Source organism: Heloderma suspectum, chromosome 6, assembly GCF_057233095.1.
Source record: "Heloderma suspectum isolate Gila_16-S chromosome 6, 16-S_ref, whole genome shotgun sequence".
NCBI classification, from domain to species: domain Eukaryota; kingdom Metazoa; phylum Chordata; class Lepidosauria; order Squamata; family Helodermatidae; genus Heloderma; species Heloderma suspectum.
In genome coordinates this window covers 62,650,741-62,721,642 of record NC_139463.1, presented here as the reverse complement: position 1 = coordinate 62,721,642, position 70,902 = coordinate 62,650,741, and the positions used below count along the sequence as shown (strand labels likewise).

The following is a 70,902-nucleotide window of genomic DNA, read 5'->3' as shown; positions in this document are numbered from 1 at the left end:
TAAGGTGTCACAGGACTCCTTGTTACGTCTCCCAATCTGAAAGCTTTTTGTACATTACGGACCCATTGCTGGCTGGGATTCGTCACTAAATCGCTACCTGAAATTTCTGGCTACCACCAAGGTAATCACGTGGCAGGTTAGCCAAAACCAGAAGGCCCCTGACTGGACAGGGAGGTGGCGCCACTGCAAGAGAGGCCGGGAGAGACGGACGGACGGACAGTCTGTCCTGGCAGAAGGAAGCTTTCCAGGTGGCCGAGAGAATCTTGCTTTGCTCGCTTTACGGAGCATCTAGAGAGGATTCCCAGAGTCTTTTGCAGTCCAAAATACATCTTGACATATTTCAAATGATAAAGAAGGAAGGGCCATTTTTAAAAGTTTGCTGTTATAGTGGGTAACAGAGTTAGTGCATAGAAATGGAGGAGAGTGTAAGGGTCCTGTTCCCTTGTGGGGTTCTCTTCTTGGAGAGGGGAACTAATATGCCATTGTTGAATTTAATGCCTCTTTCAGTACATTAGAAGGGTTGGATTGGGTTGGTTTTTTGCTTTTTTGCAAAAGCTTATTCCTTGCAATAAACATACTACTGACTGACCATTAATCATTTCAGTATTTTATTATTTCTGGGCCTTGATCCTGGAACTAAAAAACCACATGATATTTGAATACTATGGAATCTCACCTGCACCCTGAAAAACATCTGAAGCGTCCAGCCATGGGGAATTCCAATTGTCCCCTGCATTTGGCCATGGATGATAATAGTTGTTGTCCAAACAACGTCTGGGAATTCAAGGTTGGGAACCAGATCAGGGGTGGGCAGTTATCAAGGTTGTGGGATCTATTTGAGTGCCAGTGTGGTGTAGTGGCAAGAGTGTTGGACTAGGAGTTGGCTAGCTCCGGGGCACCAGCGCAGCGGCCGCCGTTGCCATAGCGCTGGCTGAGGGGGACTGTCTCCCGACGCAAATGGCGTCCGGCACACCATTTGCGGCCATAAAGGTCCTAGATCAAAGTAAATGCAGCCGTAAATGGCTGCATTTAGCTTAAACTAAGACCTTTACGGCCGCAAATGGCATAGCGGACGCCATTTGCGTGCACAGTCAATCCGCCCAGCCAGTGATATGGCAAGGGCGGCCGTATCGCTGGTGCTCCGGAGCCAGCTGGCGGGGAGGACCTGGCCGGCAAGGATTCCTCCAGGAAGTGCAGGTAAGTCTTCTGATCCTCCACGGACTCCAGGAGGCCGGATTCTTTTGAATCAGGCCTCACTGGGGTCGGTGGAGGAGTTCTCCCCTGTCCCTACATCTGAGGAGTTCCAGTATTATGGAACTTCCCCTATTATCTCCAGACAGATGTTCTGGTTGAGTGTTAGAATGGCAGCCTGAATCTGATCCTGTGTAAGGTTACCTGTGAAAACCGTTCAACCTGGGAGGACATCTTGCTTTAACCCTGTCTCAAATAACCTACCTCTACACTGCCGTGGATGCCTGGCATTTGATCTTCTTGGTGTTCCTTCAGGCTACAGACAGCATTGTCTATATCTGCCTTCCTTGACTTGGTGCCCTCCACATGGGTTGGACTGGAATTCCCATCATCCCTAACCAGTATGGCCATTGCGTACGGTAGCTGGGGATAGTTCCAGTCCAACACATACGGAGAGCATTAAATGGGGAAGGCAGGTCTATACCAGTTATACCAGGGATGCAAAACATCTCCAGGTTCAACTAAAGTTGGAACACCAGAAAGTACTGAGCCCTGTCGAGGAGAAGATGCAAGCTGTGTGATAACCAAGGGTTACTGAGCCCTTCCGAATCCAGTGGAGAAGGCCAACTGAGATGGTGCCAGTGTCTGGCAGATCAGCAATTGGGGGGAAGGGGGTGGGGCTGGGGATAGGGGGTGTGGCCAGCAGAGGCAGCACAGAATGCATCGTAAGGATCCCAGGAGGTCTAGATTTGGGCTCCGGGCCTGAATTCCCCACCCCGAGCCTATGCTGGTGTGTTCCCTGGCCTGGTGTTTGCCCTTTGGGAACCCCGCGAGCTGTGATGTGATTTGCTCCCTTGAAACTGTTCTGAGGATGCCTCTTCAGTGGAAAGCAGAGCAGGACCAGCGCTAGGTTGAGCTCTCTTGCCCAGTGGAGAAACCCTTTCTATAGTTCATTGGTAGAGCATGTGTTTTGCATGAAGAGGGTCCCGAGCTCAATCTGCAGCATCACCGTCAGGGCTGAGAAAGGCTGTTGTATGAGAACAAAAAGCCCTTCGTAGGCTGCACTCCTTGCCCCTCAGGAAGAGCATCATCATGGCAAGGGGGAAGACCAGCCTGGCCCCATCCATCGACCAGAGAGGAAGCAGCTGCAGGGGTCTCGTTTGGTCCTTCCCATGCAATAAGTACACCTATGAGAACTCTTCCTGCCTCGCCGCCATTTGTGTCCTTCCAGGCTGCCGAGATAGGCTACGTAAGTATTTACGTAGCCTATCACGGCAAGCTAAAAACCCCCCCCCCGTGTACGCAAATGGCGGCAGCCACGGCGGCTGCCATTTGCGTTCCCTATTTTTCGCCGTTTTATCCTACGTAAATATTTATGTAGGCAATTACGGCGAAAAAAAGAGAACCACAAATAGTGTAGTGGGAGATATTTGCGTTCCTTTTTTTTTTTTTTGCCGTCAAAGCCTACGTAAATATTTATGTAGGATAAAATGGCGAAAAAAAAGGAATGCAAATAGCGCCCACTACGCTATTTGTGGTTCCCTTTTGTTGTTGTTGCCGTAATTGCCTACGTAAATATTTACGTAGGCTAGAATGGCGAAAAATAGGGAACGCAAATGGCGGCCGCCGTAGCTGCCGCCTTTTGCGTATGCGGTTTTTTTTTTTTTTTTGCTTGGCTTGCCGTGATAGGCTACGTAAATACTTATGTAGCCTATCACTGCAAAGACCAGGATGGAAATGGTGGCCACGGCAGCTGGTCAAAGGACCAGCTGCCGCCACTGCTGGAGCCGCTGCTGGAGCCACCGCCATCCGGAACATCCACCCCAGGTAAGCTTCGTCCCAGGGGGAATCTGCGCAGGGGGGCGCGGGGGGGCAGGCCATTCCACCACGGATTCCGGGGGGCCGAATGCCAGTGCATTCGGCCTCACTGAAATCTGTGGCGGAATTCTCCGCCATCCCTACTGTACAGCGTCTTTTTATATTGCTGCGATCTTGAATGTTGCAGGAGATCCAGCTGTTTACATTACTGCCTAGTTGAATGTTGCAGGGCCAAAGGTAGATCCTTTTTTCAGGCGTGTAACATGTGATAAAATGTAAGAAGGGCCCACAGACTACTTTGTTGAAGAGCAGTATTTAGCTAATAACTGTGCTCTGGCATTCTCAGAAATGTATATTTTCATCTCCAAGTTGGAGCACACATGTCATCCGTGGCGCAGCAATGCAGGCAGCAGCTACGGGGTGGAACCTTGGCCAACTGGCCTCTGCATGAATCCCCTCCAGCAAAGGAGATCCCACCACCTCCTGAGGCAGCCTCTTCCACTGCTGAACATCCCTTCCCAGGAGGAAGTTTCTCCGAGGTTGAGTCCAGATCCACTTCCTTGAAATATCCACCCATTGGTTCTAGCCCTGTCCTTGGGAGCCACAGAGAACAAGTCTGCCCCAGCTTCTGCATGACAGCCTGTCAGATATGCAAAGCCCCTATCATGTCATGAAAGGCTGTCACAGGGAGGAAGGTCAGGATCTCTTCTCCATCATCCCAGAGTGCAGGACACGGAATCATGGGCTCAAGTGACAGGAAGCCAGATTCCGGCTGAACATCAGGAAAAATGTCCTGACTGTTAGAGCAACATGACAATGGAACCCATTGCCTAGGGAGGTGGTGGGCTCTCCCACACTGGAGGCAGTCAATACAAGGCTGGACAGCCATCTGTTCGGGATGCTCTGACTTAGATTCCTGCATTGAGCAGGGGGTTGGACTCGATGGCCTTGTAGGCCTCTTTCAACCCTACTATTCTATGAGTCTATGTCACCCCTTAATCCTCTCTTCCACAGGCTAAACATACCCAGGTCTTTCAACCTCTCCTCCTAGGACTTGGCCGCCAAGCTCCTCCCCATCCTGGTTCCAGTTTGCCATGGTGCTAAGCTCCTTCATTTCATTTGCATCTCCTTGGCCTCCCTCCACACATGAAATTAGGTGGACAGGAGACAGGTTCTACTTGGTTGTGGTGCCAGGATTGTGGCAGAGTTTCACCGAGTTCCCTCCCTTCCCACTTTTCCAGGGATGCGGAAGTCACCTTCGCTCAGGCTAGCTTTTCATTAGTAGCCTGCTCTTTTTATGACATTCTCAGTAAAGTTCTACTACTGCTTATTTATTATGTAATCATCTCTTTATTCTTTTTCTATACTGTCCAATAGCCAAAGCTGTCTGTACAAGACTTAAACCCATAAAATATGATAAAGCTTAATGTTTTAAAAATTAGAAAGCTTGAAATGGAATAAAATTAGAGTCAAAGGGCTCTTTCACACTGAGTTTTTATCCTGCTATTGTGATTGCTCACTCACAGAAGTTTGTGGGTCCTTGTCATGACATCGTAACCTCCAAGGTACATCCAGAGGTATTTCCTGGTTATTCCATCTCAAAAAGATCCAGAAATAATGAACTATTTATTTTAAGTCGGATGGTTACACTGTTAAAGCAGCCCCTAGATGGCGCTGTTTCATTGAGTTCTATGGAACCTTGAAAACTGAAAGCTTCCCCTGTCAGCAACCACGTGGTCACAGCCTGGGAGCCTGCAGTAAGCGTGGAAAGGCTCCACAGCAGGAGGACTGCAGGTTCTTACTTTAATGTAAAGGCAGCCAAAAGCAAAGGAGAAGCCAGCAGCAGTGCAAGGATCTTAAAAGACACCATCGCCATTTTTTAAAAGCACCAAACTGCTGCTCCATGAACCGCATTTCAGCATTGCCTTCTGCAGCTGCCTGATGGTGCTGGGTGCTGCCACCGGTGCTGAGCGTCGTCACACTGGAGATAAGTTGCTCGGGCCGAGAGGCCAGAGCTCTGACAGGGGGGCTTTATAGAGCCTGTTAGGCAGGGATTGGCCCTCGGGGGGTCAGCTGATGGAATGCTTGGCAGCCGTGTTTCCTGCTTGTCCTGTTGGTGTCAGCGGGGCTTTGTTGTTGTTCAGTCGTTCAGTCGTGTCCGACTCTTCGTGACCCCATGGACCACAGCAAGCCAGGCCTTCCTGTCCTGCGCTCTCTCCCGGAGCGTGCTCAAGTCCATATTCATTGCATCGGTGATGCTATCTAGCCATCTCATCCTCTGCCGTCCCCTTCTCCTTTTGCCTTCAATCTTTCCCAGCATCAGGGTCTTTTCCAGGGAGGTTTCCCTTCGCATTAGGTGGCCAAAATATTTGAGCTTCAGCTTCAGGATCTGTCCTTCCAATGAGCAGTCAGGGTTGATTTCCTTCAGGATGGACTGATTTGACCTCCTTGCTGTCTAGGGGACGCGTAAGAGTCTTCTCCCACACCACAGTTGGAAAGCATCGATTCTTCAGTGCTCAGCCTTCCTTACAGTCCGGCTCTTACTCACAAGCAAATGTGCTGAGGAAAGCGGCCTTCTGTTGTCTGGGCCAGAGCGAGAGCAGCTGAAGAAGCAGGTTGCGAGGGTGTGGAGGAGGAACAGCAACTGCAGGCGCAAACTCAACGGGGCGCCAGGCATGCAGCCCCTAGCACTACCGCTGAACATGCAGCAGGTGCCAGGGCCGACCGACGGAGCTGACATGCTGTCTGTGGCATCCATGTAATTCTTATTTTTAAAAACATCTGAAAGCCAGGAGGTGGACGGCTGGGCACGTACATGGAGGCAGATGCCCATTTTATTCTTATTTTCTTACTCTTCTGCAACAGCATGGGGCTCCTCCCCAAGCAAAGTGGATTTCCGGAGCCACAGTGGTTCTGTGGCTCTGGAACCACTGGAGCATTCTAAGGCCTCCTGTGAGGCCTTGGCAAGGCACTTTGCAGATAAAATTGATCAGATTAGGTGTGTTACTCTGCACGCTGTGGATACAGTTAGTGAGCAAGAGGCGGCCTGTGGCAAACCGGTTTTGTGGGATCGGTTCCACCTTCTTCCTCCTGATGAAGTGGACAAGGTGCTTTCATCGGTACGGCCGACCACCTGCTTAATTGATCCTTGCCCATCTTGGCTCATTATGAACTGCAGAGAGAGACTGGGTGAGGGGATCAAGGTGGTGGTGAACGCCTCCCTTGAGGAGGGAGTGATGCCATCAGCCCTCAAGGAGGCAGTGATAAGACCACTCTTAAAGAAGCCCTCCTTGGATCCTCAAGTTCTGAACAACTTTCGCCCAGTCTCAAATCTGCCATTTTGGGGCAAGGTGATTGAGCGGGTGGTGGCGGTGCAGTTGAAGGCACACTTGGAAGAAACTGATTATCTAGACCCATTTCAGTCGGGCTTCAGGCCTGGGCATGGGACAGAAACGGCCTTGGTCGCCTTGGTAGATGATATGAGGAGGGCTCTGGATAGGGGTGAATGCTCCTTCCTTGTTCTCCTCGACCCCTCAGCGGCTTTCGATACTGTTGACCACGGTATCCTCCTGGACTGCCTGGAGGGGTTGGGCATTGGGGATACCGTATTGCGGTGGTTCCGGTCCTTCCTCTCCGGCAGGTACCAGAGGGTAGCACTGGGAGAGGAGGTTTTGGACCCGTGGCCACTTACTTGTGGGGTGCCACAGGGTTCCATCCTCTCCCCGATGCTATTTAACATCTATGTGAAGCCGCTGGGGGCTATCATCAGGAGGTTTGGGGTGCGGTGTCATCAATATGCGGATGACACGCAGCTCTACCTCTCGTTTAAATCTTCACCAAGGTTGGCCATAGAATCCCTGTCCAAATGTCTGGAGACCGTGAGTGGCTGGATGGGGAGGAATAGGCTGAAGCTGAACCCTGACAAGACCGAGGTACTTTTGGTGGGAGACAAGAGGAGGCTGGGGGATGTTGACCTGGTGTTGAATGGGGTATGGCTACCCTTGAAAGACCAGGTCCGCAGCCTGGGGGTCATTTTGGACTCCCAGCTGTCCATGGAGGCTCAGGTGTCAGCTGTGAGCCGGACAGCGCTGTATCAACTCCATCTGATAGGGCGGCTGCGCCCCTTCCTTCCCGACCATCTGCTCCCATCGGTAGTACATGCCCTGGTCTCCTCTCGTTTAGACTACTGTAATGCGCTCTACGTGGGGTTACCCTTGAAGACGGTTCGGAAACTGCAGCTGGTACAGAATGCGGCGGCTCACCTGATTAAAGGCAGCCACCGGCGAGATCACATCACTCCAGTGCTGAAGGAGTTGCACTGGTTACCAGTTGTTTTCCGGGCCAAATTCAAGGTGTTGGTTTTGACCTTTAAAACCCTATATGGTAAAACCCTTTAAAACCCTATCCGGCCCAGCCTATCTTAAGGAGTGCCTCCAGCAGCACCAGACAGGCCGCTTAACAAGATCAGCCTCAGATGGCCTTCTCTCTGTCCCATCAGCCAGGACAGCTAGACTGGTGGGGACGAGGGAGAGGGCCTTTTCTGTGGGGGCCCCCACTCTGTGGAACTCCCTCCCTAGGGAACTCCGTCATGCCCCCTCTTTAATGAGCTTCCGTCGTGCATTAACAATGTTGTTGTTCAGGCAGGCATTTGGGGTGGGTTAGGGTATTTTAGAAAATGTTTTTATTGTAGAATTTTATTGTTTTAAACTGTTTTTATTGTATGTTGTACATCGCCCAGAGTGGCTGGGTGGCCAGCCAGATGGGCGATTAATAAATGTAACAATAAATAAATAAATAAATAAATAAATAAAGATTGAGCGCTGGGGAGGGAAAGCACACCCCAGTTTACTCCTCCCATCGCGTGGGTGCTATAATGTATATGTGTTCAAAAGGTGAAACTGCACATGCTCAGAGTATTTCCCTTCTTTCTGTTTAAGAGTTAGCAAATACTTTCCCCATTTCTTCAGCTCTAACACAGGGCTGGGGAACCTCGGGGTCAGGGGGGCCTAATCCTGCCCTCCAGGACGCTGCAGCAGGCAGGCCACGTCCTTCTCTGCTGCTCCCGCCCCCTTTCCCCTGACAACAACCATTTGGTGGTCTCCTGGCTTTTCTGCAGGTTTCCCCAGGAATATTTTCTCCACAGGACTTCCCCCCACACCGTTTGCCCCCGGCCACATGTGCCACTGGGGTGCGTCTCCCCTCTGCCTGGGAGCGCCTCCAAAACAGAATCGGTCCCTTGGCTGGAAGAGGCTCCCAGCCCTGTTCTAACCTGTCAGGAACATGGAAGGACGTGGAAATTATGGCATGGCAGCAGCGGGGGGGAAGGACAGGGGAGTTGTGCGACGTAGAGCAGAAGAAATGCGCACGGACGCTGAAGGGGCATGGCCAGTCAGTCCAGGGTCTATCTGCCAAGCAGCCCCATTTCCAGCCCCCTGGCCTCTGGGGAGAGTGAGCGCAAGCACAGAGAAGCAGGCTGACATAAAGGAGGACGGGGGAAAGCAGTGTTGCTTTGGTTGAAGAGGTTCAGATACACCAAGCGAACTAAGAAGTTCTGGTTTGTAAGTGACACACTTTAAATAAAAGGATGAACTTTCCCCGCACTTGTAAGAAGGAAATGTTGTGTGGGTAGCAGGGATGACTGCGAGCATCAGCAGGCCTCCAACACAGCTGTTCTTCATTCGGCACCCACAGGAGTGGGGCTTAGCAGAAAGGCCACCCAGCTTTGCTGCCCAGGAGCTGCCAAGGTTCAAAACCAGGAACTGACCCACGGTACACCCGAGAGTACATATCAGTGACCTTCTCCCAGGTCTGCTATAGATCAGGGCAGGGGTTGGACTGACTCCCTTGTCGGGTGGCCGTTGTTTAGCTGAGAACTGGACAGCCACGGGAGGAGGCGGGTTCTCCTTCGTTGGAGGTGTTTATGGGGAGGCTGTTCAGCCGCCTGTCAGGGATGCTGTAGCTGCATTCTGCATTGCAGGGCATGCACTGTGCAAGGGGCTGGAGTAGATGACCTCCAAGGCACCTCCCAAGTTCATGATTCTGTGACATTCAGAGAGCCGGGGGCACGTAAGGCTCTCTCACGTAAGGCTGCAGCTGGTTCCCTCCTACAAACATCCCAAGGCTGTTCATGGCATCCTCCTCCACACGTTTTCCTGGAGAATATTGAAAAGGGCTTAACATCACTCATCCAGCCCCCTCTACAGACCAATGTGATAGGGAATCCGGATGAATATTTAGAATTAGAGATGTGTAGGCCTCCAAAAAACTGGAAAATGGGAGGGGGACACTTTTTCCTCATTCTTTTCCATGGACTGTTTCTTCTTTGGGTGTTTTGTTTTGTTTTAAGAATTGGAAAAATTGAAGCGCTTTGGATTATGAAATATTTTATTTTAGAATTTAAGACAAGGTTTTACATATTGTTACCTGGCCTTTACTTCCCCCCAAAACAGTTTCTAAGAACTATGTAATAAGAACACTTCTATAAAAAGGCTAACATGTAAAATGTCTGGAAATAATGAAGCCATGGGTAAAATGTGTGTGTGTTCTAATTCTCCTTGTAAGATTCCCAGCATAGAGATTTCTTCCATTCCTTATTAAAATCATTGACCTAATAGATCTTTAACTTGCAAACATTTAGGCAGGATCCGAGTCATGGTCAATTTCCCAAAATGTGAGTAGAGTGACCATATCATAACGTGGTGGAAGACAATGTGCATTCTTGACAGTTTGATTTTTGTTCCACAGTCCGGTATTCCTGGGCTTTTTCTAGTTAGATGCTGCAGCAGTCAATGTAGCTGTAAGCTGAAGCCCACCACTGTAGGTTACCGAGTCGTTGTCTCCTGATGCAAGGGAGCAGCATGCGGGACATCCCATCCATGTGCCTTTTCTTCATTTAAAATTAACTTTGAGGCTTAGGTCCATAGAACTTACTGCCGCCATTTTTAATGAGTTCTCAGACCGCACCACTCGTGAATGCTGCCTCAGCGATAAAACCCGTTAACTGCTGCCACTAGAAGAAAGCCTCTCTACCGAAAAGAAACTCAGTTGCCTGGTGCCTGTGATGAAGGCACGGGATTGACACTACCACCACAGACCACCTTACAAAATGAACAAAAAAATAAGGTGTTCGTTAAGTGAAATTATTTACAGAAGATTTGAATAAAATGTCGCACTTCAGATAATAAGTTGAGATTGCTGGAAGTTTCTTAAAAGAAATATGGTTGCTTCCCATTCCTAAGCCGAGTCTTTCCCAGATAAATAAAATCTCAATAGCTTTTCCTTCAGATCAGATTTCCCTGAGCTTCACCGCACAAACAGGAACCGGCTTAGGAATTTCACTAAACTTTCTTACAAACAGGAACAGACGTCTTCCTCTGCCTCCAGTTCTTCCTGCTTCTTCCGGCTTCAAGGATGATTCAGAAGTTTCAGGGACTACTTGCTGATGTTTCCTACGGTCTGACATTAAATAGAAACCAAAACTATGTTATGTATCAGTGGCAAAACCTACAGTGATTTGTGCGTTATGGATGAACTGAACACACAAAAGCTGGGAAATCATTTTCCCAACCATTTTTCCAGTCACTTGCCTCACATGTGCTGGTCCCTTTTCCCAAGGTGCACTGTGGTTTGAAAGGGGGCTGGCGTTATGGTTGGAAAAATGACCTCCCAGCTCTTGTGTGTTCAGTTCAACCATAACTCACAGGCCACCACAGGTTTTGCCCTGATATCACAAGTTTTGTTAAGAAGGGTGTGGCGATTCTGGTGTTTATCAACACTGGAGTTGTCAAAGAAGATTTCCCCACATCTAGAGCATGGGGATACACCAACCCATCCCCACACACAATGGCTCAGAATACCGTAATCACAGTGTATTCCCCCTCTAAGGCATAGTTCATGGTGGGAGTGGGCGCCTGTGGGAGAGAGTTTGTGCCGGGGGTGGGGGCCTGGAGGAGGGGCTCCAGTTTGGGGAGGAGCTCATGTCTGTATCTGCTGGGTGGGAACTCATGCTAGAGATGGGTGTCTGGGGTCAGGGTTCATGCCAGGGGTAGAGGGTCTGGTTGGCCATGATGGGGGGAGCTGGCGGGAGCTTGGTTGAGAACTCCAGGCTGGGGAGGCAGTTGGAGGTGCAGTTGGGGGGTAATACCTAGGTCTCTGCAGTGAAGGCTCATGGCCAATCTAACTGGGGGCAGAAAGGGGGGGCACTGGAGGAAGAACCAAGGGGGTCACCAGAAGTGGACCCAAGGGCACCTATTCTGCTATACACATTTTCCCACACAGTTCAGCCCACCAACCCTGCCCCCTCCCAGACATTTCTCCAGGATAACAACACAGAGAAAGCAGTTTGTGGCAGAGCCCACTTATTGAAACTGCTGGGGGGAGGAAGAAACCCTGTTCACATACACATGCTTACATGGGAGTAAGTCCCACTGAATTCAGTGAGATGTACTTCTGAGTAGACCTCCATAGGACTCCTGTTTATATCCCATCATTTAAAAGGACTTGGCACACACAAGCAAATAATGCCAATGTGTATTCTATCATCATCATCATCATCATCATCGTCATCGAAGTAGTAACTGTCATCTTAGGTTGCAGCACCATAAATTGAAAAGTATTTAAGGAAGGAATCCACCCACACCAAGCACTATATACAAAAACACACACACGCAAGAATGTGTCAGTTTGCAAATCCCTCCCCCAACCCACACAAACCCATCAAGCCCAAGTGCATCGTTACACCATGTGGCAGCACGCATTTGAATGCATCCCCCTCACCCCTATTTATTCAGGCACAACCCCATGGAAACAAAACACGCGGATCAACCACCCTTCCGCAGGAGCAGGGCAGAGCCCCTGTAACGCCCTCTCCTGGCCGTGACTGACTGACCTGGACCAAGCTGCCCCGCCATAGGCTGCAGAGGGGCCCTTCACACCCCACCCCGCCACACGCCACTGCTCACGATGATCATTCCGAAGGCTCCAGCTGACTTCCCTCAATACAAACAAATGGGATTTGGGGGGAAGCTCGTATCTCCCCCAGTCCTTGACCAAACTTTCTGGATGTTGCCCATTCTCTTCCAGCCTGGCAAATTTGGCTGCTTTCCACCCATATTTTGCGAGACAGACAGTTGGCCATGCCTTTAAACCCTTTTTTTCTTGAATTTTCACATTCAACTTTTTTTCTCTCATAGCCTATGCACTAGAAAAACTCCCCACAAACCTATATCTCACAGGGCAATGCTAACTTCTGTCCATGAGGCCCTTCATGAGCGGTGAATCGTTTTCCCCAATAACATCCCTTGATAAGCTTTCTCATGCACCAAACCTTGCTGTCCCCTAGCAAATTACTGTAGCTGTCTACATGCAAAATTTGGGGCAGAGCGGACAAGGTGGAGCTTAGTGATATCCAAAAAACTGACTTCTTGCCCTTATGGAAAATTGCACAAAGTAGAGTTCCCAACCAGTTGGGCCACCCACAATAACTTGGTTTGCTCCTTAAATTATCATGTTTGGTACATTAAATTTAAAAGTATAGTTTACTCAAATTACACATTTACAAACTGAGTTTACCTTTTAAATTTTTAAGTGTAACGATAATTTTCTGAGCAAGCCAGGTTATACATACTACAACTTTAGGAATATGACGGCTGCTTTATATTGCTAAAGCAGCCCTCCCCAATTTGCTGCTCTCCAGTTGTTTTTGACTACAATGCTCAGCATCCTGACCATTGGCCATGCTTCCTGAGACCGATGGGTGCTAAAGTCCAAAATATCAGGAGGGCACAACATTAGGGAGGCTGTTCTAAACCAATACATTGGTTCAGGATTTGGAAAGAGTACTAAAATAAAAACTAAGTATTGCTCCCCCCCCCATTTTCCCCAAACCTTTTGTTTTTTTCTGGAAAATAAAAACAAAAAACAGTTTTTTCCCCCATGCTTCATAATTTTTCCAGAAATGTTGCATCTCTAGTTAGAATGCAAGTGAAATATTAGATTCCATAATGTTTTTTCCTGTTTAGATGATCTCTGCAATTGAGATTGGGCCGCAGAACAATAATGTAGCACTTGGGGAGAAAGATGCATCCAAGGAGACCAGCCCCAGAGGCCAAGATGGAGAAGACCTCCACGGCCACCGTGGACTTCCCCTTGGAGCTCAGGTAGGTGGGCACAAAAGAGACCCAAACACTGCAAAACTCCAGCATGCTGAAGGTGATAAACTTGGCTTCATTGAAGCTGTCGGGCAATTTCCTCGCTAGGAAAGCTGCCGTGAAGCTGACAAGAGCCAGGAAACCCATGTAACACAGGACAATGTAAAACATGGTGACCGAGCCTTCGTTGCATTCCACGATGATCTCTCTGGCCAGGGAATGGAAGTCCAAGTTTGGGAATGGGGGAGAGGTCAGTAGCCAGGCAGCACAGATCACAGCTTGGATGAGGGGACAGACCAGCACAATGCCATTTGTCAGTTGTCTCCCCAAGAGTTTTCTGGCCATGTTTCCTGGCTTGGTAGCCATGAAGGCCAGAACCACCATGACAGTTTTTGCCAAAATAGAAGAAACAGCAAAAGAGAAGGTGATGCCAAAAGCAATTTGACGGAGAAGACAGGTGACCTTCCTGGGTTGACCAACGAAGAGGAAGGAGCAGAGGAAGCAGAGCAGGAGGGAGAGGAGGAGCACATAGGTGAGGTCTCGGTTGTTGGCTTTGACGATTGGCGTCTCACGGTATTTAATGAAGGTTGCCAGGACAAGAGATGTGATCAGAGAGAGGAAAAGGGTGAGGGAAGTTAAAACGGACCCCAGAGTCTCTTGATAGGAAAGGAAGTGAATCTTCTTGGGGATACACTGGTCTTGGTTCCTGTTTGGGTGTTGATCTTCTGGGCATGGGGAACAGTGATCTGCATCTAGAATGAGCAACAATTATTGAAGCATCTCAAACATGACATAGATGTTCATTTTGTGTTGGCCAACACACAAATAAGGTGCTGCAAATATCTCTAGTGTATCATAAAACTCCTATTTTCTCTATAAACAGCAGCAATATTTCATAAGACCAGAATTTTAACAAGGAACAAAAGGCTTCTTTTTCATTTCTTTTTTCACATGATAGCCCCCTGTGCAGGACTCATGTTCAATGTTCTGCAAAGTAAAGAAGATCAAAATTAAGTAACTAAAAATGAAAAACGTGTAACTGCAGCAACCGAACCGACCTGTAATGTGTTGTGCCTTCTGAATGGCCAAATAAACACACAACTGCCACTGTCTTCAGCTCATGGCCAGCGGTGTAGTGGTGGCAGGTCGCACCAGGGCTTTGCTCCTGCACTATTATTGAAGCCGGCCCCCCGCTGGGTCGCAGTCTGCTAGGGGAGGGGGAGGTGGCAGAGGAAGGGAGTGCGGGCGGCTGGCGGCTGGCTCTTGTCTTGGCCAGACAAAGGGGGCGAGAGAGGGAGGTCTGCAGCCTCTTCTCAGCGCCCCCTATTCTCCTCCTCAGCTCTCAGCTTCTCCACCCATCCCTGCTCTGTGCCGATTCCCCCAGCGCTGCCCTTGTCGTCCTGCAGCACCAGCCACCCATTCAGGGCTGCTGCTGGCCACGGCAGCAGCAGGAGCATGGGGGGGCGCTGCTGCCATTGTTTGCAAGCATGGGGGGGGCGCTGCTGCCATTGTTTACGTGTGGGGCAGGGCAGGCAGCTGGAGGAGCACTAGAGCAGTCGCTGCTGCTATTGCTTGCAGCAGCTACTCTCCCCGAAGTGCCAGGCATGGGACAGGAAGAGCAGCCAGTTCCCCTCTCCCCCATCCAGAGGGTAGCCTCGCTTAGCAAAGTGTCAATTTACCCTCTCTTGCAGCCCGCCTTCTCTCGCGCCAAGAGGGGGAGACGGAGGAGCTGCCCACCGTGCCTGTGCCTGAGGCTGCACCATCGCCATCCAGCTTCGGGGAAGGGCGGGCACACATGGGCTGGGCTAAGCGGCTTGCTGGAGACGCTGATCCTGATCGTCGGTCCTGTGCCCCCAGCAAGCCCAGCCGCTTCTAGGGCGTCGGCAACCCAGCATGCATGGGCTGCTGCAGCGGAAGACCCAGTGCTCCACGCGCCCCATCTGACCGCAGATAGATCAGCTCAGTCAGTTTCTGGGGGGGGGGGTGGCCAGAAAAGGCAGCGGGGGGTGGGATCAGGGCATGGGGAAGCAGACAGAAGAAGGAGGAAGTCTATTTGAGTGAAAAATTAATTAAAATAAATTTAAAAAAATAAATTAAAATGATAAGAAATACCTGGGAATAAACCCCATTGAAATCTGTATGCTTACTTCCGAGAAGACATGTAGATGGATATCGGCTGCCTCACCTGCCTCCGCACAGCCTGCACAGCTCTGGGCAGGGGCTTTAGAACTTCTCCATTGCATCTCTCACCCAGCTTTTTGCAACCCTGTGCCCTCCAGATGCGTTGGACTGCAAATCTTATCATCCCCCCTCCCAGCCAGTATAGCCAATATGCTGCCTGGAGCCAATGGGAGTTGTCGTCCAGCAAATCTGGAGGACACCAGGTTGGGGAAGGCTGCAGCTTGCTGTGTTTCTTCTTGGCTGTTCCTGCAGAGGGTGAGGGTCTAAAGTGCACATTACCAGCAACCCTGATGGCCTTTAAATAAATTTGTTAAGTAAAGCTGCTTTTCTCTTGTTCTCCCTCTACACACACACACACACACACACACACACTTCCTCCATATATTTTCTTTTTGCTTACTTGAGAGTAAGCCCCCATACTTAAGAGTAAGCCTTATGGCTATGAGGCTTTATTCTATCCATGTGATAGGGTTACAATTTTATCTGAGGTAGAAAAAACACACATCATCGTTGTTGTCCACTTCTGATGTATTTATTTAATTAGGGACCAATCCTATGGAAGTTTAGACAGAAAAAGTCCTACATTCCCAACATTCCCCAGCCAGCTTAGCTTTATCTTTCCCTGTTGCTGATCACCAAAAGACAGATTGAATAAAACATGTCTTCAGCTGCTTCCAGAAGATGCACAGACTTTGGTTTTTACAATAGATGTGGTACTTTACACAGAATCATAATCAAACAAGTCAGGTCTCTGCCCCTAGGAGCTTACACTCTACATTTAAACTTAATTTGTCATCTAAAGTTACATAGCTGTTTGAAACCATTTAGATGGTTTCACCATTTAGATATAATGAGCCTTTAGGAAGTAAGGGTGTGGAGATGTGAATGGCCTAGACTCTTGTCCTCCTCTTGAAAATATGCTCCCACTGTTTTGTACCTTTTATTTAAAAACGCACATAAAGCTGATTTACATGCCCTTAACTCAGGTGTGCGTGTGGGGCTCATTACTGCATCATCCTTTAAACTCCCGATGCTTACTCTTGCTCTTGGCAGTTCTCCAAACTATAGCCCAGTACCAGCAGCCAGAGCCAGCTAGAGCACCATCCTATCCCACTCCCACAATCCCAGGGCAGGGAAGGAGCACAGGGCCACAGCAATACAACAGCTCCCTCAGTAAGTGTGTTTAGGGTTGGTGGCTTTTTGTGCTTTATTGGGCGGGGGGGGGGGGCTGGAGAAATGTTATGGAAAAGTTTCTTTCCCATCTTGATGAACACGAAAAAGATGGAGGCAGATGGGTGGTGCAAATGAGAGGCAAGATGATGTCTTGTTCAGCTCCTGAATTGTTAATATTCATTGTAAGGGTTGGTTTGTGCCAGTTTTTAGGATTTATCACACAGTCCTATGCATGTTTACTAGGGATGGATGAAAGGGACTTACCTTGTCTCGCAGCTTGCTTCGCGGTGGGGGGGAGGCGCTTCGCTTCTCCCCCCGAAGTTCAGGCGAGGGAGGGGAGGCGCCCCGCCTCGCCCGGCCGAAATTCAGGCCGGGGGGGAGGCGCCCCATCTCTCGCTGCCGAAATTCAGGCCGGGGAGGAGCGCCCCATTTACCCGGCCGTGAAAAAAAAAAGTAAAGTAAAAAAACCCAAAAAACACACCCGTGATAGGCTACGTAACGATTTACGTAGCCTATCACAGCTAGATTTCCAAAGTCAGCCATGATAGGCTATGTAAATCGTCACGTAGCCTATCACAGGTGACTTAAAAAAAAAAGCGCGTATGCAAATGGCGGCGCCCATGGGGCGCCGCCATTTGCGTTCCTTAGTTTGGCATGTCTAGTCTAGATTTACATAGACTACGGCGAAAATAAGGGAACGCTATTTGTGTTGCCCTTATTTTTGCTGTAGTCTACGTAAATCTTTACGTAGACTAGACGTGCCAAACTAAGGAACGCAAATGGCGGCGCCCCATGGGCGCCGCCATTTGTGTATGCGCTTTTTTTTCCCCCCAAGGTCACCCGTGATAGGCTACGTGATGATTTACGTAGCCTATCATGGCTGACTTTGGGAATCTAGCCGTGATAGGCTACGTAAATCGTTATGTAGCCTATCACGGGTGTTTTTTTTTTTTTTTACTTTACTTTTTTATTTTGTAATGGCGGCGGCGGCAGCCGGTCAGAAGACTGGCCGCCGCTGCCCCCCCCACCGAACCGCCGCCGGGACCCGCCGCCGAGAGGGACATTCGCACGAGGTAAGTCCTATCCCGGGGGGGGGCGGGCAGGGGGCCGGTGGAGAATTTCTCCACCAATTTCAAAATTCTCCACCATCCCTAATGTTTACTCAGAAGTCAGTCCCACTATGTTCAATGGCCAATTGGGCTTTCTCCCAGGGAAGTGTGCATAGGACCGGGGCCTTAGCTGCCTTCCCAAGATCTCTGTGAATTTAATTCGAAACAAAGACCCATCGGATTGCACTGTTAATTCTTGAACTTTAATGTCTACAGTAAGCAGAATTGCCAAATGCAGCCTGCTCTGTCAGCTACACTTTTTGGCACGAGGTTGGCATGTACCTGGGCAAACAAACCCCGGTGGAGGGAAGGGAAATGTGAAAACATCAGTTGCTGGGAGGGGAGAAAGGAGGTTGTATGTGTGCGTGCGTGGCTGTATGTGTGTTTCAATCCAGCTGGGCACGTGGACGTTGCTGTTGCGGGATGGGAGAGATATAATGAAGGAGCTTAGGGAAGGCTAATGGGCAATGTTGGGGCACCAAGGGAGTGTGCCAGGGGGCTGCTTAAATGAGAAGGGACCTGTCCAGGAGGGCTGAGTTGAGAGGGTGACGCTTCCGTAGAGTATCATGTTTTGAAAACCTAGAATGTTTGTGTTTGAGTGAGTGAGTGAGAGAGTGAGAAATATTTTAACACCCCTGCATTTTTCCTAAGACGTCCATTGGAAATGCCCCTGCCTTACTCTCAGCTGTGCTGTTTTTGGATCCCGGGTGATGGCTGTATGTCTTACAAGGTTGTACAGTCTTAGAAGGGGGCATGGCTGTGGCTGTCATGAAGGGACCCGGCACTTCCGGATTTGCCACTACACCACCACTCATGGACTGTCCTCTGAGAAGATGTGTTGGTACGGATGTTGAAGAATGTGTTACAAAACCCACAATGGATAGAAGGGCAATCTGTCGAGCATGCCGCATTGCAGCCAGGATGACCGACCACCTGCCCTGATCAGCATTCTGCCCAAAGAGCTTCAGGTCTAATGCAAACACAACAACATCACCGGCCAAGAATGGAGACATGGCCCTTAAAACATCCCACATGGAAAAGCTGAGCCAATGAGAATACGGATGGAACCCCAACCAATTCTGTACGTGCAGATTTCTTCAATACATTGTGAATACTTCGCAAAACAGTACACCACAGCGGCATGCAATCCATAATGGTATTTATAGAAAAAATATTCCTAGGGGAAATGGTGGACTCTTCTCCTTGTCTATGATGTTCCCTTTGTCCCTGCTCCACTCTGACCTAGGGATGGCAGAGAATTTCTCCCCGAAACTTCGGGGGGCCGAGCACCAATGTGTTCGGCCCCCCGAACAAGTTTCGGGGAGAAATTCTCTGCACCCCCCCGCCCCCTGCACCCCCCCGGGACGGGACTTACCTTTGCCGAATGTCCCTCCCGGCGGCGGGTCCGGCCGGCAGTTCGGCGGGTGTTCGTCCGGGGCGGGAGCGGCAGCCGGTCTTTCGACTGGCTGCCGCCCCCGCCATTCAAATAAAAGAAAAAAAAAACGCCCCTGCGATAGGCTACGTGACGATTAACGTAGCCTATCATGGCTAGATCTGCAAAGTCAGCCGTAATAGGCTACGTAAATCGTCACGTAGCCTATCACGGGTGACTTAAAAAAAAAAAAAAAGCGCGTATGGATAATGGCAGCCCCCATAGGGAGCCGCCATTCCCGTTCCTTATTTGGTCGCCGTAGTCTACGTAAAGATTTACGTAGACTACAGCGACCAAATAAGGAACGCGAATGGTGGCTCCCTATGGGGGCCGCCATTTGCGTACGCACTTTTTTTTTTTAAAGTCACCCGTGATGGGCTACGTGACGATTAACGTAGCCTATCATGGCTGACTTTGCAGATCTAGCCGTGATAGGCTACGTAAATCATCACGTAGCCCATCACGGGGGCGTTTTTTTTTTTTTTAAAACTTTTGAGTTCACGGCCGGGCGAGGTGAGGCGCCTCCTCCCCGGCCTGAATTTCGGCCGGGCGAGGCGGGAAGCCTCCTCCTCCCGGCCTGAACTTCGCTGGGGGAGCAGCGAAGCGCCTCCCCCCCACCGCGAACAAGCTTCGAGGACAGGTAAGTGACTTTCGTCCACCCCTACTCTGACCCCAGTACATTCTGCACTTTGCGATGGCTCTCAAAGTTTGAAGTACCTGTCCGGGTAGAAATTGTCCCTTCCGAACAACGATCACATCTGTAGCAGCAAACCTGCTTCCCTTCTGGAACTTTTCTCCAGTGCCCTGGAGAGCACCTCTCCACACACCTCGCAATGGGCATCTTCTAAAAGGAAAAGACAAACAGTTGAAGATATTTTATTTAGTTAGTTATTACATTTTTATACTGCCCAATAGCTGAGGCACTCTAGGCAGTTCACAGCAGTCATAGGTAACAGATTCACTCAGCAGACTTCCCCATGATATGATGGATAGGATCGGCAATTTTGGAGGGCCAAATATCTTCGGGATGTCTGCAGGTTACTTAGAACCACCACAAAAGGAGTTCATAAGGGAGACAGAAATTGGAATGCTGGAAGCGGCTTAATGCTGACGACATCAAGAGGATGAGCTCGCCCACCAGCCAAAAATCCCCTCCATGACATCACAGAGTCCTCCCCACCAACCGCCCCCACTCCATGCCGAATGAGGCATGGAGCTCCTGGTTGGGTGCCTCCTTCACAATTGGGGCAGAGGCTGATACAAAATACGTTCTTAGACAAAACCAGGAACTTTGGCGGCTGCCTTCAACAGAGTCTGATCCTTGGTCCACCTCACTCAGTATTGCCTGAACTGACTTGGCTGCTCCTCTCCAAGGTATCAGACAAGGGCCTTTTTTCCAGCCCTACCTGGAGACGCCTGGGACTGAATCTGGGAGTCCCAAGCATCTTGCGTGCCAAGATGGTTCTTTACCACCAGCCAACAATCCCTCCCTGGCCTTTGGTCTCTTCTAGAAAGACAGCTTCTGTTCTCAAGGACAGAACTGCAAGATTCTTTCCTTGTCCCATGACCCCAGAACTTTCACTTCAGTCCCACCTCTTTAGCCCACACAATTGCATCAGAACGAATAGTAAAGTCTTGGCCTGGGGGAGCCCCTGAATCCACTCCTCCAACGTTCACAGGATAAACAGATCCATTTGGGAAGAAGACCCAGTTCAGGATATCCCATCTCTTGCCATTTTCACTGAAAGAGACTTCATCTCCAGCGCTGTTGTTAAAGCGGATGCTCCTCAAAGAGGCGAGAATCTGAAACAGAAAAGAGACTTAGAAAACATGGTTAATGTGACTTGAGTTACCAGGTCTTCTAACATACTGTGGCAGCCAACAAGTTAGGAGACTGCTGCTGTTGTTGTTGTCGTCGTTGCTGTTGTTGTCCTTTATTAAATAGTTTAGTTCAAGGTGCATTTTCTATGGGCAGTATCAGCTCAAATATGTTTGCCCCGTGTTTTGGGCTCTTTGGCTGGTGTCTGCTTGCTACAACCCACCTCCATATCTTGGAGTGGGAGTTGGAGGGGGTTTGCTCATAGCAGCAAGGAGAACAACACCTGGGGGGCTTCAGCTGGCTGTCAAGAACCAACATGGGGCGGGGGGAGCTGCCTGCTGTTTGTTTCTGAGGATTGGATGGGGACCAATCCTGCTTTGTAGACTGGAACTATGTGTTCAGGGTGAAGACTTGCCTGATTCCCCACCTCAATATTCACAGTTGGAAATGCAAAATTATTACAAAAGCACGATAGGTCTCCTTTCCTCCTTACTCAGTTCTTAATACCCTTTAATGGGAATGATGGTCATGAAAGAATATCTATGGGGAATGCCTTCCTTTGGAGCTTTAGAATGGCCTAACAGCCCTTCTCCCAGGCTCACACTTTGCTTCCAGTATCTGAGAAATCAAAAAGGAACCTTTTGTAAGATTACCAAAGCTGAAGGAGGATGTTACCTGCCAGGGCTGAATATTCAGAAGCCCCGTGCCTTCCCCTGTCATTGCACATCTGGCTCCAGATGAGGACACGGCACGTAGCGCACGTGCCACGGAATGAACACCATTGTAGACGCTGTAGCTGCGACTGGACATGCTCATATCGAATAAAGAGTTTGGCATTTCTTCTAGTGTCTCCTCTCCAGTACAGCTAGTGTCTCCCCATGGAGAGATTTGGCCGGATTTCAGAAACTTACAGTCAAACGCTCTTTCCCACCAGTCATGGAGAAAGACGTCTCCTTGTGGTCGGAGTGGATCTAAAGCTAAGAGAAAATCCTTGAATTTTGGCACATCCCTTCTGTGAACTCGGAAGTGCAAAGCACCATGGATGGCTCTTAGATATCGCCAGCCCCAGAGGGATCGTGTCACATCAGTTTCCCAATGGGATGTCATGATCCAAACCTTCCTAAAAGGGGCCTTGGTCTTTTCTTCATGATTACGCAACCACGTTGCTAACTGTACTATAACAGTCATGTCCCCAAGGACAACCATCACTTGGGGCTCAAACCAAGAGCTAGGAATAGATCCAGTTTTCACTCGAAGCAGATGGACTGGGTCTGTTGACTTGAACATTTCTGTGATCACCACACAGACGTCCTTCTGCTTGAGCATCGGTGTCAGTGTCTGGATGAAATTCTCACCATGGTCATCACTGTGAACAACCAGCCCAATCCAGTTCCAGTGGAAATGGAGGAACAGCCTGACTAAGCCCACACACTGAGGAACTTCACTGGGATTGATCCGGTAGAAAAAAGGAAATGCCCTTTTCTCTCCCTGAACAAGGTTCAACAAGCTATAGCCAAGCTGAAGAAAGAGATGTTCTGTTAGACGGATGCAGCAGAATTTTGTGGCATTTTAAAGACTGAGACATTTTTATGGCATTCGCTTCCATGGACTACAGGAAAACATTTCTTGCATCAGACCACTTCTGATGCATGGAATGTTTTCTTGAAGGAAGATGGATATCTAAATATCAATCCTTAAGCATGTGGCTGAAAAGCAGGCTATTTAATATGAATTTAAGAACATAAGAAGAGCCATGCAGGATCAGACCAAAGGTCCCTCTAGTCCAGCATTCTGTTCACACAGTGGCCAACCAGCTGCCCCCATGTGAAACCCAGAAGGAGGACATGAGTGTACGAACACTCTTCCAGTCATGTTCCCCAACAGTTGGTGTCCATAGGCATACTGCCTCTTATACTGCTAGATGAAGCATCAGGTTTAGTAGCCATTGATCGCCCAACACATCAAAGACTGACAAACGTCTTATTATTGTTGTAGGTCGGTGGGTCCCCACTTCCCTGAAGCATAGCTAGATTAGTTGATTGTGGGGAGAACAACAAGGAATCTTATAGACTCCTTGTTACTTCTCCCAGTCAGAAACCTTTTCTCATATAACAGACCCATTGCTGGCTGGGATTAGTCATGCAATAGCTGTTGGGAATATTGCAGCCTCATCAGCAAGTTAGTTAGCTAGTTAATGCATGGGAGTGTTGAGCATAGCTAGCCTTCAGATTAAGGATGTGCGAACCCAACCCCATCCGGGTCCTCCAGGTGCCCACCCAGCCCCTGCCCCCACTCACTGGTCCCGGGACCGCACTCGATGCCCTCCCACACTTGGCAAGCAGCCCGCACTCACTCCGGTGGCCTCGTCAAGCTCTGCCGTCACCATTTTTTTTAAAAAAAGTAATAATATGGAGATAGCAAAATGCACATATTCATGCATGCACAAAAATGTGCCTTTTTCAAATGCGCATTTTTGCGAATGCACGAAAATGCGCATTTTTTAAAAATACACATTTCTGCACATATGCAAATATGTGCATTTTTGCCATCGCCATTTTATTTCTCAAAAATGGTGACCGCAAAGCTCGACAAGGCTGCTGCGGTGAATGCAGGTCATTCACCAAGCGTGGGCAGGGGGCAAGCAGGGGCATGGCCTTGGGAAGCAGGGCTTCGGTGCAGGCAGGGGCAATTCCGCCAGTTCCCAGACAGAATCTGGCACCAGAGCCATCCCTACTGAGGATCTCTATAGCCTACAGTGGGGTTTCTTGCTCCTCCTATTCCTATCTCCCTTCTCTCTGTGGCCTTCACCATTGCTGAGAGTGTGAGTTCTTGCTCTCTCCCACTCTTTCCACTGTGACAGAACACACAGAAATGGACTGAACAGGAGGTACCCAGTTGGAGCCATGGTGTCCTGCAGTGACTGTGGAGCTCCACAGATTGTTTATCTCAAGCAGTTGTGAAAAGGTTGAGAAGCCTTTTTATCTTCCCCTGGAATTAAAAGGGGAAGCTTACAGTGCCATCCGGATGAAATCTTGGAAGAACGGCTGCTTCTGCGGAGAAACAGAGGGGCTGGAATCTAAGATTAGACACTTAGATTGTCATCTACTGACAGTGTCATCTACTGAACACTGTTTGAAACTCCTAAGCAATTAGGAGACATAAGGACAAACGGCTCCAAAGAGTATTTCTGAATTTAAACTACCAGCAATATCTGAGGACTTCTAATTAAATCTGCGTAGGTGTTTGTCTTTTTTGTTTCTGCAATTATACTCACTTGTTGTGCTTTTGAAAGTGGAGGATGGCAGTACCAAAGGGGAAAAAAAGAAAGCCTTGAGAATGCCACCTACCCCCCCTGCATTGCTCCCTTGGCAAAGGTTTCTAGGGCTTTCTCTAGGCCCTTCTCTCTGTGACCTTCACCATTGCTGAGAGTGTATGTTCTTGCTCTCTCCCACTCCTTCCACTGTTACAGAACACACAGAAATGGGCTGAAAAACTGTTTGAAACTATACTTTACACCTGCATTTTAATGCAGGAATATTGTGAGTAAACCATTTTACCTTTCCTTCACTGAAGAAGGGTGTTGTCTCCTGTTTTTAGCATTGCATGCATGTGGGACTGGTAAATGCTCATTCTGTTCTGCCTTTTGTTTTTCTCTGCTAACTGCCTTTTTAACAGGAGGCAGCAATACCATCCTATCAATAGCCTCCTGAGATTCCTGGCTACCACCACAGTTATCACATGGCAGTTTAGCCAAGGTCAGAAGTAGGGATGTTAGAGAATTCCGCCACGGATCCCAGGGAGGCCGAATTCCAGTGAATTGCCCCCCCCCCCGGAATCCATGGCGGAACGGAGCAACCCGCCCCACCACCCTGCGAAAACCCCACAAAACGGAGCCTGGTGGCGGCTCCAGCGGGGGCGGCTCTGGCGGTGGCTCCAGTGGTGGTGCCGGCGGTGGCTCTGGCGGCGGCTGTGGTGGCTCTGGCGGCAGCAGCGGCAGCAGCTCCAGCGGCTCTAGCTGCTGCAGGGCTGTGGCCGCAAATGGTGGCTGCTACACTGGCTGCCATTTGCGTCCCTGGCAAGCTGTGACATGCTACATAAGTATCTATGTAGCCTATCATGGCTCAGGGCAGGGACGCAAATGGTGTAGCGGCCGCCATTTGCGCCCCTGTCTTTTGCCGTGATGGGCTACATAAATATATACGTAGCCTACCACAGCAATAGGAAGGAACACAAATGGCGGCCCCCGTAACTGTCGCCATTTGCGTCCGTGTCTTTAGCCATGATAGGCTACATATATATTTACATAGCCTATCACGGCTAAAGACACGGATGCAAATGGCAGCAGCTATGGCGGCCGCCATTTGCGTCCCTGTGCAGCCCAGCGACTGGATGTCCGGCTGTGGGCAGCTCTGGCCGGCGGCTCCACGGAGTCGCCGCGGAGCAGAGCTGACCACAGAGGATTCCCGGGGGAGGGACAGAGTGCCTCCCCCCCACCGCGGATTGCCCGGTGTGGAGCCAGGTAAGAGTTTCGTACATCCCTAGGCAGAAGGCTCCCTACTCCTGCTATCCAGAATCAAGGTGACACACTCACTGCAAGGGCAAATCTGCTTTCAGAGACTGGACTGTCCATCTGAGTGTTCCTGAACTCTGCAGGTCCCCCGCATCTGTCCCCAGATTAATGTCCTTGCCTGGGGGATTTTGTAGATGCTAATTAAGGATGCAATCTCCCTTGACGATTTGGAGTCAAGACCCCCAATAACAGAGACTAGTTTATCTTGCCGGTCACATTTATAATTGGGAAACATTTGCCCCCGAGTGGAAAGCATAGCGAGGCTGTTCACATGCATCACACTGACAATGTCCATGTGCTGAAAGATGCAGAAGCCGAGCGTCGTGTTGGGAAGGAGAGTCGGATCCTTGTTGAGCTCAGAGATGGCGAACGCCAAGGCCAGGAAGTGCTGGTAGTTCTTGATTATTGTCCTGCAATGGTTATAGTGACATTGAGAGGTGGGTGAGGATCTGAAGGGAACTGATAAGAAGTGGATAATTAAAATATCAACCTGGTTCAACTTCCTTTGAAGAAAGAATACCTTCTAGTCCAGACATCTCCACGAACGATTCTCAGAGAAATTCAGATAGTTCTATTGACACACAGACACAAAGTCTTGCTAGATCCATTTCATAAGAACATCTGAGGAGCCCTGCTGGATCGGAGATCTAGTCCGGCATAATTATAATTTATTTGTTTATTAACAACTTTGTTGATTTAAGTTCCATGTCTCAGGATTCAAATGCTTCCAGGGTTTGCTTACACATAAAACCAAAATGCAGTAATACAATCAAAATAAGACAGTTTGTTTAAAAAGCAAGTACGTGCTTGCCAAGATCATTTCCTCATAGCAGCTTCAACAGGTTTCATGATGACTAATCGCTCTAGACTGAACCAGCCAACTGCATGAAATTGTCAAAGGAGAAACTTCTATGAAGAACATCAAAAGAGCCCTGCTGGTTCCGACCAAGGTGGTTCCATCCAGCTCAGCATCCTGTTTCTGCCTGTGGTCAGCCAAGAAGCTTCCTGGGAGCCCCACAATAACGAGATGAAGGCCATCACCTTCCTCTCTTCTTCTCCCCTATATATCAACTCCCATTAAGTGGAGGACTCCCTCTCATAATGGAATCTCTTTTCGATATTTTGGTGAAGAGCTCTTAACAGACCTGTCCTAATCCTTCTTAAAGCAAAGTTCAGCCAGCAGCCATCACCACGTAGCAAACCTGTCTCGGTAGCAAAGCTAGATTTTGCATATATGATACCTAACTATCAAGGGGAAGGACTGTAGCTCAGTGGGGGGCTCCCACTTCACATGCAGACAGTCCCAGGTTCAATCCCCAGTATTTCCAGGGAGGGCGAGGAAAGAATCCTGCCTGAAACCCTCGAGAGCCACTGCCAGTCAGTGTCGACAACACTGGGCTAGGTGGACCAATGGTTTGACTCAGGATAAGGCAGCTTCCTATGTTCCAATCCCCAGCAACTCCAGGTAGGGCTGGGAAAGATGAAAGAAACCCTGGAGGACCATTGACAGTCAGTGCAGGCAATAGTGGCCAAATTGCACCAAAGTTCTGGCCGGTCCGCAGAAAATCCTCCTGAGCTGAAGGTAAGTGGTCCTAATCTGCCGCGGATTCCAGAGGCCAGATTCCACAGAATCCGGCCTCATTTGAGTCCGCAGCGGAATTCTCCGACATCCCTAATTTCAGTATATTTGAAGTTTTTGGTGCGAAAGTTTTGTCATTGCAATAAATATACTACTGAACAAGAGTTAATCATTTCAGTGTTTTATTATCAGAGCCCTTTTTTCTGCAGCTACAAAAACCACTCAGGTATTGCATACCGCAGAATCACATCCACACCCCACAAAATGCCCGAAGCATCAAGCTGTCAGGATGCCATTAGTGTTTTCTAATCTTGGGTTGCCAGTATAACTCCTATTCACTACAGCATTTGGCCATGGATAATGGGAGTTGTGCTTCAAACGACACCTGGTAATTTAAAGTTGAGAACCAGCTCAGAAGTAGGCACACTTCAAGCTTGCAGAAAGTACTTCATTTTTTACTAGTACACTGAGATCCCACAACCGGAGGCTGGGCGGGGCTGTGGGTCAATTCTTAGTCATTACCAGATGGTCAACCTGAACCCAAATTATCAGTTATCTCTTCTTCTGCGCCTTGCAAATAAACCTTCAGAATGAAGCCAAAGAAGGACCCTCAGGTCTCTCACTGCCATTATGGGTAGAAGCCAGTCACGACAAGCCTCTGCGACTCATGTTTCAATTCAGGACGTTTTGAATGTCAGCAGCATTATTAATGCATAGTCCTAGAAGGAGCCCTTAATCTGAAAGCAAAGAAGGCAAACTTCTATCCCAGGTCCCTCTTGTGAAAACTTACGCTGGAAGAACATAGACCGGTAATCGGGCTAAACTACGAAAGTCTTCTGCTTTTGTATAATAGCAACTTCCAAGTGGTAAATTCCCACCAACAATGAGGTCACCTGGGCTGTAATAATGTCTTTCTGTTTGATGAGGCCTGGTCACAGGGCATGTGGTCCTCAGCATCCTCTGAGTCGACTGAGGCAGGAGCCAAATCAGCAGCAACCAAATCATCAGTGTCACAGCGAGATCTTCCCTTCAAGGTCAGAGACAAAGAGAACCTGAAAGAGGAACAATTTTACAGGTCCCAGCGGGGGAATTAGCTCTTAGCCAGAAATGACCAGACCCCAAGTGATCGGACTCCACCCTAGCCCCACTTGGAAGGGGCCACTGCATACTTATTGAGCATGTTTTCTCCAGGTTTTCTTCATTATTGACTTGATCAGTGGAAATCCATGGGGGATCCCTCAAGAATTACTGTCAGTTTGATAATTCTAGAGTAGCGAAATTACCACAAGCCCAGAGCGCTGGGCTTCCTTTGCACTTTGGAAGGAGAAAAACAGGCTTGCATCACTCTTTGCTTCTCCATGGGCCAGTTGAAAACTTAAATTTTCAGTTTATCTGTGTAAATCTAACTCCCAATTGCAGGATGGACTTAGGGATGGATGGACTCACCTCTGTCCAGTCCCTTCCAGCAATCAATGAGGTGCTGTCATTGCCTGCCCATGCGAGCTACGATGTGGGAGCTACACGATGTATCAGCAACCTCCTGAGAAGTGCTGCAAGGCTGTCCATCACCTTACCAAACTGCAATTGTGCACAGAAGTTGTGTCTTGGTTACATCCGCATATCTAATACATTCAGGGGCCTTTTACTCCTGTAATGTTGAGTCATCGCACCTTTAAGGCATCTGTAGATGCAACATGCGAGTAACCGAGCTGTGATTTCTGCACACAATGGCAGCTCAGTAAGGCAACAGATGGCCTCACAGCACTTCCTGCTGGTCACCAAGTGGGCAAGCAAGCCCCCCGTGGCCCAGCAAGCAGGGTCCAGGTGGTGGTGGTGGTGGGGTCCACCAGACTCCACCCCCTCCTTGGACTCTGACAACAGCCCTAGATGGAGTCCAGGCTTGTTCCAAAATTCATTAGCCCAGATTGATGACTGGGGAAGGGAGAAGTTGGCACGTGGTTATAGCAGTACAGTAGTGGCAGATAAGGCATTGCTGGATGAAATGTCTGGTCTGTCTACAGTTACAACATCTTGCAGGGGGCCGAGGATGTATTAGGATGGTCCACCACCATCACCCAAAGATTCCTGAAAGCTTTTGTTTGGCATGGCTAGTGCCCCTGCCAAGGCTCCAGTCTCACTCCCATGCCTAAGCATCCTCTCTGGTGCTGTGGTGTTCACTGGATTTCAGGAGAACTTCAGGATATGAAGCAGGCCTCAGACCTAGGATAACATGTTGCCTCAATCCCATCACAGAAGTCCCACCTCTACATTGTCAGTGACACCTGCCAAAGTCTAGATATTGTTCTGTGCATTCAGTTGGCAAGAGAGGGTGTGAGGATAGCCCCCAGTGGACCTCCAGCACACCTAAATGGCCCACATGGCTTCCTGAATATACACCTCCAACATTCCTCCATTCTCCCTCCTGAGACATGGAACTTAAATCAACAAAGTTGTTAATAAACAAATAAATTATAATTATGCCGGACTAGATCTCCGATCCAGCAGGGCTCCTCAGATGTTCTTATGAAATGGATCTAGCAAGACTTTGTGTCTGTGTGTCAATAGAACAATCTGAATTTCTCTGAGAATCCTTCGTGGAGATGTCTGGACTAGAAGGTATTCTTTCTTCAAAGGAAGTTGAACCAGGTTGACATTTTAACTCTCCACTGCTTATTAGTTCCATTTGGATCCTCACCCACCTCCCAATGTCACTATCACCATTGCAGGACAATAATCAAGAACTACCAGCACTTCCTGGCCTTGGCGTTCGCCATCTCTGAGCTCAACAAGGATCCGACTCTCCTTCCCAACACGACGCTCGGCTTCTACATCTTTCAGCACATGGACATTGTCAGTGTGATGCATGTGAACAGCCTCGCTATGCTTTCCACTCGGGGGCAAATGTTTCCCAATTATAAATGTGACTGGCAAGATAAACTAGTCTCTGTTATTGGGGGTCTTGACTCCAAATCGTCAAGGGAGATTGCATCCTTAATTAGCATCTACAAGATCCCTCAGGCAAGGAAATTAATCTGGGGACAGATGTGGGGGACCTGCAGAGTTCAGGAACACTCAGATGGACAGTCCAGTCTCTGAGCAGATTTGCCCTTGCAGTGAGTGTGTCACCTTGATTCTGGATAGCAGGCGTAGGGAGCCTTCTGCCTAGGGATGTACGAAACTCTTCCCTGGCTCCGTGCCGGGCAATCCGTGATGGGGGGGAGGCACTCTGTCCCTCCCCCCGGAATCCTCCCCGGCCAGCACCGCTCCACGGCGACTCCGTGGAGCCGCCGGCCAGGGCCGCCCACAGCCGGACATCCAGTCGCTGGGCTGCACAGGGATGCAAATGGCGTAGCTGCTGCCATTTGCGTCCGTGTCTTTAGCCGTGATAGGCTATGTAAATATATACATAGCCTATCATGGCTAAAGACATGGACGCAAATGGCGGCAGCTACAGTGGCCGCCATTTGCATTCCTTCCTATTACTGTGATAGGCTATGTATATATTTATGTAGCCTATCATGGCAAAAGACAGGGCTACACCATTTGTGCTCCTGTCATTTGCCATGATAGGCTATGTAAATATATATGTAGCCTACCACGGCTAAAGACATGGATGCAAATGGCGGCAGCTACGCCATTTGCGTCCCTGCCCTGAGCTGTGATAGGCTATGTAGATACTTATATAGCATATCACGGCTTGCCAGGGACGGAAATGGCAGCTGGCGTAGCAGCCGCCAATTTCGGCTGCAGCACAGCAGCGGCTAAAGCTGCTGGAGCTGCTGCCGCCGCTGCCACTAGAGCCACCGCCGCCGCCAGAGCTGCCGCCACTGGAGCCGCCGTCAGGTAGGCTCTGTTTCGTGGGGCTTTTGTGGGGTGCTGGGGCGGGTTGCTCCGTTCCGCCACGGATTCTGGGGGGCCGAATTCACTGGAATTCGGCCTCCCTGGGATCCGTGGTGGAATTCTCTAACATCCCTACTTCTGACCTTGGCTAAACTGCCATGTGATAACTGTGGTGGTAGCCAGGAATCTCAGGAGGCTATTGATAGGATGGTATTGCTGCCTCCTGTTAAAAAGGCAGTTAGCAGAGAAAAACAAAAGGCAGAACAGAATGAGCATTTACCAGTCCCACATGCATGCAATGCTAAAAACAGGAGACAACACCCTTCTTCAGTGAAGGAAAGGTAAAATGGTTTACTCACAATATTCCTGCATTAAAATGCAGGTGTAAAGTATAGTTTCAAACAGAGTTTTTCAGCCCATTTCTGTGTGTTCTGTAACAGTGGAAGGAGTGGGAGAGAGCAAGAACATACACTCTCAGCAATGGTGAAGGTCACAGAGAGAAGGGCCTAGAGAAAGCCCTAGAAACCTTTGCCAAGGGAGCAATGCAGGGGGGGTAGGTGGCATTCTCAAGGCTTTCTTTTTTTCCCCTTTGGTACTGCCATCCTCCACTTTCAAAAGCACAACAAGTGAGTATAATTGCAGAAACAAAAAAGACAAACACCTACGCAGATTTAATTAGAAGTCCTCAGATATTGCTGGTAGTTTAAATTCAGAAATACTCTTTGGAGCCGTTTGTCCTTATGTCTCCTAATTGCTTAGGAGTTTCAAACAGTGTTCAGTAGATGACACTGTCAGTAGATGACAATCTAAGTGTCTAATCTTAGATTCCAGCCCCTCTGTTTCTCCGCAGAAGCAGCCGTTCTTCCAAGATTTCATCCGGATGGCACTGTAAGCTTCCCCTTTTAATTCCAGGGGAAGATAAAAAGGCTTCTCAACCTTTTCACAACTGCTTGAGATAAACAATCTGTGGAGCTCCACAGTCACTGCAGGACACCATGGCTCCAACTGGGTACCTCCTGTTCAGTCCATTTCTGTGTGTTCTGTCACAGTGGAAAGAGTGGGAGAGAGCAAGAACTCACACTCTCAGCAATGGTGAAGGCCACAGAGAGAAGGGAGATAGGAATGGGAGGAGCAAGAAACCCCACTGTAGGCTATAGAGATCCTCAGTAGGGATGGCTCAGGTGCCAGATTCTGTCTGGGAATCTGGCGGAATTGCCCCTGCCTGCACCCCAAGCCCTGCTTCCCAAGGCCATGCCCCTGCTTGCCCCCTGCCCACGCTTGGTGAATGGCTTGCACTCACCGCGGCAGCCTTGTTGAGCTTTGCGGTCACCATTTTTGAGAAATAAAATGGTGATGGCAAAAATGCACATATTTGCATATGTGCAGAAATGTGCATTTTTGAAAAATGCACATTTTCGTGCATTCGCAAAAATGTGCGTTTGAAAAAGGCACATTTTTGTGCATGCATGAATATGCACATTTTGCTATCTCCATATTATTATTATTATTTTTTTAAATGGTGACCACGGAGCTTGATGAGGCCACCGGAGTGAGTGCGGGCTGCTTGCCGAGTGTGGGAGGGCATCGAGTGCGGTCCCGGGACCAGTGAGTGGGGGCAGGGGCTGCGTGGGCACCTGGAGGACCCGGATGGGGTTGGGTTCGCACATCCTTAATCTGAAGGCTAGCTATGCTCAACACTCCCATGCATTAACTTGCTAACTAACTTGCAGATGAGGCTGCAATATTCCCAACAGCTATTGCATGACTAATCCCAGCCAGCAATAGATCTGTTATATGAGAAAAGGTTTCTGAATGGAAGAAATAACAAGGAGTCTATAAGATTCCTTGTTGTTCTCCCTACAATCAACTAATCTAGCTATGCTTCAAGGAAGTGGGGACCCACCGACCCACAACAATAATAAGACATTTGTCAGTCTTTGATGTGTTGCGCGATCAAAGGCTACTAAACCTAGGAGTGCTCGAAAGTCACTTACCTCGTCTCGCAGCTTGCTTCGCGGTGGGGGGGAGGCACTTCGCTTCTCCCCCCGAAATTCAGGCTGGGGGGGGGAGGCGCCTCGCCTTGCCTCGCCCGGCCGAAATTCAGGCCGGGGGGGAGGTGCCTTGCCTTGCCCGGCCACGAAATAAAAAGTTAAAAAAAAATGCCCCCGTGATAGGCTACGTGATGATTTACGTAGCCTATCACGGCTAGATCTGCAAAGTCAGCCATGATAGGCTATGTTAATCGTCACGTAGCCTATCACGGGTGACTTAAAAAAAAAAAAAAGCACGTACGCAAATGGCAGCCCCCATAGGGAGCCGCCATTCGCGTTCCTTATTTGGTCGCTGTAGTCTACGTAAAGATTTACGTAGACTATGGTGAAAATAACGGCAACGCAAACAGCGTTGCCCTTATTTTCGCCGTAGTCTACGTAATCTTTACGTAGACTACAGCGACCAAATAAGGAACGGGAATGGTGGCTCCCTATGGGGGCCACCATTAGCCGTACGCGCTTTTTTTTTTTTTAAGTCACCCTTGATAGGCTACGTGACGATTTACGTAGCCTATCACAGCTGACTTTGCAAATCTAGCTGTGATAGGCTACATTAATCGTCACGTAGCCTATCATGGGGGCGTTTATTTTTTTTAAACTTTTCTTGGAATGGCGGCGGCAGCCGGTCGAAAGACCGGCGGCCACCCCCGCCCCTGTCGAAGCCCTGCCGAACCACCGCTGCGACCCACCACCAGGAGCAACATTCGGGAAAGGTAAGTCCCATCCGGGGGGGGGGTGCGGGGGGCAGGGGGGTGCGGAGAATTTTTCCCCGAAACTACTTCGGGGGGCCAAATACATTGGCACTCGGCCCCCTGAAGTTTCAGCGAGAAATTCTCTGACACCCCTAACTAAACCTGATGCTTCATCTAGCAGTATAAGAGGCAGTATGCCTATGGACACCAACTGTTGGGGAACATGACTGGAAGAGTGTTCGTACACTCATGTCCTCCTTCTGGGTTTCACATGGGGGCAGCTGGTTGGCCACTGTGTGAACAGAATGCTGGACTAGAGGGACCTTTGGTCTGATCCTGCATGGCTCTTCTTATGTTCTTAAATTCATATTAAATAGCCTGCTTTTCAGCCACATGCTTAAGGATTGATATTTAGATATCCATCTTCCTTCAAGAAAACATTCCATGCATCAGAAGTGGTCTGATGCAAGAAATGTTTTCCTGTAGTCCATGGAAGCGAATGCCATAAAAATGTCTCAGTCTTTAAAATGCCACAAAATTCTGCTGCATCCGTCTAACAGAACATCTCTTTCTTCAGCTTGGCTATAGCTTGTTGAACCTTGTTCAGGGAGAGAAAAGGGCATTTCCTTTTTTCTACCGGATCAATCCCAGTGAAGTTCCTCAGTGTGTGGGCTTAGTCAGGCTGTTCCTCCATTTCCACTGGAACTGGATTGGGCTGGTTGTTCACAGTGATGACCATGGTGAGAATTTCATCCAGACACTGACACCGATGCTCAAGCAGAAGGACGTCTGTGTGGTGATCACAGAAATGTTCAAGTCAACAGACCCAGTCCATCTGCTTCGAGTGAAAACTGGATCTATTCCTAGCTCTTGGTTTGAGCCCCAAGTGATGGTTGTCCTTGGGGACATGACTGTTATAGTACAGTTAGCAACGTGGTTGCGTAATCATGAAGAAAAGACCAAGGCCCCTTTTAGGAAGGTTTGGATCATGACATCCCATTGGGAAACTGATGTGACACGATCCCTCTGGGGCTGGCGATATCTAAGAGCCATCCATGGTGCTTTGCACTTCCGAGTTCACAGAAGGGATGTGCCAAAATTCAAGGATTTTCTCTTAGCTTTAGATCCACTCCGACCACAAGGAGACGTCTTTCTCCATGACTGGTGGGAAAGAGCGTTTGACTGTAAGTTTCTGAATTCCGGCCAAATCTCTCCATGGGGAGACACTAGCTGCACTGGAGAGGAGACACTAGAAGAAATGCCAAACTCTTTATTCGATATGAGCATGTCCAGTCGCAGCTACAGCGTCTACAATGGTGTTCATTCCGTGGCACGTGCGCTACGTGCCGTGTCCTCATCTGGAGCCAGATGTGCAATGACAGGGGAAGGCACGGGGCTTCTGAATATTCAGCCCTGGCAGGTAACATCCTCCTTCAGCTTTGGTAATCTTACAAAAGGTTCCTTTTTGATTTCTCAGATACTGGAAGCAAAGTGTGAGCCTGGGAGAAGGGCTGTTAGGCCATTCTAAAGCTCCAAAGGAAGGCATTCCCCATAGATATTCTTTCATGACCATCATTCCCATTAAAGGGTATTAAGAACTGAGTAAGGAGGAAAGGAGACCTATCGTGCTTTTGTAATAATTTTGCATTTCCAACTGTGAATATTGAGGTGGGGAATCAGGCAAGTCTTCACCCTGAACACATAGTTCCAGTCTACAAAGCAGGATTGGTCCCCATCCAATCCTCAGAAACAAACAGCAGGCAGCTCCCCCCGCCCCATGTTGGTTCTTGACAGCCAGCTGAAGCCCCCCAGGTGTTGTTCTCCTTGCTGCTATGAGCAAACCCCCTCCAACTCCCACTCCAAGATATGGAGGTGGGTTGTAGCAAGCAGACAACTGCCAAAGAGCCCAAAACACTGGGCAAACATATTTGAGCTGATAGTGCCCATAGAAAATGCACCTCAAGCATTAAACTAAACTATTTAATAAAGGACAACAACAGCAGCAGCAGCAGCAGCAGCAACAACAACAGCAGCAGTCTCCTAACTTGTTGGCTGCCACAGTATGTTGGTAACTCAGTCACATTAACCATGTTTTCTAAGTCTCTTTTCTGTTTCAGATTCTCGCCTCTTTGAGGAGCATCCGCTTTAACAACAGCGCTGGAGATGAAGTCTCTTTCAGTGAAAATGGCAAGAGATATGATATCCTGAACTGGGTCTTCTTCCCAAATGGATCTGTTTATCCTGTGAACGTTGGAGGAGTGGATTCAGGGGCTCCCCCAGGCCAAGACTTTACTATTCGTTCTGATGCAATTGTGTGGGCTAAAGAGGTGGGACTGAAGTGAAAGTTCTGGGGTCATGGGACAAGGAAAGAATCTTGCAGTTCTGTCCTTGAGAACAGAAGCTGTCTTTCTAGAAGAGACCAAAGGCCAGGGAGGGATTGTTGGCTGGTGGTAAAGAACCATCTTGGCACGCAAGATGCTTGGGACTCCCAGATTCAGTCCCAGGCATCTCCAGGTAGGGTTGGAAAAAAGGCCCTTGTCTGATACCTTGGAGAGGAGCAGCCAAGTCAGTTCAGGCAATACTGAGTGAGGTGGACCAAGGATCAGACTCTGTTGAAGGCAGCTGCCAAGGTTCCTGGTTTTGTCTAAGAACGTATTTTGTATCAGCCTCTGCCCCAATTGTGAAGGAGGCACCCAACCAGGAGCTCCATGCCTCATTCGGCATGGAGTGGGGGCGGTTGGTGGGGAGGACTCTGTGATGTCATGGAGGGGATTTTTGGCTGGTGGGGGAGCTCATCCTCTTGATGTCGTCAGCATTAAGCCGCTTCCAGCATTCCAATTTCTGTCTCCCTTATGAACTCCTTTTGTGGTGGTTCTAAGTAACCTGCAGACATCCAGAAGATATTTGGCCCTCCAAAATTGCCGATCCTATCCATCATATCATGGGGAAGTCTGCTGAGTGAATCTGTTACCTATGACTGCTGTGAACTGCCTAGAGTGCCTCAGCTATTGGGCAGTATAAAAATGTAATAACTAACTAAATAAAATATCTTCAACTGTTTGTCTTTTCCTTTTAGAAGATGCCCATTGCGAGGTGTGTGGAGAGGTGCTCTCCAGGGCACTGGAGAAAAGTTCCAGAAGGTAAGCAGGTTTGCTGCTACAGATGTGATCGTTGTTCGGAAGGGACAATTTCTACCCGGACAGGTACTTCAAACTTTGAGAGCCAGTATGTTCTCAAAGTGCAGAACATACTGGGGTCAGAGTGGAGCAGGGACAAAGGGAACATCATAGACAAGGAGAAGAGTCCACCATTTCCCCTAGGAACATTTTCTCTATAAAAACCATAATGGATTGCATGCCTCTGTGGTGTACTGTTTTGCGAAGTATTCACAATGTATTGAAGAAATCTGCACGTACAGAATCGGTTGGGGTTTCATCCGTATCCTCATTGGCTCAGCTTTTCTATGTGGGATGTTTTAAGGACTATGTCTCCATTCTTGGACAGTGATGTTGTTGTGTTTGCATCAGACCTGAAGCTCTTTGGGCAGAATGCTGATCAGGGCAGGTGGTCGGTCATCCTGGTAGCAATGCGGCATGCTCGACAGATTGCCCTTCTATCCATTGTGGGTTTTGTAACACGTTCTTCAACATCCGTACCAACACATCTTCTCAGAGGACAGCCCATGAGTGGTGGTGTAGTGGCAAATCCGGAAGTGCCGGGTCCCTTCGTGACAGCCACAGCCACGCCCCCTTCTAAGATTGTACAACCTTGTAAGATATACAGCTGTCACCCGGGATCCAAAAACAGCGCAGCTGAGAGTAAGGCAGGGGCATTTCCATTGGATGTCTGTGTGATAAATCCTAAAAACTGGCACAAACCAACCCTTACAATGAATATTAACAATTCAGGAGCTGAACAAGACATCATCTTGCTTCTCATTTGCGCCACCCATCTGCCTCCATCTTTTTCGTGTTCATCAAGATGTGAAAGAAACTTTCTCATAACATTTCTCCAGCCCCCCCACCCAATAAAGCACAAAAAGCCACCAATCCTAAACACACTTACTGAGGGAGCTGTTGTATTGCTGTGGCCCTGTGCTCCTTCCCTGCCCTGGGATTGTGGGAGTGGGATAGGATGGTGCTCTAGCTGGCTCTGGCTGCTGGTACTGGGGTATAGTTTGGAGAACTGCCAAGAACAAGAGTAAGCATCGGGAGTTGTAAGGATGATGCATTAATAGCCCCCCCAAAACCTCAGTTTGTTGTTCAGTCATTAAGTCATGTCCGACTCTTCGTGACCCCATGGACCATAGCACGCCAGGCCTTCCTGTCCTCCACTCTCTCCCGGAGCATGCTCAAGTCCATATTCATTGCATCGGTGATGCTATCTAGCCATCTCATCCTCTGCCGTCCCCTTCTCCTTTTGCCTTCAGTCTTTCCCAGCATCAGGGTCTTTTCCAGGGAGTTTTCTCTTCGCATTAGGTGGCCAAAATATTGGAGCTTCAGCTTCATTATCTGTCCTTCCAATGAGCAGCCAGGGCTTATTTCCTTTAGGATGGACTGATTTGACCTCCTTGCAGTCCAGGGGACTCGTAAGAGTCTTCTCCAGCACCACAGTTCAAAAACATCAATTCTTCAGCACTCAGCCTTCCTTATAGTCCAGCTCTCACAGCCATATGTTACTACTGGGAAAACCATAGCTTTGATTAGACGGACCTTTGTTGGCAAGGTGATGTCTCTGCTTCTTACTATGCTGTCTAGGTTTGCCAAGGAGCAAGCATCTTTTATTTTCATGGTACAGTCACTGTCTGCGGTGATCTTGGAGCCCAAGAAAATAAAATCTGTCACTACTTCCATGTCTTCCCCTTCTATATGCCAGGAAGTGATGGGGCCAGATGTCATGATCTTAGTTTTTTTTAATGTTGAGTTTCAAACCAGCTTTTGGACTCTCCTCTTCCACCCTCAACAAGAGGCTCTTTCGATCCTCTTCGCTTTCTGCCATTAGGGTGGTATTGTCTGCATATCTGAGGTTGTTGATAATTCTCCCGGCAATCTTAATTCCGACCTGTGATTCATCCAACCTGGCATTTCTCATGATATACTCTGCATATAAGTTAAATAAACAGGGCGACAATACGCAGCCTTGTCATACTCCTTTCCCAATTTTGAACCACTCGGTTGTTCCATGTCTGGTTCTTACTGTTGCTTATTGACCCTCGTACTGCTTTCTCAGGAGACAGGTAAGGTGGTCTGGTACTCCCATCTCTTTAAGAATTTGCCACAGTTTGTTATGATCCACACGATCAAAGGCTTTAGCGTAGTCAATGAAGCAGAAATAGTCATTTTTCTGGAATTCTCTTGCTTTCTCCATTATCCAGCGAATGTTGGCGATTTGATCTCTAGTTCCTCTGCCTCTTCGAAACCCTGCTTCTACTTCCGGTAGTTCTCAGTTCACATACTGCTGAAGCCTAGCTTGTAGGATTTTGAGCATCACCTTGCTGGCATGTGAAATGAGCGCAACTGTGCGGTAGTTTGAACACTCTTTGGCGTTGCCCTTCTTTGGAATTGGAATGTAAACTGACCTTTTCCAGTCTTGTGGCCACTGTTGAGTGTTCCAGATTTGTTGGCATATTGAGTGCAGCACTTTAACAGCATCATCTTTGAGGATTTTCAATAGCTCAGCTGGAATACTGTCATCTCCACTAGCTTTGTTGTTACTAATGCTTCCTAAGGCCCACTTGACTTCACTCTCGAGGATGTCCGGCTCAAGTTCAGTGACCGCACTATCATGGCTATCAGGGACACTCAGATCTTTCCTGTATAGTTCTTCTGTGTATTCTTTCCACCTCTTCTTAATTTCATCTGCTTCTGTTAGGTCCCTGCCTTCTTTGTCCTTTATCATGCCCGTCTTTGCACAAAATGTTCCCTTGACATCTCTGATTTTCTTGAAAAGATCTCTAGTCTTCCCCATTCTGTTGTTTTCCTCGATTTCTTTGCATTGTTCATTTAAGAAGGCCTTCTTGTCTCTCCTTGCTATTCTCTGGAACTCTGCATTCAGTTGGGTATATCTTACCCTTTCTCCCTTGCTTTTCACTTCCCTTCTTTCCTCAGCTACTTGTAAAGCCTCATCAGACAGCCACTTTGCTTTCTTGAATTTATTTTTCTTTGGGATGGATTTCGTTGCTGCCTCCTGAACAATGTTACGGACCTCCATCCATAGCTCCTCAGGCACTCCGTCTATCAGGTCTAATCCCTGAAATCTATTCCTCACCTCCACTGTATATTCATCAGGGATATGATTGAGGTCATACCTGAATGGTTTAGTGGTTTTCCCTACGTTCTTCAATTTAAGCCGAAATTTTGCAAGAAGCAGCTCATGATCTGAGCCACAGTCAGCTCCAGGTCTTGTTTTTACTGACTGTATGGAGCTTCTCCATCTTTGGCTGCAAAGTACATAATCATTCTGATTTCGATATTGACCATCTGGTGATGTCCATGTGTAGAGTTGCCTCTTGTGCTGTTGGAAAAGAGTGTTTGCTATGATCAGCGTGTTGTCTTGGCAAAACTCTATTAGCCTTTGTCCTGCTTCATTTTGTACACCAAGGCCATGCTTGCCTGTTATCCCGGTGATTTCTTGACTTCCTACTTTAGCATTCCAATCCCCTATGATGAAGAGGACATCTTTTTTTGGTGTTAGTTCTAGAAGGTGTTGTAGGTCTTCATAGAACCGATCAACCTCAGCTTCTTCGGCCTCAGTGGTTGGGGCATAGACTTGAATTACTGTGATGTTGAATGGTTTGCCTTGGATTCGTACTGAGATCATTCTATCGTTTTTGAGATTGTACCCCAGTACTGCTTTTCCCACGCTTTTATTGACTATGAGTGCTACTCCATTTCTTCTAAGGGATTCTTGCCCACAGTAGTAGATATGATGGTCACCTGAATTAAATTCGCCCATGCCTGTCCATTTTAGTTCACTGATTCCCAAGATGTCGATGTTCAATCTTGCCATCTCATGTTTGACCACCTCCAGCTTACCTTGATTCATTGATCTTACATTCCAGGTTCCTAAACAATATTGTTCTTTACAGCATCGGACTTTCTTTTCACCACCAGACGCATCTACAGCTGAGTGTCCTTTCGGCTTTGGCCTAGCCACTTCACTCTTTCTGGCACTACTTGGAAATTCCCTCTGCTCTTTCCCAGTGGTATATTGGATACCTTCTGACCTGAGGGGCTCATCTTCCAGCGTCATATCTTGTAGTCTTGTGATACGTTCCATGGGGTTTTCTTGGCAAGAATACTGGAGTGGGTTGCCATTTCCTTCTCCAGTGGACCACATTTTGTCAGAACTCTCCACCATGGCCTGTCCGTCTTGGGTGGCCCTGCATGGCATAGCTTATAGCTTCACTGAGTTACGCAAGCCCCTTCGCCACAAGGCATGTAAATCAGCTTTATGTGTGTTTTTAAATAAAAGGTACAAAACAATGGGAGCATATTTTCAAGAGGAGGACAAGGGTCTAGGCCATTCACATCTCCACACCCTTACTTCCTAAAGGCTCATTATATCTAGGGATGGGTGGATCACTTACCCTGTTCGGGGGGGGGGGTCTGCAGAGGGGGGGTGATCTGGTCCTCCCCCCCAGAATCTGTCCAGGCCAGCTCCAGTCCGTCTTGATCCTGTGTAGCTGGCCGCCAGCTCCGCGCTGAAGGTGAATGTTGATACGGCCGGCAGGCATTTACGGCTGCATTTATGGCTGCATTTAGGCTAATTTATGGCTGCATTTAGGCTAATCTACCAGCTTTATGGCTGCAAATGGCACTCACCACACCATTTGCGTCCGGATCCTGACTTACAGCGATACAGCATGGCAATGGCTGCTGGCCGTATTGACATTCGCCAGGGACGCGGCTGGCTCCGCAGGATCAAGGCAGCAATGGATCCGACCCAGAAGGATTCCGCGCGGAGGTGGAGGTGAGTGCTCCATTCTGCCATGGGCCCCAATGGGGTCTCATTGGGGTCCGTGGCGGATTTCTCCCCCATCCCTAATTATATCTAAATGGTGTGAGGAAAAAGGAGAACATAATGATAATGATGATGATGATGATAATAATAACTTGTATAATCAAAAATTAATCAAAAACTTGTATAATCAAAAATTAATCAAAAACTTGTATAATCAAAAAATCAAACAGCGATGTAACTTTAGGTTACAAATTAAGTTTAAATGTAGAGTGTAAGCTCCTTGGGGCAGAAACCTGACTTTTTTGCTCATGATTCTGTGTAAAGAACCAGAAGAGCCAGCCGCCAGCCGCCCGCACTCCCTTCCTCTGCCACCTCCCCCTCCCCTAGCAGACTGTGACCCAGCGGGGGGGCGGCTTCAATAATAGTGCAGGAGCAAAGCCCTGGTGCGACCTGCCACCACTACACCGCTGGCCATGAGCTGAAGACAGTGGCAGTTGTGTGTTTATTTGGCCATTCAGAAGGCACAACATGTTACGGGTCGGTTCGGTTGCTGCAGTTACACGTTTTTCATCTTTAGTTACTTAATTTTGATCTTTTTTACTGTGCAGAACATTGAACATGAGTCCTGCACAGGGGGCTATCATGTGAAAAAAGAAATGAAAAAGAAGCCTTTTGTTCCTTGTTAAAATTCTGGTCTTATGAAATATTGCTGCTGTTTATAGAGAAAATAGGAGTTTTATGATACACTAGAGATATTTGCAGCACCTTATTTGTGTGTTGGCCAACACAAAATGAACATCTATGTCATGTTTGAGATGCTTCAATAGTTGTTGCTCATTCTAGATGCAGATCACTGTTCCCCATGCCCAGAAGATCAACACCCAAACAGGAACCAAGACCAGTGTATCCCCAAGAAGATTCACTTCCTTTCCTATCAAGAGACTCTGGGGTCCGTTTTAACTTCTCTCACCCTTTTCTTCTCTCTGATCACATCTCTTGTCCTGGCAACCTTCATTAAACACCGTGAGACGCCAATCGTCAAAGCCAACAACCGAGACCTCACCTATGTGCTCCTCCTCTCCCTCCTGCTCTGCTTCCTCTGCTCCTTCCTCTTCGTTGGTCAACCCAGGAAGGTCACCTGTCTTCTCCGTCAAATTGCTTTTGGCATCACCTTCTCTTTTGCTGTTTCTTCTATTTTGGCAAAAACTGTCATGGTGGTTCTGGCCTTCATGGCTACCAAGCCAGGAAACATGGCCAGAAAACTCTTGGGGAGACAACTGACAAATGGCATTGTGCTGGTCTGTCCCCTCATCCAAGCTGTGATCTGTGCTGCCTGGCTACTGACCTCTCCCCCATTCCCAAACTTGGACTTCCATTCCCTGGCCGGAGAGATCATCGTGGAATGTAATGAAGGCTCGGTCTCCATGTTTTACACTGTCCTGTGTTACATGGGTTTTCTGGCTCTTGTCAGCTTCACGGCGGCTTTCCTAGCGAGGAAATTGCCCGACAGCTTCAATGAAGCCAAGTTTATCACCTTCAGCATGCTGGTGTTTTGCAGTGTTTGGGTCTCTTTTGTGCCCACCTCCCTGAGCACCAAGGGGAAGTTCATGGTGGCCGTGGAGGTCTTCTCCATCTTGGCTTCTGGGGCTGGTCTGCTGGGTTGCATCTTCCTCCCCAAGTGCTACATTATTGTTCTGCGGCCCAATCTCAATTGCAGAGATCATCTAAACAGAAAAAAATATTAAGGAATCTAATATTTCACTTGCATTCTAACTAGAGATGCAACATTTCTGGAAAAATTATGAAGCATGGGGGAAAAAAACCTGTTTTTTGTTTTTATTTTCCAGAAAAAAACAAAAGGTTTGGGGAAAATAGGAAAATAAGCAATACTTAATTTTTATTTATATAAAATCATATTCCTCATATTCCGTCATATTCCTAAAGTTGTAGTATGTAGAACCTGGCTTGCTCAGAAAATTATCGTTACACTTAAAAATTTAAAAGGTAAATTCAGTTTGTAAATGTGTAATTTGAGTAAACTATGCTTTTAAATTTAATGTACCAAACATGATAATTTAAGGAGCAAACCAAGTTATTGTGGGTGGCCCAACTGGTCGGGAACACTACTTTGTGCATTTTTCCATAAGGGCAAGAAGTCAGTTTTTTGGATATCGCTAAGCTCCACCTTGTCCGCTCTGCCCCAAATTTTGCATGTAGACAGCTACAGTAATTTGCTAGGGGACAGCAAGGTTTGGTGCATGAGAAAGCTTATCAAGGGATGTTATTGGGGGAAACGATTCACCGCTCATGAAGGGCCTCATGGACAGAAGTTAGCATTGCCCTGTGAGATATAGGTTTGTGGGGAGTTTTTCTAGTGCATAGGCTATGAGAGAAAAAAAGTTGAATGTGAAAATTCAAGAAAAAAAGAGTTTAAAGGCATTGCCAACTGCCTGTCTCGCAAAATATGGGTGGAAAGCAGCCAAATTTGCCAGGCTGGAAGAGAATGGGCTAATTAGTAGTGAGGGCAACATCCAGAAAGTTTGGTCAAGGACTGGGGGAGATACGAGCTTCCCCCCAAATCCCATTTGTTTGTATTGAGGGAAGTCAGCTGGAGCCTTCGGAATGATCATCGTGAGCAGTGGCGTGTGGCGGGGTGGGGTGTGAAGGGCCCCTCTGCAGCCTATGGCGGGGCAGCTTGGTCCAGGTCAGTCAGTCACGGCCGGGAGAGGGCGTTACAGGGGCTCTGCCCTGCTCCTGAGGAAGGGTGGTTGATCCGCGTGTTTTGTTTCCCTGGGGTTGTGCCTGAATAAATAGGGGTGAGGGGGATGCATTCAAATGCGTGCTGCCACATGGTGTAACGATGCACTTGGGCTTGGTGGGTTTGTGTGGGTTGGGGGAGGGATTTGCAAACTGACACATTCTTGCGTGTGTGTGTTTTTGTATATAGTGCTTGGTGTGGGTGGATTCCTTCCTTAAATCCTTTTCAATTTATGGTGCTGCAACCTAAGACGACAGGTACTACTTCGATGATGATGATGATAGAATACACATTGGCACTATTTGCTTGTGTGTGCCAAGTCCTTTCAAAAGATGGGATATAAACAGGAGTCCTTTTAAATGATGGGATATAAACAGGAGTCCTTTCAAAAGATGGGATATAAACAGGAGTCCTTTTAAATGATGGGATATAAACAGGAGTCCTTTCAAAAGATGGGATATAAACAGGAGTCCTTTTGAATGATGGGATATAAACAGGAGTCCTTTCAAAAGATGGGATATAAACAGGAGTCCTTTTAAATGATGGGATATAAACAGGAGTCCTATGGAGGTCTACTCAGAAGTACATCTCACTGAATTCAGTGGGACTTACTCCCATGTAAGCATGTGTATGTGAACAGGGTTTCTTCCTCCCCCCAGCAGTTTCAATAAGTGGGCTCTGCCACAAACTGCTTTCTCTGTGTTGTTATCCTGGAGAAATGTCTGGGAGGGGGCAGGGTTGGTGGGCTGAACTGTGTGGGAAAATGTGTATAGCAGAATAGGTGCCCTTGGGTCCACTTCTGGTGACCCCCTTGGTTCTTCCTCCAGTGCCCCCCCTTTCTGCCCCCAGTTAGATTGGCCATGAGCCTTCACTGCAGAGACCTAGGTATTACCCCCCAACTGCACCTCCAACTGCCTCCCCAGCCTGGAGTTCCCAACCAAGCTCCCGCCAGCTCCCCCCATCATGGCCAACCAGACCCTCTACCCCTGGCATGAACCCTGACCCCAGACACCCATCTCTAGCATGAGTTCCCACCCAGCAGATACAGACATGAGCTCCTCCCCAAACTGGAGCCCCTCCTCCAGGCCCCCACCCCCGGCACAAACTCTCTCCCACAGGCGCCCACTCCCACCATGAACTATGCCTTAGAGGGGGAATACACTGTGATTACGGTATTCTGAGCCATTGTGTGTGGGGATGGGTTGGTGTATCCCCATGCTCTAGATGTGGGGAAATCTTCTTTGACAACTCCAGTGTTGATAAACACCAGAATCGCCACACCCTTCCTAACAAAACTTGTGATATCAGGGCAAAACCTGTGGTGGCCTGTGAGTTATGGTTGAACTGAACACACAAGAGCTGGGAGGTCATTTTTCCAACCATAACGCCAGCCCCCTTTCAAACCACAGTGCACCTTGGGAAAAGGGACCAGCACATGTGAGGCAAGTGACTGGAAAAATGGTTGGGAAAATGATTTCCCAGATTTGTGTGTTCAGTTCATCCATAACGCACAAATCACTGTAGGTTTTGCCACTGATACATAACATAGTTTTGGTTTCTATTTAATGTCAGACCGTAGGAAACATCAGCAAGTAGTCCCTGAAACTTCTGAATCATCCTAGAAGCTGGAAGAAGCAGGAAGAACTGGAGGCAGAGGAAGACGTCTGTTCCTGTTTGTAAGAAAGTTTAGTGAAATTCCTAAGCCGGTTCCTGTTTGTGCGGTGAAGCTCAGGGAAATCTGATCTGAAGGAAAAGCTATTGAGATTTTATTTATCTGGGAAAGACTCGGCTTAGGAATGGGAAGCAACCATATTTCTTTTAAGAAACTTCCAGCAATCTCAACTTATTATCTGAAGTGCGACATTTTATTCAAATCTTCTGTAAATAATTTCACTTAACGAACACCTTATTTTTTTGTTCATTTTGTAAGGTGGTCTGTGGTGGTAGTGTCAATCCCGTGCCTTCATCACAGGCACCAGGCAACTGAGTTTCTTTTCGGTAGAGAGGCTTTCTTCTAGTGGCAGCAGTTAACGGGTTTTATCGCTGAGGCAGCATTCACGAGTGGTGCGGTCTGAGAACTCATTAAAAATGGCGGCAGTAAGTTCTATGGACCTAAGCCTCAAAGTTAATTTTAAATGAAGAAAAGGCACATGGATGGGATGTCCCGCATGCTGCTCCCTTGCATCAGGAGACAACGACTCGGTAACCTACAGTGGTGGGCTTCAGCTTACAGCTACATTGACTGCTGCAGCATCTAACTAGAAAAAGCCCAGGAATACCGGACTGTGGAACAAAAATCAAACTGTCAAGAATGCACATTGTCTTCCACCACGTTATGATATGGTCACTCTACTCACATTTTGGGAAATTGACCATGACTCGGATCCTGCCTAAATGTTTGCAAGTTAAAGATCTATTAGGTCAATGATTTTAATAAGGAATGGAAGAAATCTCTATGCTGGGAATCTTACAAGGAGAATTAGAACACACACACATTTTACCCATGGCTTCATTATTTCCAGACATTTTACATGTTAGCCTTTTTATAGAAGTGTTCTTATTACATAGTTCTTAGAAACTGTTTTGGGGGGAAGTAAAGGCCAGGTAACAATATGTAAAACCTTGTCTTAAATTCTAAAATAAAATATTTCATAATCCAAAGCGCTTCAATTTTTCCAATTCTTAAAACAAAACAAAACACCCAAAGAAGAAACAGTCCATGGAAAAGAATGAGGAAAAAGTGTCCCCCTCCCATTTTCCAGTTTTTTGGAGGCCTACACATCTCTAATTCTAAATATTCATCCGGATTCCCTATCACATTGGTCTGTAGAGGGGGCTGGATGAGTGATGTTAAGCCCTTTTCAATATTCTCCAGGAAAACGTGTGGAGGAGGATGCCATGAACAGCCTTGGGATGTTTGTAGGAGGGAACCAGCTGCAGCCTTACGTGAGAGAGCCTTACGTGCCCCCGGCTCTCTGAATGTCACAGAATCATGAACTTGGGAGGTGCCTTGGAGGTCATCTACTCCAGCCCCTTGCACAGTGCATGCCCTGCAATGCAGAATGCAGCTACAGCATCCCTGACAGGCGGCTGAACAGCCTCCCCATAAACACCTCCAACGAAGGAGAACCCGCCTCCTCCCGTGGCTGTCCAGTTCTCAGCTAAACAACGGCCACCCGACAAGGGAGTCAGTCCAACCCCTGCCCTGATCTATAGCAGACCTGGGAGAAGGTCAGTGATATGTACTCTCGGGTGTACCGTGGGTCAGTTCCTGGTTTTGAACCTTGGCAGCTCCTGGGCAGCAAAGCTGGGTGGCGTTTGTGCTAAGCCCCACTCCTGTGGGTGCTGAATGAAGAACAGCTGTGTTGGAGGCCTGCTGATGCTCGCAGTCATCCCTGCTACCCACACAACATTTCCTTCTTACAAGTGCGGGGAAAGTTCATCCTTTTATTTAAAGTGTGTCACTTACAAACCTTAACTTCTTAGTTCGCTTGGTGTATCTGAACCTCTTCAACCAAAGCAACACTGCTTTCCCCCGTCCTCCTTTATGTCAGCCTGCTTCTCTGTGCTTGCGCTCACTCTCCCCACAGGCCAGGGGGCTGGAAATGGGGCTGCTTGGCAGATAGATCCTGGACTGACTGGCCATGCCCCTTCAGCGTCCGTGCGCATTTCTTCTGCTCTACGTCGCACAACTCCCCTGTCCTTCCCCCCCGCTGCTGCCATGCCATAATTTCCACGTCCTTCCATGTTCCTGACAGGTTAGAGCAGGGCTGGGAGCCTCTTCCAGCCAAGGGACCAATTCTGTTTTGGAGGCGCTCCCAGGCAGAGGGGAGACGCACCCCAGTGGCACATGTGGCCGGGGGCAAACGGTATGGGGGGAAGTCCTGTGGAGAAAATATTCCTGGGGAAACCTGCAGAAAAGCCAGGAGACCACCAAATGGTTGTTGTCAGGGGAAAGGGGGCGGGAGCAGCAGAGAAGGACGTGGCCTGCCTGCTGCAGCGTCCTGGAGGGCAGGATTAGGCCCCCTGACCCCGAGGTTCCCCAGCCCTGTGTTAGAGCCGAAGAAATGGGGAAAGTATTTGCTAACTCTGAAACAGAGAAAGAAGGGAAATACTCTGAGCATGTGCAGTTTCACCTTTTGAACACATATACAGTATAGCACCTGTTAGATAAAAAGTTCTTGCTTTCGGTTTAGAAGAAAAGGATGCCAGGCAGGCAGCAGTGGATCCAACACTATTTTATTGAACGTTTTGCAAAACGCGTGCAGAGCAGTCTGGACCCCGAGACACGTGTGCAAAAGCCTTTTACACCATATCACTTCTATTGTTCTTGCCAGTAACCAATGAAACAGTCAGTACATCAGCTTACCAAGTCAATAGCCAATAAACAGTCAGTATCAGCTTACCAAGCCATTAGTCATGAGCGCGTCAGTATGGTTCCCTTTTTGCTCCGCCTACATTTTTCCCGCCACTCGGGTTCTTACGTGACTGAGGCGCCAACCGGTTATGGAGTCTCTTTTTCTAACAATTCCCTCCTTTAAGTCTTTACTCACGTCTTAAAGCATTTTAAAGCGGAGTCTCTTTAATGGTACAATAAAGCAAGAGCATCTGTTTTGACAGAGTGCTGGGTGACCAGTGCTGGGTGACCAGTCAGATGGGCGATTAATAAATTTAATAAATAAAATAAATAAATAAACAGAGTGGTTTCAATTAATCACTGGGATCAGCCTCTGACGCAGGGGATAATGCAACAACTAAATAATACTGAAACTCTTACCATCACTACAAGCGAGATAAGGATTGAGGCCACTAGGTGCTTCTATTTTTCAAACCATCTCTCTAACCAGGCGGTCACGGGGCTGTTAATTTCTGAATTCTCAGCTAACTCCTCGGATAAGGCGGTGAGGCCCCGCAAGGCCCTTGTTACTGTGCCGTCTGGAGCAGTGTTGTTAGGGATGAAGGTGCAACATCGCCCACCTAGCATAACACATACCCCTCCTTTTTCTGCTAACATCATATCAAGAACACGCCGATTTTCCCAGGCCATTTGGCTAGTGGCATCTAGTTGCTCAGCCAATCCCTTTACAGCATCACGGGTATAGTTTATTGAGAGTTTGGCACTCCTCTTCTCCCCACGCATCAGGGTGTTGGAACAAGCGGATCACACAGGTGAGGAGGGAAGGAGTGTCTCACCCCAGAGGAAAAGGCATCACTCTCGCTACCGATCTTCCTGCGGCACAAACAAAACAGTCAGACTTATTTAAGGACTTGGCGGTATACTTTACCCATTCTAACCACACATTATCAGTCTCTTCTGTTATTGGGATCCCTAGTCTGGCTTTCCAGGGACGCTTCTCTACCTCAGGGATTTGCACCAAAGGTGGTTTGGGAGACGCAGGTGGTCGAGGGTCTCTTTTGACGGGGATTAGTTTACCTTCTTTTTCTTTTGCCTTCCGTATTAGCTGATTGACGGTTTGGTGAGCCCGCGATGGGCTCCACTCACCTAACCCCCATTGAGGAATAGTCCTCACACTCCCTGGTTCTGGTAGCTCCCCTCTGCGGAGGCAAACTGTGCTACCTACTGGTAGAGTGCCTCTCTTTTCACCAGTGTAAAGTGGCTTAATCAATTGTACTTCATAAACGCCTATCCCATTACAAGTGGTGGGTTTCTTGGACTTACAGTACTCCGCTCCCAAAGAGGACCTGTAGAATGCCTCTCCCCAGTGCCCATTTTCTTGGCAACAGTTCCTTGTTGCCCCGGCTGTCATGCAGGAGAGCAACATCAGGGTCCATAGCCACTTCATTTTAACAATAGTGGTTGTGTTATCAAGCCCGATTGAGTCGGATCCTGGCCTTTCCTAGGTGCTGAGATTTATAAACAAGAGGTGATTGTGGCTCCTGGATGGCTTCTTCGCCTGTGTCCCTGACAGCTTCTGGTGGGGTGCCAGGGAGCAGAGGACCGTTGCCCGTGTCCTCCTGTTCTCTCCGGGTGACAGGAGGAGGCAGGGGTCGTCTAAATGGCTCCAATCGACTGCAATGTGTCCATTTGCTAGAACCTACAAGTTTTACACATGAATGGCTGGTTGGTCCCACTAGGTAGGGTCCTTCCCACCCTTCCTTTAAAGCTTCTTTATTCCACTTTTTCAGCAATACCTCATCTCCCCGTTGGAAAAGATGGATGGGGGCATCCAGCGGCAATCTCTGGAATGGGACAGAGTAGGCCCATAGCTGTGAAAGAACAGACTGTAGAGAAGTCAACTGGCCCCTTAACATTTGATCTCCCATCTCCCATTTGACCTCCTCCCTCCTTCCGCAGTGTACCCGAGGCGGGAATCCAAACATTCGCTCAAAGGGGGACAGCTTTATGTCTTTTCTTGGCATTTTTCGAAACTTTGTCAGGGCTATTAGCAGAGCCTCAACCCAAGTGAGTCTTACCCCTTGCTGGAACTTGGTTAGAGTCTCCTTGAGACTCTGATTGGTTCTTTCAACCTGCCCACTTGCCTGGGGTCTCCAGGGGCAGTGTAAGTGCCACTCTACCCCCAGGGCTCGTGCCAACCCTTGTGTAACAGCTGAGGTGAAATGTGACCCCTGGTCGGATTCTATAACTTCAGGCAAGGAGAACCAGGGCACCACCTCCTGTAACAACTTAGCAACTACAGTTTTTGCTTGACAGTTTCTGCATGGGAACGCTTCTACCCACCCCGTCATTTGACACACTATTACAAGCAAATACCTGTAACCCCTACACGGTGGCATTTCAGCAAAATCAATCTGTACCCTCTGGAAGGGATAGTACGCCCATGGTCGCCCTCCTTTTGGTGGAGGGGGTGCCCTGGGGGAGTTAGTTTTCTGGCAGACCTCGCAGGTTGCGGCTAGTCGATGGGCGCGTACAGTTAGGCCAGGAGAGACAAATAGCCTCTTGCAATAGTCTATCATGGCTGATGCCCCAAGATGTCTAAGAGAATGATGCACTTGTTCTACGATAGCTCCCTGCTGGGTCTGCGGGAGAAGCAGTCTTCCATCTGTCATCTGGATCCATTCATCGTCGCGGGGACTCACTTTGTGTTCTTGTGCCATTTGCAACTCAGAGGGGGAGTATGTGGGGCGCTCTTCCCTTCTGGGTAAGACAAGGAATGTCCCTTGGATTCCTTCCTTGGCTGCTCTCTTTCCGTCCTCATCTGCCCTTTGATTTCCCCGCTTCCACTTTTCTTCTCTCTCCCTTCCATGGGCTCGGACGTGGATAACAGCTACTTGCAAGGGTAGTTGGAGGGCATCTAGAAGGTCCATGATTAAGCCGCCATTGGCAACTGGGGATCCATTTGCTGTAAGGAATCCCCTCTCCTTCTACAGTTGCCTGTGAGCATGCACAACGGCAAAGGCGTTTTTGCTGTCGGTGTACTCGCTTCCCTTTGCCTGCCTGCAGGGCTCTTGTTAAGGCTACCAACTTAGCGGATTGGGCGGAGAAATGAGGAGGCAGTCGTTTTTCGTGTACACTCTCGTCTTGGGTAACGACAGCCGCTCCTGTGTAACGCTTTCCATCTAACATGTAACTAGACCCGTCTGCAAACAGATCTTCGGCTCCCTCTATTGGTTCATCTTCAAGATCTGGCCGGCCTTTGGTGTCTAGGTCTAGTACTTCGAGGCAATCATGATCTGGGAGCCCCGGTCTACTTGTGCCCTGTATTGTCAGCAGCAGTGTGGCGATATCGACTTGGATTTGGTATGGCCAGGGCAGGTGGCGACACAAGGGCAGCTTTGAGACTGAGGAAAGACTTATTTATTTCTTTTTAGTCCATTTTCATTTATTTAATTTATCTTTTTGCAGCGCCTCATATAGCGGTCGCGCCGTCTCCCCATCCATGTAGACAAGAGGGTGGGCAGCTGGCTGGGGTTGAGGCAATGGAGATCCACCCAGGAGGAGATTTTACACCTCACAGAGTTGCGTCAGGGCAGGGCCCCTAGAGGTCTTCATCACCAATGCCCTCAAAGGCGTAGTTGCCATGGAAGTTGTTGGCCCCAATGTCAGCAGAAGAGCTGGAATGGCTGACGGAGCCCAGTTTGCTTGAGACCTTTGCAATAGACTCCCTGCTTGCATCAGGAGAATCCAAAAGAGGGGGAGCCTTTACTGCTTGCTGGCTGCTTAGTCAATAAGTCCCTTCTTAACAATGCCACCGGACTGGAGGGGGTACAGACAAACTCGTGTTTTAGGTGTGTTTTCCTAACCTTGGTGAGAAAGGGATAAGAAAGGGGCACTCGGGTTGCCCTTCCCTCAACCCCCATTATGGTGGTAGATCCCCCACTTCCCGTTGGTGGCCTGCTAAGGGGGAGGATGGACAAGGCGGCCCCTGTATCTACAAGGGCATCGTAGGAGCGGCCCCCAACTTTAATTTTGACCATGGGGTCCCCTCTTGCCTCGGAGACGGCCAAGAGGGGGCTGGGACCCTGTCTGTCCTAATCTCTTGTTCATACAATACTCTTTGCTCTTCCCCTCTACTTTCTTTCTCTTTCTGTTTTAGGGCTTCACAGTTTCGCTTCCAGTGTCCAATCGTTTTACAGAAGGCACTGATCTTTTCCAAAGGGAGGCCCTTTTCTGTTCCCCTTTCCACCCTTCTTAACCCCTCCTTGCTCTGGCCTGAGAACGGCAGCGAGGAGTTTTGCTTGCCTCTTGTCTTTCATAAACTTTCTGAACTACCTCTAGTAAAACACTTAGGTCAGCCGCCAATCCTTTCTCAACCTTCTGCAACTTCTTTCTGATGTCTTGGCAACTATTTCCCACGAACTGAGTCGTGAGAATCCTTAAATTATTTGGGTCATTTAAGTCAACATCAGTATACTTGGCGAAGGCTTCCCTTAGCCTTCGGAGGAACACGGCAGGAGGCTCGTTTTTGTCTTGTTTTAAAGACAGAACCTTTTGCAAATTGGGGGCCCTCCGCGCGGCTTGTCTCATGCCTGCTAAAATGAGCTGAAAATACGGCATGCCTCTGCCTTTGTGCAGCGGTGGCTAGTCTCCGATCAGGCTGTCTTAAAGGCAACACTGCTGCTATCTCATCTTCGGTCACAAGGGGGAGCTCCTCCCTAAGCTTGGTGTGCGCGCCGGCAAGAATAGTCGGTTTCTGACTAAGGAAGCAAGTGTTTAACAACATCTGTGTGTGGTCCCAGGTAGGATTGTGTGTGAGCCTCACATTTTCTATTAAGGACAACAATGGACCGGGGTCCTCCTCATTTGTACATTGTACATTGTCCCCTGAGGGTGTTGGGTGGTAGGATCGGGGACCTCTCTAATAGGGAAGGTCAATTTCACTGGTGGCTGAGGGTCCTTTCGTAAATTGTAATTAGGCCCTCCTTTGGTTTCCCCCTCTTTATCAGGCGCCTTTTCCTGGGTTCGAGGCCCCCAAGCCTTCATCTCTTTAAAATCTTTCTCGAGGGCGTCCAAACGATCTTGGAGAGTGTCCTCGAACTCAGTCATAGACCCAATCTCGGGAATTTTTAACGGTTGCAACTCTTGGGCACGCTCCCTTGGGGGAAATGGAGGTTGGGGCGGGCGTGGTCCCCTCCTGACAGCGGTCTCGTAGGGAGGAGGAAGCAACGGATCCTCGGGGGCTGTAGCTACCACCCTAGGTGTTCCCTTCCTCATCAATTTTTTTCTCAGTTATCACAGGGAAGGCCAAGGACATACATTTAACTACCCACGGGGCGGGCCTGCCGCCGAGGGGTACGCAAGTTGCCCATGAATCAATATAGGGGAACTGATCCCAACTTCCTCTCTGTGTTACTATTATATGCACAGCAGATACCAGGGTTGGGTCAAAAGACCCCTTGGGTGGCCATTTGGGTTCTAATACCGGGCATTCCCGGGTGCAAAGAAGGACAAGTCGATCCTTCCTCATTTTAGTTCCATAATCTTGCTTAAAATGTAACCAGTTGCGCAAACAACACTCCAAGGGCGTATGGGACTCTCCTGTAGGCCTGGATTGGGACCCGCCCATGACGGTGGGGATTTCAATCAACAGTTCTCGCGCTTCGCCCTCCTCTGACCCAGCCCATCACCAGGTAGGGAAATGCAGATTGGGGCTCCTCTCTGGCTTCGCCCGTAGGCGTCTCACACAATCACAAACGTACCACCGTCCCGCGTGTATCCCCTAAAGTAAGCTGTTTCACTTACCCTAAGGCCTCCTCTGTCTTGCCCGCAGCCGCGTCCAGCTGCCTATTGATCCACTGCCGGTGCCAAAAAGGAGTGATCACGTCTCCCTCTCCCTCTGGCGTTGGTCCCCAAGCGCTTTTCCCACCGCCGATGTGAGGAGAAGGCAGTGTAAAACAACTGCCTGTGGCCACTCCTCCTCCGCGGCCCCTCGGCTCAGCGCGAAGGGGATGCGCCCCGAAGCAGGATCCGAGTCACGGCACCAAATTGTTAGATAAAAAGTTCTTGCTTTTGGTTTAGAAGAAAAGGATGCCAGGCAGGCAGCAGTGGATCCAACACTATTTTATTGAACGTTTCGCAAAACGGGTGCAGAGCAGTCTGGACCCCGAGACATGTGTGCAAAAGCCTTTTACACCATATCACTTCTATTGTTCTTGCCAGTAACCAATGAAACAGTCAGTACATCAGCTTACCAAGTCAATAGCCAATAAACAGTCAGTATCAGCTTACCAAGCCGTTAGTCATGAGCGCATCAGTATGATTCCCTTTTTGCTCCGCCTACATTTTTCCCGCCACTCGGGTTCTTACGTGACTGAGGCGCCAATCGGTTATGGAGTCTCTTTTCCTAACACACCCACACGATGGGAGGAGTAAACTGGGGTGTGCTTTCCCTGCCCCAGCGCTCAATCCACTTTGCTTGGGGAGGAGCCCCATACTGTTGCAGAAGAGTAAGAAAATAAGAATAAAATGGGCATCTGCCTCCATGTACGTGCCCAGCCGTCCACCTCCTGGCTTTCAGATGTTTTTAAAAATAAGAATTACATGGATGCCACAGACAGCATGTCAGCTCCGTTGGTCGGCCCTGGCACCTGCCGCATGTTCAGCGGTAGTGCTAGGGGCTGCACGCCTGGTGCCCCATTGAGTTTGCGCGTGTGCGGGCTGCCACCAAGGGCAGGTATGGTCGGGCTCCTGCTGCGGGCCCACAGTCCAGCGGGGCCCAGCGAGGAGAAGTCCCTGCAGTTGCTGTTCCTCCTCTGCACCCTCGCAACCTGCTTCTTCAGCTGCTGTCGCTCTGGCCCAGACAACAGAAGGTCGCTTTCCTCAGCACATTTGCTTGTGAGTAAGAGCCGGACTGTAAGGAAGGCTGAGCGCCGAAGAATCGATGCTTTCGAACTGTGGTGTGGGAGAAGACTCTTACGCATCCCTGGACTGCAAAGAGGTCAAATCAGTCCATCCTGAAGGAAATCAACCCTGACTGCTCATTGGAAGGACAGATCCTGAAGCTGAAGCTCAAACATTTTGGCCATGGGGAGCCAGTGTGGTGTAGTGGTGAGAGTGTTGGATTGAGAGCTGGGAGATCGGGGTTCTAGTCCCCACTTGGCCATGGAAGCTCACTGGGTTACTTTGGGCCAGTCACAGACTCTCACCCCAACCTACTTCACAGGGTTGTTGTTGTGAGGATAAAATGGAGGACGACGACGGTGTAAACCGCCTTGGGTTCCTTGCAAGAGGAAAAAAGGCAGGATATAAATGCAATAAATAAATAAATAAATAAATAAATAAATAAATCATAGAATCATAGAATAGTAGGGTTGAAAGAGGCCTACAAGGCCATTGAGTCCAACCCCCTGCTCAATGCAGGAATCCAAGTCAGAGCATCCCTGACAGATGGCTGTCCAGCCTCGTCTTGAACGCCTCCAGTGTGGGAGAGCCCACCACCTCCCTAGGTCATTGGTTCCATTGTCGTATTGCTCTAACAGTCAGGATGTTTTTCCTGATGTTCAGCCGGAATCTGGCTTCCTGTCACTTGAGCCCATGATTCCGTGTCCTGCACTCTGGGATGATGGAGAAGAGATCCTGGCCTTCCTCCCTGTGACAGCCTTTCATGACATGATAGGGGCTTTGCATATCTGACAGGCTGTCATGCAGAAGCTGGGGCAGACTTGTTCTCTGTGGCTCCCAAGGACAGGGCTAGAACCAATGGGTGGATATTTCAAGGAAGTGGATCTGGACTCAACCTCGGAGAAACTTCCTCCTGGGAAGGGATGTTCAGCAGTGGAAGAGGCTGCCTCAGGAGGTGGTGGGATCTCCTTTGCTGGGGGGATTCATGCAGAAGCCAGTTGGCCAAGGTTCCACCCCGTAGCTGCTGCCTGCATTGCTGCGCCACGGATGACATGTGTGCTCCAACTTGGAGATGAAAATATACATTTCTGAGAATGCCGGAGCACAGTTATTGGCTAAATAGTGCTCTTCAACAAAGTAGCCTGTGGGCCCTTCTTACATTTTATCACATGTTACACACCTGAAAAAAGGATCTACCTTTGGCCCTGCAACATTCAACTAGGCAGTAATGTAAACAGCTGGATCTCCTGCAACATTCAAGATTGCAGCAATATAAAAAGACGTTGTACAGTAGGGATGGCAGAGAATTCCGCCACGGATTTCAGTGAGGCCGAATGCCAGTGCATCCGTGGCGGAACGGCCTACCCCCGTGGTGGAACGGGATTCCCCCTGGGATGAAGCTTACCTGGGGCGGATGTTCTGGACGGTGGCCGCTCCAGCAGCGGCAGCGGCTGGTCTTTTGACCAGCTGCCACGGCCGCCGTTTCCATCCTGGTCTTTGCCATGATAGGCTATGTAAGTATTTATGTAGCCTATCATGGCAAGCCAAGCAAAAAAACCCCAACTGCATACGCAAATGGCGGTGGCTACGGCAGCCGCCATTTGCATTCCCTATTTTCCGCCATTCTAGCCTACGTAAAAATTTATGTAGGCAATTACAGCAAAAAAAAAAAAAAAGGGGGAACTGCAAATAGTGTGGTGGGCGCTATTTGTGTTTGTTTTTTCCCCGCTGTTTTATCCTACAAAATATTTACGTAGGCTTTGATGGCAAAAAAAAAGGAACGCAAATAGTGCCCACCACGCTATTTGCGGTTCTCTTTTTTCTAGGGATGTACGAAAGTCACTTACCTGGTCTCGCAGCTTGCTTCACGGTGGGGGGGAGGCGCTTCGCTTCTCCCCCCGAAGTTCAGGCCAGGGGGGAGGCTTCCTGCCTCGCCCGGCCGAAATTCAGGCCGGGGAGAAGCGCCCCGTCTCCCCGGCCACGAACTTCAAAAAGAAAAAAAAAAAGCCCTGTGATAGGCTACGTAACGATTTACGTAGCCTATCACAGCTAGGTCTGCAAAGTCAGCCATGATAGGCTACGTTAATCATCACGTAGCCTATCACGGGTGACTTTAAAAAAAAATAAAAAGAGCGTACACAAATGGCGGCCCCCATAGGGAGCTGCCATTCGCGTTCCTTATTTGGTCCCTGTAGTCAAATAAATCTTTACGTAGACTACGGCGAAAATAAGGGCAACGCTATTTGCCCTCTGGCCGGCTGCTCTGCAGAGCCGTTGTGGAGCGGAGCCGGCCGGGCAGGATTCCGGGGTGGAGCACCGGATCGCCGCCCCCCCGTCAAGGATTCCGGGGGGAGGGACGGAGCAAAGGTAAGTGAGTTTCGTACATCCCTACTGTACAGAAACAGAGCCTGATAACGGATAGAAGAGAAAATATCACAAGCTTCTGGAAGTGGTTGGCGTTCAGGACTAATGCAATATCTGAAGGATTAGAGGCCTACATTATGACTGGAAAGGGGGAAACTTCTTTCCCTCAAGTCTTTAACTAACTATACAGCGAAGATCTGGAGCGTAGTTGAAACAGAAACATAGGCTATCTTCACACAGAGCTTTTATCCTGCTATTGAGATTGCTCCCTTACAGAAATGTGTGGGCTCTTCGCATGACGCCATGACCCTCCAGGGTGTCTCCTGCACAAAATGTCCCTTGTTCCATTTTGAAACTGATCGCAGATCATGAGCTATCAAATTATTACCCCATTGTGTTCTGCTCGAGTTCCCTCCATGAAAAGAGGAAAAGCGACAAGAAGAGGAGTGAAATCAATGAAAGATAATGCAAGACTCAGATACGGGGAGAAGAAGGAGGAAAGGGGAGAGGGGAAAGGAAGCAGGTGAAAAAGGGAGTCGTTGTGACCCTGCATTTAAAACGGAAGCAGAAAGCCCCATCTTAAATGCAGGATTTTAGGCTGGTGCAAGGACGCCCACAGGCAGCTGCTCACTCTGAGATAAAAAGACTTGAAAAGCATCTGCCTTGTTCTAGGCTAGAACACTGGTCCTTCAGGCTCGGTATTGTCTTCACCAGGGGTGGAAAGCATGCAGCACACGGGCTCCATGCAGGCCCTGGAGCCCCCTTGCGGCACCCATCACCCCTCAAAAGTCGGGGCAACTCCCCCCAATCTAAAACAAATTAGAGGGCAAACAGAACGGCTTCCAGAGTTGCTACAGATGACATTTTATTTTTGTTTTCATTTTCAGAACGGGGGGGGGGGCAGCCAACAGACTGGGCGGGGGGGAAAATGGGCCTGGACCTCCAGAAGTTGCTCACCTCTGGTCTACACTGCCTGGCAGTGGCTGTCCAGAGTTCAATTTCTTATTAATTTAAAGGAAGCATTTTTCTACCCTGCTTTCCAGCCTTCAAAGGATCTCGGAGTGGTATACAAAGTTTGATATCGGGACAGTCCCTGCTCTCAGGCTTACCATCGAAACTAAGTGAACGGAAGGAAAAGGGACTGGGAGGGGCAAGGCAGGAAGAGTTCTCATAGGTGTACTTATTGCATGGGAAGGACCAAACGAGACCCCTGCAGCTGCTCCCTCTCGGGTCGATGGATGGGGCCAGGCTGGTCTTCCCCCTTGCCATGATGATGCTCTTCCTGAGGGGGAAGGTGTGCAGCCTCTGAAGGGCTTTTTTTCCTCATACAACAGCCTTTCCCAGACCTGACCAGTGATGCTGCAGATTGAGCACGGGACCCTCTGCATGCAAAACACATGCTCTACCAATGAACCATGGAGAGGGTTTCTCCACTGGGCAAGAGAGCTCAACCTAGCGCTGGTCCTGCTCTGCTTTCCACTGAAGAGGCATCCGCAGAACAGTTTTAAGGGGGCAAATCACATCACAGCTTGCGGGGTTCCCAAAGGGCAAACACCAGGCCAGGGAACACACCAGCATAGGCTCGGGGTGGGGAATTCAGGCCCGGAGCCCAAATCTAGACCTCCTGGGATCCTTACGATGCATTCTGTGCTGCCTCTGCTGGCCACACCCCCTTTCCCCGGCCCCACCCCCTTCCCCCCAATTGCTGATCTGCCAGACACTGGCACCATCTCAGTTGGCCTTCTCCACTGGATTCTGAAGGGCTCAGTAACTCCTGGTTATCGCACAGCTTGCATCTTCTCCTCAACACGGCTCAGTACTTTCTGGTGTTCCAACTTTAGTTGAACCTGGAGATGTTTTGCATCCCTGGTATAACTGGTATAGACCTGCCTTCCCCCATTTAATGCTCTCCGTATGTGTTGGACTGGAACTATCCCCAGCCACCGTACGCAATGGCCATACTGGTTAGGGATGATGGGAATTCCAGTCCAACACATGTGGAGGGCACCAAGTCAAGGAAGGCAGATATAGACAATGCTGTCTGTAGCCTGAAGGAACACCAAGAAGATCAAATGCCAGGCATCCACGGCAGTGTAGAGGTGGGTCATTTGAGACAGGGTTAAAGCAAGATGTCCTCCCAGGTCGAACGGTTTTCACAGGTAACCTTACACAGGATCAGTTTCAGGCTGCTGTTCTAACACTCAACCAGAACATCTGTCTGGAGATAATAGGGGAAGTTCCATAATACTGGAACTCCTCAGATGTAGGGACAGGGGAGAACTCCTCCACCGACCCCAGTGAGGCCTGATTCAAAAGAATTCGGCCTCCTGGAGTCCGTGGAGGATCAGAAGACTTACCTGCACTTCCTGGAGGAATCCTTGCCAGCCGGGTCCTCCCCGCCAGCTGGCTCCGGAGCACCAGCGATACGGCCACCCTTGCCATATCACTGGCTGGGCAGATTGTCTGTGTATGCAAATGGCGTCTGCTATGCCATTTGCAGCTGTAAAGGTCTTAGTTTAAGCTAAATGCAGCCATTTACGGCTGCATTTACTTTGATCTAGGACCTTTACGGCAGCAAATGGCATGCTGGACGCCATTTGCGTCTGGAGACAGTCCCCCTCAGCCAGCACTATGGCAATGGTGGCCGCTGCTCTGGTGCCCCGGAGCTGACCAGTGGCTCCGCAGAATCGCCACAGAGTGGAGCTGGCTGGGTAGGATTCCGGGGGGAGGGACAGATCGCCTCCCCCCCGCAGACCCCCCCCGGACCTGGAGGCAAATCCCTACTCAGTTGTGAAGCTTGGATTAAGGTGCTCAGCTTCACACAGGCCCAAGGGCAGACCCTGAAACCGAAGTCAAATCGAGTGACCAGAGCATGCAGTGGTGGCCAAGGAGAAGGCCTTCTTCACTGCCGCCACCACCACCACCACCACCACCACACAGTATGCGTGATAAAGTGCTGTCAACCTGTGCTTGGTCACATTGCTCCTGATTCTCCTAGGGATGTACGAAAGTCACTTACCTGTGACGAAATTTGATTCGCAGTGGGGGGGAGGCGCTCCATCCCTCCCCCCGAAATTCTGGCCGGGGGGGGAGGCGTCCTGTCCCTCCCCCCCCAAATTCTGGCCGAGGGGAGGCGCCCTGTCCCTCCCACCGCAAATCCTGCCAGCCGAGTCTGCAAATGGCGGCGGCCGTAGCAGCCGCCGCTTGCGTCCCTGCAGTCAGCCATGATAGGCTACGTAAATCTTTACGTAGCCTATCGCGTTTTTTTTTAAAACTTGGAAATGGCGGCGGCCGCCAGGGAGATTCACCCAAGGTAAGTCCCATCCCGGGGTGTGTGTGTGTGGCAGACCGTTTCGCCACCGATTTCGGGGGGCCGAATGCGCTGGCATTCGGCCTTCCCGAGTTTTGTGGCGAAATTCTCTGACATCCCTAATTCTCACACCACTTGAGCTCTTGGCCCCACAGATGCTGAGGCATGACAGTGAGAACAGGGCCTCAGCAAGGGCACCTGCTTTTCCAGCCCCCAAACTCCCACAAAGCACTGAGAAATCCGAAACCCTTGGATTCCATAGTTCCAAGGAATCCAGACCATCCGTGTAGTTCCTCCACTCCTGAAGTACGTCATAAATGCAGACACACTGGTCCTTTCATCGAGCACTGCCTCATTGACCAGCACTGCATGGGTACAATCAACTCCTCCCTTTCCCCAGGAATCAGTCTGGGCTAATAAATGCTGGCTACATCATGAGAAATGCTGGGTTGGATGAATCACAGGTCGGAATTAAGATTGCTGCGAGAATTATCAACAACCTGAGATACGCAGATGATACCACCTGGCAGAAAGTGAAGAGGATCTCAAGAGCCTCTTGTTAAGGGTGAAAGAGGAGAGTTAGGGGTGCACGAAAGGCACTTACCTGGTCTCGCAGCTTTTCGCGGTGGGGGGGAGGCACTTCGTTGCTCTCCCCCTGAAGTTCAGGCCGGGGGGGGAGGCTTCCCGCCTCGCCCGGCCGAAATTCAGGCCGGGGGGGAGGCTTCCCGCCTCACCCGGCCGAAATTCAGGCCGGGGAGGAGGCACCTCGCCTTGCCTGGCCGCGAACTAAAAAGTTAAAAAAAAACGCCCCCATGATAGGCTACGTGACGATTAACGTAGCCTATCATGGCTGACTTTGCAAATCTAGCTGTGATAGGCTACGTTAATCGTCACGTAGCCTATCACGGGGTGTTTTTTTTTTTTAGTTTTATTGGAATGGCGGCGGTGGCAGCCGGTCGAAAGATCGGCTGCCGCCCCTGCCTCTGACGAAGACCCGACGAACCGCCGCCGGGACCCGCCACCGGGAGGGACATTCGGGAAAGGTAAGTCCCATCCGGGGGGGGGGGTGCAGGGGGTGGGGGGGTGCGGAGAATTTCTCCCCGAAACTTGTTGGGGGGCCGAACACGTTGGCGCTCAGTCCCCCGAAGTTTCAGGGAGAAATTCTCCGCCAACCCTAAGGAGAGTGCAAAAGCTGGTTTGAAACTCAACATTAAAAAAAACTAAGATCATGGCATCTGGCCCCATCACTTCCTGGCATATAGAAGGGAAGAAATGGAAGCAGTGACAGATTTTACTTTCTTGGGCTCCAGGATCACCACAGATGGTGACTGTAGCCATGAAATTAAAAGACGCTTGCTCCTTGGGAGGAAAGCTATGGCAAACCTAGACAGCATAGTAAGAAGCAGAGACATCACCTTGCTGACAAAGGTCCGCATAATCAAAGCTATGGTTTTCCCAGTAGCAACGTATGGCTGTGAGAGCTGGACTATAAGGAAGGCTGAGTGCCGAAGAATTGATGCTTTCAAACTGTGGTGCTGGAGAAGACTCTTACGAGTCCCCTGGACTGCAAGGCCTGGCATGCTATGGTCCAGGGGGTCACGAAGAGTCGGACACGACTTAACGACTGAACAACAACAAATAAATGCTGGCACAAGTCTGGACTCCATGTTGGATTTAGATGGTCAGATTTACACAAGCCAAATGCCATAACCTGGCAACAAAAGTCAAGTCCAACTGCCCCATGCAGATCGAAGTGTGACACAAGCCCGATTTTCTCCCCCAGAGGGAGCCCAGCACCCTGGGGCTATGGCTCTCTCTGTAGCCTGGAATTGTCAAAATGGCAATAATTCTTGAGGAATCCCCCATGGATTTCCACCCACCAAGTCAGTAACAAAGACATCCTGGAGAAAATGTGCTCAATATATACACATCCTGAGCCCCCTTGTGTGGAGCTGGGCTGGTGTCTGACCACTCAGCATCTGGCCATTCCTTGCTGAGATTTGATTCCCCTGCGGGGGCCTGTAAGGTCGGCTCTTTTTCAGGTATTGTTTGTCTCTAACCTAGCAGGGAAGGTTTCTCAGTGCCGCTGATGTCTTTGCTGCTGCTGCCTTTGTTTGGGCTCCTGCTGCAGGCAAACCAAAGAATGCTGAGGATCACGTGCCTCTTGACCAGGCCTCATGAATGGCCACACCATTACAGCTCGTGAGATCTCTTTGTCAGTGGGAATTTGGCACTTGGCAGTTACTCTTATACAACCACACAAGACTTCCGTAGTTCAGACCCATTACCGCTCTCCACTGTTCCGGCGTAAGTTTCCACAGGAGGCATCTGGGGTACACGTCTGCCTGCTTTGCTCTCAGACTCGAGGGCTCTTTCCAGAGATAAACATCAGTGATGCTGCTGACGTTCCAAATTTCTGGATTTCTTATATGCGACTCAAAGGCTTGTCAGGGTCGGCTTCAAACCGTCATGAGACTCAGAGAGTTGAGCTTCTTCATTGGCTTCCTTCTGATGTTTTTTTTTTTTTTGGCAAGGAGCAGAGGCAGAAACCAATAGGTTGGTTTCATGTTGACTGACTGGCAATGACTAAGAAATGTCCCAGCCATCCCGCCCTAAGCAGACTTCATCTAAGACAAGGGTGATGAAGGTAGATCTGGATCTACTGGTAGATCTTGGGGGTAATCAGCAGTGGATCAGCAAGCAGTTCTGACTTCCAATTGTGTAATAACAGTAGCAACAAATAACTCCCTCTCTCCCCAGATTTTACATAAATTGGAGGGTAACCAGGGCTGTGGGCTTCATTTGGTTTTGGTACTCAAAACAGATTCAAAGCATATGTTTTTTTAATTCAATGCAAGCTCTAGGTGAGGGATCTCAGGCAGCCAATGGAAACTGAAATATTATTTATTTATTTATTTATTGCATTTATACCCCGCCTTTTTTCCTCTTGCAAGGAACCCAAGGCGGCTTACATTATCCTCCTCCTCTCCATTTCATCCTCACAACAACAACCCTGTGAGGTGGGTTGGGCTGAGAGTCTGTGACTGGCCCAAAGTCACCCAGTGAGCTTCCATGGCCGAGTGGAGACTAGAACCCAGATCTCCCAACTCCAAGTCCAACACTCTTGCCACTACACCACACTGGCACTCAAATAGATCCCACAAGCTTGATAACTGCCCACCCCTGATCCGGTTCCCAACCTTGAATTCCCAGACGTTGTTTGGACAACAACTGTTATCATCCATGGCCAAATGCAGGGGACAATTGGAATTCCCCATGGCTGGACGCTTCAGATGTTTTTCAGGCTGCAGGTGAGATTCCATAGTATTCAAATATCGTGTGGTTATTTTTGGCCCAGAATCAAGGCCCAGAAATAATAAAATACTGAAATGATTAATGGTCAGTCAGTAGTATGTTTATTGCAAGGAATAAGCTTTTGCAAAAAAGCAAAAAACCAACCCAACCCAACCCAACCCTTCGAATGTACTGAAAGAGGCAAAAATTCAACAATGGCATATTAGTTCCCCTCTCCAAGAAGAGAACCCCAAAAGGGAACAGGACCCTTACACTCTCCTCCATTTCTATGCACTAACTCTGTTACCCACTATAACAGCAAACTTTTAAAAATGGCCTGTCCTTTATCATTTGAAATATATGTCAAGACGTATTTTGGACTGCAAAAGACTCTGGGAATCCTCTCTAGATGCTCCGTAAAGCGAGCAAAGCAAGCTTCTCTCGGCCACCTGGAAAGCTTCCTTCTGCCGGAACAGACCGTCCGTCCGTCTCGCCCGGCCTCTCTTGCAGTGGCGCCACCTCCCTGTCCGACCTGGACACTGTGCTGGGATTGAACCTGGTGGCTCTGAGGTGCAAACCAGGTGCTCGCGGGGTCCCCTGGCTAAAGCTGAGGCGAGATTCGAGTCCTCGAGGCTCTGAACAAAGGGCTGCTTTCAACAGCAACACTTGGAGCTGCCTCCCACTGAGGCAGACCATCGATCCTCCCCAGGGCCTCTCTGGCTCTCCAGGGACGCAGACAGGGTCTCTCCCTCCCAGGGTGCCTGTACATTGAAGGGACCGATCCTGAGACCAGTGGCGCTCAAAGGACGTGCTCTATCACTGACCCATGGTCCTTGACAAAAATATAATGCACGTTTCCTGTCCTCATGAGTCTGAATAAAGGGCTGATTCAAGGGGGAAGCTGCTTTCTACCATGTCAGAGCTTTGGTGCAAATCTGTCAATATTACCTGCACTGATGGGATGTTTGCTTTGAAAAGGATCAAACAAATTCCCCGAGGGCGGGTATTTTGGCAGCCCTTAACCATGATAGCTACATAGAGCTTCCATGAAGAGAGGCACTCTACCACTGAAAGGGAGATGTCATGTGGGGAGAAGAAAGGAAGGCTGTTGCTTTCACGTCCCTCTTGTGGGACTCCCATTTTGGCTGACCACACTCAGAGCCAGGATGCTGAGCTAGAAGGAACCACCTTGGTTTGATCCAGCAGGGCTCTTCTGATGTTCTTCTTCCCATGTTCTTCTTGGGCAAATGAATAGCGGAGGGTAGTTCAATGAAGAGTGACTAGCCTTTCCTAAGTCTGATAGACCTGCCGTTTGGGATGGATCCTGGCAACTTCCTTTTTTTAAAACAAGCCTTATTTTGATTTTTATTACTGCATTTTGGTTCTACCTGTAAAGCACCTTGGAAACATTTGTATCCCGAAGGTGGAAAATAAGTAATGAAAACAGGTAAGAAATAAATACATTATAAATCTGCTGGATGAGATCTCTGATCCAGCAAGGCTCTTCAGTCATTTCTATGAAATGCTGGTGGGAAGACTTTGTGTGTCTCTGTGTTTGTGTCTTTGTGTCTCCGTGACACAAAGAACACATAGAACACTCCGAATTTGTCTGTGAACCCATGATGTAGACGTCCTTGGTCTAGAAGGTTCCAAAGGGTTCAACCAGATGGATGTTGAACTCTCCACTTGTAGTCAATTCCATTGGGATCCTCACCCATCTCCCAATGTCACTTTCATCAATGCAGGACGATAGTTAAGAACTACCAGCACTTCGTGGCCTTCGCATTTGCCATCACTGAGTTGAACAAAGATCCGACTCTCCTTCCCAACACAACGCTTGGCTTCTGCCTCTACGAGCACCTGGACATTGTCAAAGTGATCTACATGAACAGCCTCTCTCTGCTTTCCACTCGAGGGCGAATGGTTCCCAACTATAAATGTGACAGGCAGGATAAACTGGTCTCCCTTATTGGAGGTCTCGACTCCAAATCCTCAAGGGAGATGGCATCCTTGCTGGGCACCTTCAAGATACCTCAGGTGGGAGGACTCATCTGGGGGTGACTGTGGGGGACATGTGGAGCTCAGGATTACTTAGATGTTGGAAAACACGTTTGCCCTTGCAGTGGGTGTGTTGCCTTCACCCTGGAAGGCGGGAGTCAGGGGCTCTCTGGTTTTGGCTAACCTGCCACGTGATTACCTTGGTGGTAGCCAGAAATTTCAGGTAGTGATTTAGTGACGAATCCCAGCCAGCAATGGGTCCGTAATGTACAAAAAGCTTTCAGACTGGGAGAAGTAACAAGGAGTCCTGTGACACCTTAAGGACTCATAAACGAGCAAGGTGCTACAAGACCCCTTGCCGCAATCCACAATAGCACAGATTAAAGTGCTAATTCCCTGCAGGCTGTAAAGCATTATCTTGATGCTTTAATTCTCTGGTTTATTGCCATTCAGAAGTAACTACTTCCACCTTCGATCATCTGATCCTACGCAGCATCGGGTTAGAAACAGGGCTGGTTTCCTATCCTTTTGTTTCCCCTCCCTGTCTTTCCCAGCACAAACATACCCAGAAGTAACTCCCATTGTGATCAATGAGGCTTGTTCCTGAAATGCGCACTCCTGACGTTGCTGTGATCCCATGAATCGAAATAACACATTTAGGAGCTTTAATGTCAGAGCTTCGAAGCTTCGATTGATTGCAACACGGCAGGGGGAACACTGTGTTCCTATGTTCTTTTTTGCTTTAAGGAAGTAAAGGAGTAAGTAATGTGGTGGGGAGGGCAGAGAAGGAGATTGCTTGCAGCTTCAGCAGGTTCAGGGTAGCCGCCGCCATTTGCGTCCCTGTATTTTGCCATGATAGGCTATGTAAATATTTACATAGCCTATCATAGCAAAAAAAAAAAAAAAGGAACACAAATGGCGGTGGCTACGGCGGCCGCCATTTGTGTCCCTGTGCAGCCCAGCGGCTGGATGTCTGGCTGAGGGCAGCTCCGGCTGGCAGCTCCGTGGAGTCTCTGTGGAGTGGAGCCGGCCGGGGAGAATTTCAGTGGAGGGATGGAACTCCTCCCCCACACCGCGAATGTCACCCTTCAAAAAGGTAAGTGACTTTCGTACATCCCTAGTCTGCCTCTTCCCCAAACCGGCTTCACATTTTGCAGTGGGTTTGTTGTAGGTGTGCGTAGTGCTTAGAGATGGCAGAGAATTCTGAATCTGACCCCCCAGAGTCTATGGCGGAATGGCCTCCCACCCCCCCGAATCCCCCCAGGATGGACTTACCTGGTGGCGGATATGGTGGTGGTGGCGGCGGCTCTGGCGGCAGCCCTGGCGGCGGATGAAGTGACGGTGGCGGTGGTGGCTCCGGCCGCTGCCGGGCTGCTGTGGACGCAAATGGTGGCCATCGTAGCGGCCGCCATTTGTGTCCCTATGCGAGCCCATGATAGGCTACGTATATATTTATGTAGCCTATCACGGTTAAAGCGAGATGCAAATGGTGTCCCCTACGCCATTTGCGTTCCCACTTTAGCTGTGATAGGCTACGTAAATATTTATGTAGCCTATCACGGGCTACTGTAGGGACGTCCCCTATGCAGGACACCATTTGCGGCCGCCATTCGCTTCTTCATTATAGCTGTGATAGGCTATGTAAATACTTACATAGCCTATCACGGCTAATGCAGGGAGGCCATTTGCGTCCCTGCGGAGGCCATGATAGGCTACATAAGTATTTACATAGCCTATCATGGCAAAAAAAAAAAAAAAAAGGAACGCAAATGGTGGCAGCTATGATGGCTCTGTGCCTCTGTAACTGCGCAGCTGCAAAGGGACGGGGGAAGTAAAGGGGTATCACAGAGTGATGCAAGCACTGCTAGGGATGTACGAATCCCTTACCTGGTTCCGGTCCAGGCATCTGCTGGGGGGAGAGGCGATCCGTTCCTCGCCCTGGAATCCTCGACGGGGGGGGGAAGCGATCCGGTCCCCCCGCCCGGAATCCATTTGCGTCCCCTTTTTTTTTTTGCCGTGATAGGCTAAGTAAATATTTAAGTAGCCTATTACGGCAAAAGACAGGGGAGGAAATGGCAGCCACATCCACCCACTGGGCAGCCTGCACAGAGGGGCTTCTTCATCCATCTCATCACAGCTTCACACATTTTTGTGGCTTCGTATCTTCACAATAGTTGCTTTTGGACTCAGGGGCCGGGGGGATCTTGGGGGAAGACCAACATCGCTCCGGCCACCATGTCGGAGCGATACGTAAGCACGTACCACTCGTGCTTGTGAGTGCGAACCACTGCGAGAGTCTCAGGCTGGGGAACTGAAAAACAGATGGCGTGGGAATGAAGGCGCACCAAACACTCACGTTTTACCTAACGGGGGATGGAAAGAGACAGCAGAGCCCCTCAAAGACAAACGGCCGCTGAAGGGTTGCACCCCCACACTCACGGGACTGCACAGCTGCGATGAAAGTATTATCGCAAAAATGGGGCACGGCAGAGTCTGCTAGGGAAGCATGCCGTAAATCGCGAGCGTGTGCCAGCAGAAGCTCATTCGGAGCTGCAATGCTGTGCAGTTGCGATGGAGTGGAGGGTGAGAGCGTGCCACGTAGATGGGGCCCTAGTTTGAGGAAAGCATCCCATTTCTTGAATATAGAGAAAGGGGCCTATTCACTGCAAAGGTTAAAAATTGTCTCAGGGTTAGTGGGGGCTGGAGTGGGGTGGCGGTTAAAGAGATGACAAAGCTTCACTTAATATTATACATCTATTTTTAAATGGTTGTCTTCCTTCAGGATTGCACTTCATGCATCTCAGGTTGGCTGAGGTAGTCCAAGGAAGCTGACACAAACAAATAAATAACAAAATGCTAGGCTTTGCAGTGTCACGAAATTCTGCTGCAACAGACTAACAGGAAATTCATTCCTTCAGCTTGGTTACAGCTTTTTGGACCTTGTTCAGGGAGAGAAAAGGGAATTTCCGTCCTTCTTCCAAATTGATCCCAATGACATTCCTCAGTAAGTGGGCTTAGTCCAGCTGCTCCTGCATTTCCACTGGAACTGGATTGGGCTGGTTGTTCACAGTGATGACAGCGGTGAACATTTCATCCAGACGCTGGCGCCGATGCTCAAGCAGGAGGACATCTGTGTGGCCTTCACTGAAATGTTCCACCCAGGGAACCTTCTCCATTTGCACAGAGTATGAACTGGCTCTATTCCAAGTTCTTGGCTGGAACCCCAAGTGATTATTGTCTTTGGAGACTACAGTGTCATAGGACAATTAAGAATGCTGTTGTCTGTTCATGCGGAAAAGACCAAGACCCCATTTAGGAGGGTCATGACATGCCTTTGGGAAATCCCTATGATGGGACCCCCCTACAGCAAACAATATCAAAAAACCATCCATGGTGCTTTGCACTTCAAAGTTCACAGAAGGGATGTGCCCAAATTCAATCATTTTCTCCGGGCTTTAGATCCACTCCAATCGCGAGGGGACGTCTTCCTCCGTTTCTGGTGGGAAAGGGCATTTGACTGCAAGTTTCTGAAATTGGGCCAGACCTCTCCAACAAGAAAGAGAAAGTGTACTGGGAAGGAAAATCTACAGGACCTGCAGTATTTGCTGTTCGAAATGAGCATGTCCAGTCAGAGCTACGACATCTACAACAGCGTTTATTCTGTGGCACATGCCCTACTTGCCATGTCCTCATCTGGATCCAAAGGTGGAATGGCGGAGGGAGGCAGCGTGCTTCTGAATATTCAGCCGTGGCAGGTAACATCCTCCTCCAGATCTCGCAATCTCATAAAAAGTGTCCTCCTTGTTTTTCAGGGTCTCATCGGGAAAGCAAAGGATGAGTCTGGCAGAAGGGCTATGAGTCCATTCTAAAGACCCAAAGAAATACATTCCCCGTGGATAGACTTCCATGGCCATCATTTCCCTCAAGAAGCATTAAGGACTGAGTAAGGATTAGAGGAGAGTTATAGGGTTCATTTAATAATTATGTTCTTACAGATGTGGATATTGAGATGGGAGGAATTAGGCAAGCCCCTATCCCAAGCAAAGTTCCACTCTATAAAGCAGTATTGGTCCGCCGCAAGTCTCAGAAGCAAACAGCAGGCTGCTCTCCCTGCCCCATGTTCCTTCTCGACAGCCAGCTGCAGGCCTTCAGATGTTGGTAGGGATGTACGAAAATCACTTACCTTTCGGGGATTATGCTGATGGTGGTCAGGGGGATGTGTTCTGTCCCTCCCCCCGGAATCCTCGCTGGGGGGGGAGGCGCTCCGTTCCTCCCCCCCCCGGAATCCTGGCCGGCCGCCTGTGCTCCGCAGCGATTCTGCGGAGCCGCCAGCTGGCTCCGCCAGGAGCTGGA

General features: G+C 49.1%; 2 protein-coding genes across 2 annotated transcripts; one reads left to right on the top strand and one right to left on the bottom strand.

Moving 5' to 3' along the window:
* Positions 1-12,998: 12,998 nt before the first annotated feature.
* LOC146340999 (vomeronasal type-2 receptor 26-like) lies at positions 12,999-28,380 on the bottom strand. The gene is made up of 9 exons (XM_084807312.1): positions 28,304-28,380; positions 27,899-28,047; positions 26,388-26,446; positions 25,560-25,739; positions 24,219-24,331; positions 21,547-22,378; positions 20,646-20,855; positions 19,770-19,896; positions 12,999-13,909 (listed from the first exon to the last, which is right to left on the bottom strand). The coding sequence occupies exons 1-9, from the start codon at positions 28,378-28,380 to the stop codon at positions 12,999-13,001; spliced, it is 2,658 nt and encodes an 885-aa protein (XP_084663438.1).
* A 148-nt stretch (positions 28,381-28,528) lies between these two features.
* On the top strand, positions 28,529-43,310 carry LOC146340998 (vomeronasal type-2 receptor 26-like). Its single transcript, XM_084807311.1, has 7 exons — positions 28,529-28,546; positions 29,859-30,038; positions 31,301-31,413; positions 34,192-35,023; positions 35,721-35,930; positions 36,680-36,806; positions 42,409-43,310. The coding sequence occupies exons 1-7, from the start codon at positions 28,529-28,531 to the stop codon at positions 43,308-43,310; spliced, it is 2,382 nt and encodes a 793-aa protein (XP_084663437.1).
* The last annotated feature ends 27,592 nt before the right edge of the window (positions 43,311-70,902 follow it).

Excerpts from the sequence above, each read along its gene's own strand:
- LOC146340999 (XM_084807312.1), bottom strand. The coding sequence starts at position 28,380 with ATGGAGAAGCAAAGAGTGATGCAAGCCTGTTTTTCTCCTTCCAAAGTG. Across the intron at positions 28,048-28,303 it reads CCCAGCGCTCTGGGCTTGTG|GGAAGATCTCGCTGTGACAC; the intron begins GTAATTTCGCTA and ends CTGACCTTGAAG. Across the intron at positions 26,447-27,898 it reads CCCAGGTGACCTCATTGTTG|GAAGCTTCTTGGCTGACCAC; the intron begins GTGGGAATTTAC and ends TGGGGCTCCCAG.
- LOC146340998 (XM_084807311.1), top strand. Across the intron at positions 35,024-35,720 it reads TGAATATTCAGCCCTGGCAG|ATTCTCGCCTCTTTGAGGAG; the intron begins GTAACATCCTCC and ends TTTCTGTTTCAG. Across the intron at positions 36,807-42,408 it reads GACAATTTCTACCCGGACAG|ATGCAGATCACTGTTCCCCA; the intron begins GTACTTCAAACT and ends TGCTCATTCTAG.